The 72,089-nt window shown below is 39.4% G+C and overlaps 2 protein-coding genes and 2 long non-coding RNA genes across 14 annotated transcripts in view; all 4 read right to left on the bottom strand.

Annotated features, from left to right (window-relative positions):
* Nucleotides 1-14,589: 14,589 nt before the first annotated feature.
* LOC128602378 (uncharacterized) lies at nucleotides 14,590-20,610 on the bottom strand. 2 transcript variants are annotated; one of them, XR_008384832.1, is made up of 4 exons: nucleotides 18,081-20,610; nucleotides 16,980-17,971; nucleotides 16,255-16,339; nucleotides 14,590-14,979 (listed from the first exon to the last, which is right to left on the bottom strand). It is a non-coding gene; the product is annotated as an uncharacterized LOC128602378 (long non-coding RNA). The 2 variants fall into 2 exon arrangements; XR_008384831.1 differs by having other exon boundaries at nucleotides 16,980-20,610.
* Nucleotides 20,611-24,141: 3,531 nt separating this feature from the next.
* Nucleotides 24,142-35,176, bottom strand: LOC128602435 (uncharacterized). Of its 3 annotated transcripts, none has more exons than XR_008384837.1 (3): nucleotides 34,857-35,176; nucleotides 30,346-30,590; nucleotides 24,142-25,336 (listed from the first exon to the last, which is right to left on the bottom strand). It is a non-coding gene; the product is annotated as an uncharacterized LOC128602435 (long non-coding RNA). The 3 variants fall into 3 exon arrangements; XR_008384836.1 differs by lacking the exon at nucleotides 30,346-30,590 and having other exon boundaries at nucleotides 24,142-25,179; nucleotides 25,264-25,336; XR_008384838.1 differs by lacking the exon at nucleotides 34,857-35,176 and having other exon boundaries at nucleotides 24,142-25,179; nucleotides 25,264-25,336; nucleotides 30,346-31,389.
* A 21,452-nt stretch (nucleotides 35,177-56,628) lies between these two features.
* Nucleotides 56,629-63,872, bottom strand: nsun3 (NOP2/Sun RNA methyltransferase 3). The gene is made up of 6 exons (XM_053616083.1): nucleotides 63,609-63,872; nucleotides 63,388-63,503; nucleotides 61,886-62,229; nucleotides 61,281-61,435; nucleotides 57,949-58,070; nucleotides 56,629-57,630 (listed from the first exon to the last, which is right to left on the bottom strand). The coding sequence occupies exons 1-6, from the start codon at nucleotides 63,735-63,737 to the stop codon at nucleotides 57,363-57,365; spliced, it is 1,134 nt and encodes a 377-aa protein (XP_053472058.1). The 5' UTR covers nucleotides 63,738-63,872; the 3' UTR covers nucleotides 56,629-57,362.
* A 5,799-nt stretch (nucleotides 63,873-69,671) lies between these two features.
* The window catches only part of arl13b (ADP-ribosylation factor-like 13b), a 10,321-nt gene continuing 7,903 nt past the window's right edge, over nucleotides 69,672-72,089 (bottom strand). For 4 of the 8 annotated variants that reach the window (XM_053615422.1, XM_053615426.1, XM_053615420.1 and 1 more), the window contains one exon: nucleotides 71,108-71,266. In XM_053615422.1, the coding sequence (XP_053471397.1) occupies nucleotides 71,190-71,266 (77 nt within the window). In that variant the 3' untranslated portion in view covers nucleotides 71,108-71,189. The other 4 variants (XR_008384785.1, XR_008384784.1, XM_053615421.1 and 1 more) reach the window with 4 other exon arrangements.

Genomic DNA, 72,089 nt, shown 5'->3' with positions numbered 1-72,089 from the left:
TGGATTCACTGGATTTTTGTCTTTCAGACTGTGTATCACAGTGCTGATGAATTCTCAATTCTGATTGGTCAGAAGGTATTGATTCATTTTCCATAACAGCTGATCTGACAGTAGGGCCGGCTGTAAGGCAAATCGCGGGTTTATTTTAACGCTGTTCTCACACCTTTTTAATACGTTGTCGTTTCTATAGTAACAACGTCCTCACAGGGACTTGTATGGCGAGTGTGCTCATAATCTGCGGCAAATAATAATTGGGAAAGTGTGAAACGTAAAATCCATATTCGTTGATATGGTGTAACTTCATTGAACATTTGTGGAAGGAGTCTCCAGTTTCAGTACTTTGTAAAAGTCTTCCACCACTGGAATGTCTTCAGGACAGCCGATTTTGCACTTTCCATGTTCATGATATCAGGACATTGTTCATTAATACATTTCTCTGCATTTCTATCTTTTTATTGTCCTGCACTGGTCTCAAGGTTTAATTGGTTAACCACTGGTAGACCAGTTTAGATAGTCAACCAGCTAGTAATTTTCACCTAGCTAAGCTGTTCGGTACAAGGAAGATCTGGCAACCAGCCAGTGCGCCTGTCCTGATCATCGCCAACTGAAAATGGAAAGCTAAAATGACCTTTTTCTCAAGGTTGCCTGATATTGAACACAAGAAAAATGCACCTTGATATGAAACCACCATTTCATTGTGTGACTAAGATTTACAGTCACCTTTTCCAACCTGCTCAATAATACATGGCCACGATTTCACTACTCCTATAAAGCATTTTACTCCTGCGTATTATGCATCAGATTCGATGCATAATGAATAGCGCTTGCTATCCACAGGTTGAAGTGTTGTACTTGTGTTAAGGTTAACTTCTTTTCCCAGGAAATGCTAATGCAGTTTGCTCATTTGGGTAGTTGGTTGAATTCAATGATCTTATTGGTCCTGATACACCTGCTCTTGGCAAAACCGTCGGGCCAACCACCAAGCACTTTGAAAAAAGACAAGGATAAAGGACCAAGGTATTTAAAAAAAAAACCCTAACGTGCCTAACAGTGGACGTTAGCAAGTATTAGTTTCATTCAAGTTAATTATTCAGCATGCTAGCATTGCAAGAGCACAGACTGATGTGGAAGAACGATAATAGGAGCTTTTCTTTGAAAATGGCAACCTATAAAGTCATCACTTTAAATCATTTTCTGTACGATTTTCACACATTTCTCTCAGTTTGACACCTGAGATATCTCATAGCCAAATCCAAATAGCGAACTTCTCAAACGTCTCACAACATCCACACACACACAAAGCCAGACTCCACATCTTTCTAAGCGACCTGCCTTTACAAAATGCAAACGCTCTTTTAAAAAAAATTTAAAAAAATAAAATAAAAAATAAAAAAAAAGTTGTTGTTTTTTTTTTGCTGAGATGTTCCCCTGAAGGCTAGACCTTTGTGCCTTTATTTATAGGAAGATAATTGTACAGGAACATCATTAAGGTACATAATTGGACCTAAAGGACCACTGATGTATTTTTGTGAGAACATTTACATTGCTTCTACCTCTGAGAATAAAAAAATTGCCTGAATGTTATCTTTTGTTCTGACAGTATAAGTGTGTACAGATATCAACTTGGATATCCTATACGGTGACAGAATCAGGGCAACTGTTTTTTTTTTTTTTTTAAATCAACTCCTCACAACTTTCAACTCTGTGCACCGACTCAGCTACAGAATTGCAGCAAACAGTTGCACAAGATGAATTTTGTGAAACCTCATCAATGCTTAAGATGAAAGAGGGTCAATGGTTGGATCTTCTACTGCAACTCAATTTGGGTTAAATCAACAGAAATAACTTCTAGTCACTTCTAAAGTTGAGTTTTTTTTCCACACAGACTTAGCAAATACACAGCTAGCATCCATGCTAATGTCGTAAGGACAAAATTATTAACTATTTTCATTAATAATTTACTTTCTAGATATATATTAGTGTAACACTGTTATACAGGTACTTCAAATCCCGTTACTTACGATACCGCTGAAAATAAAGAGACTATAATGACGCAAATTGTTTCTTCTCCTTCCCATGATCTTCAAGGAAGTTCAAATGATGCAACTTCCTGTTGGACATGTGACCTGTGGAAATATTTAAAAGTATTTGAAAGTGTTCAAGTAACAGGGTTACTTAGTGAATGAACTAAAATTTTAGTACATTTTCCGTAACCTATAACAGACGATGTTTCAAGCATGAGATGTTGAATAGATTCACACGTTAATGCAAAAATAAAATAAAATAAATAATAATAATGACAAAAGTATTTTAAGGATTATATTTCATAATATAATATCAGTTGGACACAAACTGAGGAAACACATTTAACTCGGTAAAAGTGCGTAAAGTTGTTTTCCGTGGAGTTTGAAACACCTCCCACTAAGTGCAAAAAAATCAAAACAACACTTCTTTCTCTCCCTCTCCCACACACACTTGGATCGTACCGTCTCTCGCTCGCATTGAACACGCATTTACACCTGAAAATCCCTTTTTATTTTTAATATTTTTTTTTACAAGATTACACCTGCTCACTTGCCCGAGAAAGAGCTGCAGGACTGGAGCCAGAAAAGCGGGTTGTTATTTCGAGACGGTCCTTTATTAGAAAATTAAAATACGAGAATAAAGAATTACTTTGAGGTTTATGGTCGGTGGCTTTCTTAATTTAAACCGTGTTAGTCCTTATTAGACTTTGCAATTACAATTACGGCCGGGGTTATTCGGAAGAGTGCGGTGCATGAAATATGATATGAAGGAGGCAAATTTATTCCAATAATCCGTGATACGGCTTGCACGACTCCGTGGCCTTTTCCCAGAGAAATAAGGTACTGTTAAAGCGCGGGAACAGCAGCGACGTGGCCATCTCCGAGTATTATTGCAGCCTACATGGGAGCTGATAGGCAAGTCGCAAAAGAGGTTAATAGCACTTTATGGAAATGATGTGGAAACGCTTAGGAGTTGAAGGCCCCATACGGTACCTTTCTTCTGCCTGAATAATAACCCGTATTATCTTTTTATAGCCTTCTCTCGCTACACTTTAACGTTTGTTGGCTGATTGGAAATTGAATTTCGTGGAAGGAGGTCAGAACTGAGGTGAGCTCTTCATCCCATAGCAGAGAATCAGCAACGTGTTTATATAGTCCACGTAGGGCACGATAGGGGTGCTACAAGTACGCCACGTGGCCGTGCGTATACGGATAGCTGTAACTTGTGTAACTTGTGCATTTATTTATATTAAGTAATACCAATAAGTGGGTGGAATATGTTAGCGAGCACTTAAATAAGAGGTCGTGCGATTTACATTTTAAACATTGTAAACAAGCACCACTTATCCCGAATAATACAAATCTGATTCAATTACCTTAAGTAAAAGTTCAACTCAATGTACATATAAGCACACCTGTGCACCTTCTCATTAAGGCAATTATAATTCTTTGTGTGTTGGTAAATGAGACCTTTTAGCTGTACTAACGTTCGACACGCGTGAATCGAAGAAGGCTTTGGCCTTGGCCCAAATCTGCGGTAATTTAGAAATATTGCGGCGTTTGCTTGATTTTCTGTTCATTTCTGAAATCCTGGAGGGACTGAATTATGCAAATCAGCCAATCATGGCGGTTAAGGCTCTGGGTTACTGATCAGAAGGTCGGGGTTCAAGCCCCAGCACTGCCAAGCTGCCACTGTTGGGTCCTTGAGCAACGCCGTTAACCCTCTCTACTCCAGGGGGCGCTGTATCATGGCTGATCCTGCACTCTGACCCCAGCTTCCTGACATGCTGGGATATGCGAAGAAAAGAATTTCACTGTGCTGTAATGCATATGTGACCAATAAACACTCATTATCGTTAATGTACGCTTGATACATGATCTCCGTGACTTGGTATGGTTGAAGGTGCCAGATGGGCTGGTCTGAGTTTTTCATTAACTTATGGGATTTTCACTCTAGAGTTTACACAGAATGGTACGCCTTGTCGATGAGCGGACGCGAATGGCGAGGTGGATTCGAGCTGTCAGGAAAGTAACTCAAATAACCACTCTTTACAAGCGTGGTGAGCAGAAAAGCAGGCTCAAAACGCACAATACCGAAGCTACAGCAAGCAGAAGACCGCATCGGGTTCCGCTCCTCTCCGGCAAGAAATCTGAGGAGACCGAGACGACCGTGATCACAGACTCACACAACAAATCTTCATCTGTCTAGTTCGGGTGAACGTGTTCTCGCTGTAGCTACAGATTCCTGGACTACAGGACATTTTATAGACGAAAGGCCCTCGTCTGTGTTTCTGAGACTGCAATCAAGATATACAGTAGTTCTGAAATATTTTATTCTGTTTTCAAATGCAAGTAAATAAATGCAGTTGAGAAGACAGCTTGGGTTTTCACACACAACGTACCCCATCCCCTATAGCAGGTGCGTCTGCTGTCTAACCCTGTTAAAGCAGAGATTAAGGTTTGCGGGGAGATGATGGGTTTTTCTCTCTCTCTCTCTCTCTCTCTCCTACACACACACACACACACATCTGAGACAGCTGTTATGAGAATCAATCAGGGCTGTGATGTTTGTCTTCATGTGGTTTCTCCAATTACAACTCGATAACTGAAGCAATTTCACTACGTTTGCACACGCCAAAAATACCAGCTTCGTATTTAAAGGAAAAATGACGCTCAGATGCTAACACGTGCATAGCCGTCATCAGGCGATGGCACGCAGGTGGCTCTCAGGATGAAGAAGCAGCGATGTGTTTCTAACTCGTTTAACTGAACAGTATCGGGATCGTAACGACGCCCGACAACACACGTATTAAACAAGACAGTGATGTGGGCTGCTAATAAACAGAGCTAACACATGTCACAACGCTGTTGCTTCAGGGATGTCTGGCATTAAACATTCGGCGGGCCTACGAATCTAAATATAGTCGCCAAATCTTCCGCACGCGTACAGCATGCCTGAAACACACCAATTAGTGCGACTCGAGTCGTCTTCATTCTTCCCTCACACCAAGATAACAAGAGTGCTAGCATTTTTTATTTATTTATTTATTTTTAAAAAGGAAGCTGTTTAGGTTTATAATGGGACAGGACTCTGAAGGTGGTGACAGCCTGTAACGCAGTCTGCTTGTTATATGACACCTCCCATCCTAACACACACACACACACACACACTCAGGAGCACTCAGAGCACACTTGCAAAAGGAAGGACTTAGAAACTAATGAACACTGACAACACCCCGCTAGCTGTTTGCGTTCCTGTCAGAAGACTAAGCAGCAAATGGATGGCGCAGTCACTCACACACACACACACACACACACACCTTCTCTTATCTCGATCAGATGGCGGTGGCTAAGAATGAGGCGCCGGACTCCCTCATCAAATCAATTTACTTCCCAATAGCTTCAACTCCTCAACCTGCTCTATTTAATTTCCTGAGACATTATTGGAATCCCATTTTAATGATAAAGTGATGGAAAGGTAGTCTGACAATAATAATTTTCATTATACAGATAATGAATGTTTGCCCCCTTTTTTTCTCTCTCTCTCTGCTCAGGTTCAGGGTTATTAATATTGCAGTTTGAGCGTAGTGTTAATCGACGAGGTGAGCATGCAGAGGCATTACACCCGTTTATTGGCTAATTAGCCTGGCTGTCAGTTCGCCATAGAAGTACTGGGGAGAAAAACGCTACAAACAGAGGTAAGATGAAATGTCAAGGGTTATTAGTGTCAAGAAAGTCGCAGGTTTGTCACCTCGGAGCTTAAGCGGAGCTCATCTTTCGCTAAGGAAATGGATGGAATCTTCACAAGCAGCAGAACGATTTACGTTACAGATGCGAGTCGTTGCTTGTGGTGCTGCTTAGCCCTTCTAACTTCTCCAACATGTTTCCATGGTTCAACCCATCCCAAGCAACAATCTCTTTCGTGTTGTTGAATTTTTATTTTATTTATTTTTTTTTTTGGATAGAATTAGCAAATCCATTAAATTTGGTTAACTAGCATCCATGATAAGGGCAAGAGGACATTCTAGAATGTTCTAATGAAATTCATTCTTTGAGTCATAATTTAATTGAATTTCTCTTTTTACGTCCACACTGTCCCTGTCCCTGTCCTTTTTGGGTCCTAGTCCTCGTGTAATGCTGTGCATTGTGGGTATAGCAATATTGTGAAACATGGCCGTCCCTAAACGTGCTAATTTTCCTGTACAACATGTTTTTACAATTCCAAAAGAGAAGTAGAGAACCCACTAAAAAATAAAAAGAAAGAAATCAAAGCGCAACACAACAAACGAATGCAGAGGATAAGGACAAGAAAGATTTGGTGAAACAAACTCCTGCCGAATAGCATTGTTTATCTCTGGGGCTTCACCTTATGATGCTGACTGCATTACAGTCCTCCTTCCAAATTTGCAGACATGCAGCTGTTTCCACATCTGTCCATAACATCCGGCCATGTTGAACAGAGAGATTTGTACAGAGGCCCGTATGAGAATTAGCGAATGGAAAAACCGAATGAGCCCGGAGCTGTTTTTCGCGAACCGTACCGTAAGCTGAACGAGAACCATACTCAGACCAGCTCCCAAGATGCTCTCAGTTCGGACATATGGAGCGTTCACACATGGGCCAAAAAGCCAGCGAACCTTGCTCAGACCCCTGAAAAGGACCAAGTATGAAAACGCCCTAAAGCACAAGGTGTTAAATGGATTTATACATTAATGCAAAACATATTATGATTTTTACAAGCATTTTAATGATTATATTTAATCATGCTCTGCTCTCATGGATATCAAACAACTGAAAACACAACACAGGTTTATCCAAAAAATATCTTTGTTAAATATAGGTGTGCAACAGTTATTGGCACCCCTATGAATTCATATAAGAAAAAATATATTTGAACTGATATTTTATTGACATTGATATTTTAAAAAAAATTTTAGTACACCTGGGTGACTAGGAACAGGAAATTGTTCAACCATGACTTCCTGTTTCACAGGGGAATAAATATGAGGTAACACATTGGCTAAATTCCTTTAGTCATTCATAACGATGGGTAAGAGCGAGGAATATAGCTGTGATGTGCGGCAAAAGGTTGTTGAGCGTCACAAAATGGGAAGTGTCTATAAGAAAATAGCACAAGCATTGAAAATGCCCATTTCCACCATCAGGGCAATAATTAAGAAGTTCCAGTCAACTGGAAATGTTATGAATCGACCTGGAATTGGACGTGTGTCTATATTGTCTCAAAGCACTGTGAAGAGGATGGTTCGAGTGGATAAAAAATCTCCAAGGATCACAGCTGGAGAACTGCAGAAGTTAGTTGGGTCTTGGGGTTAGAAAGTCTCCAAAACTACAATCTGAAGTCACCTACATCATCACAAGTTGTTTGGAAGGGTTTCAAGAAAAAAGCCTCTACTCTCATCCACAAACAAACTCAAGCGTCTTCAATTTGCCAGACACTACTGGAACTTCAAATGGGATCGGGTTCTATGGTCAGATGGAACCAAAATAGAGCTTTTTGGTAATAAACACAAAGTGAGTGTATGAATAAAAAAAAAGTTATAGCAGTGCATATTCATGGGCTGGTAGGAGTTTATTCATGCTACGTTAGAGTCTTGACAGAAAGGCACTGTGAAAATTACGGGCTTTAAAAAGAAAGCCTGAGAGGTTAGATTTGCCAGATGAATGGAGGCTTTAAAGCTCTATGTACACCATAAGATCCCTTCAACAAAAGATATTTTTGTACATTACTTTTTGGTGTACACTTCAATGTACTTTTGACCACAAAATCAAGGTCCTGTAATGACCCTCCCAGTCCCCTGACGAGAAACCCATAGAAAACCTGTGGGGTGAACTGGAGAGGAGAGTCCACCAGCGTGGACCTCGAAAATGTGAAGGATCTGGAGAGATTCTGTACGGAGGAACGGTCTCAGATCCCTTGCCATGTGTTCTCCAACCTCATCAGGTATTATAGGAGAAGACTCAGAGCTGTTATCTTGGCAAAGGGAGGTAGCACAAAGTACTGACTAAAAGTGTGCCAATTATCGTTGCAAACCCATATTTAACAAAGATCATTTTTATAAACCTGTGTTTTGTTTGCAACTGTCTGTTATCCATGAGAGCAGAGCATTTTCGTGAATATTTTTAACAAAGGTTAAACAATAAAGACAATTTTTCACAGCCTTCTTTGCTCATATTTACCAAGGGTGCCAATATTGTATGGATGTAGGGATGTAATATTAGTGAGACACAAATGGCACCCCAGTCGTGGATTCACCTACATGATACACGGCAAAAGTGTGACACGATGGACGCCTTTCTATACATCCATCTTTCTCTCACTTACTATACCGCCTCTCTCTCTCTCTCTCTCTCTCTCGCTCTCTCTCGCTCTCTCTCTCTCCCCCCCCTCCACACTGTCACAAGAGACTCTCAAAAAACAAACCCAGTAAGAAACCCTCCTTGCTCTATAAATAACAGTAATTACTCGTGACACGCTCAGTAGCGGGTGACCTCGGGAGCGGTGTGCATGTGCCCGCACACATCGGTGACTTGTGCACACGGGGCGATGTGGGCGATTGAGTGGAAAGCAGGCGAGATGAGAAAAGGAAAAGAAGGCCAGGGGAGAGGGGGAGAGGGGGAGAGGGAGAGAGGAAGAGAGGGAGAAGGGGCTGCCTAATGTATGTTGTGGCTACCGAGTGCTAAGTGCATTTGTAAGCTTCACAGGAACATCAAAACACAATTGAATGTCTGGGCCTGGAGATTCACACCAACAGTAAACACACAGAGGGAAAGAGAGAGAGAGGGAGAGAGAGAGAGAGGGAGAGAGAGAGAGAGAGCTGGGAGGAGGAGAAGAAAAGATTTTTCCACCATGACAGCCATAAAAATCAAGATGGAGAAGAACATGAAGAAAAATAAGAATATGATGAAGTAGATAGAAGGAAATAATGATTTATTTTATGATAAATTCATTCATTAAATAAGAATTAAGATGAAGAAGAAGAAGAGAAGAAGAAGAAGAAGAAGAAGAAGAAGAGGAAGAAGAAGAAGAAAAATACATGTTCCTGTTTTCAGTCCTGAAAGTGTGGGGGGGGGGGGGGCATTTTCAGTGTTCTACACTGACATCCATATTTATATAGTTTATTTACAGAAGAAAAATAAGAACATGAATAAGTAAAAGGAGACCAGCGAAAAGAAGACATCTACAAATAAAAAGCAGAAGTAGCAACAGAACGAGAAAGGAGAAGAAGGAAAATAGGAATTTTTTGTGTGTGTGTTCCACTTCAACACACAAGCTGAGAAACAGCAGCAGTAGAAGAAGCAAGAAACTTTTTTCCCTGTGTTCTGCTCCGACATACCTATTTATTTACAAGTAGAACTTTTTTTTTTTTTTTTTTTTTTAATGTTTCACACTGACATTCATATTTATTACCAGCTCAGGAGGAAAAAAAAGCAGGAACTAGATTCCATGGCGGAGTTCAAAAAAAAAAAAAATAAATTCTTGAAATTTCTTGCTTGAAGAACAAATCTAAAAGGATATTTCCTGTTCATGCTGACACTCTATTAACAACAACTTGATGAAATATTCAGTGTGTTTAACGCATTTCCAGCCATTGCATAGTTTTTAACCACAGGTCCCTGGATGACAGTTTGGTTCATACCCGTCCCTTCCTCTTAACATATCAGACATTTGAAAGAAAAGTCTTTTTGTATATATTAACAATAAGGAAAGTTGCCATATCTACTCTGAAACGGTGATATTTAAAGCCAGGCTTTTTTTTTTATTATTGTGTAATTTACTACTTTAACCAGTAGCTTTTCTCTATCGCTTTTGAGAGGATTTTCTTTTACAAAAGTTAGTTACGTCTTTATTTCTAGTCTGCGAAGTGAGCGAGTGTGTGAATAAATAAAGAAATGTTATAGCAGTGCATATTCATGGGCTGGTAGGAGCTTATTCATGCCACGTTAGAGTCTTGACAGAAAAGGCACTGTGAAAATTAAGGGCTTTAAAAAGAAAGCCTGAGAGGTTAGCTTTCGCCTGATGAATGGAGGCTTTAAAGTGCTACTGTATGTACGCCATAATTCCCTTCAACAAAAGTTTTTTTTTTGTACGTTAATTTTTGGTGTACACTTCAATCCCGGGGCTCTTTTTTTAAAAAAAACTTGTTGCATGTAAAATATGAGGCAAAAAAAAAAAAAACACAATACATTCCAGTCCACTTCTTCAGTGCGACATCAAAGCACCCCCTCCCCCCGCCTCTCCCCGTTTAGTTTTGACGGCTTGTCATATAGGCCAGCTGTTGTGATGGCAGCCTTGTGATGAATTGCTGCACAGCTTCTCGCTAATTAGCAAACTTCCCCGTCATTCAAGTGAGCCGAAAACAGATATGTCACACATCCGGAACCTTCAAAAGGCTTGGGGTGTGAGCCGGAGGGGGAGCGAGCACTTCATGCCTGATCGGCTAGTGGAAAATTTGGAGTCCTGCAGCCTTGTTAGATTGAGTTCTTTTGGCCTGAAGGTGATCAGGATCATGCTAGCTATGTGATAGTAGGTTGACCGGGTATGAGTGTGTGTGTTGTTGCTGGAGTGTGTGTGGGCTGGGTACCTTCCTCAGGGAGACCCTGGGTCACAGCTGACACCTGGAAAAAGGACGAGCATATCCCCCACCCCCCACCCTTCAAGATCTTCCATAGTCAGCGGCAGCAGAAAAAAGGCTCGAGGGAGAGTTAGCACGCAATGCTGCATTTAACAGGCTTTGTGTGCCCTGGTAACCTGTTGACTGTGAGCATGTATTTCTGTTCGAGCAAATGTGCATGTGCAAACGTTTTTACTTATTAATGTTAAGCCAGGAATTAGAAACATTGCAAGGAACAAATATGAAAACCTTTTTTTTTTTTTTTTCATTGAACGTTATCGAAAAATCACAAACGCTGTGAAGATGCAATTTTTCCATTTTTCCATTTCACTATGATATCAAGAAAATATAGCTTAAAAACTAAGCATTTTCCCCCAATAGGCCTGAATTCCTCACTGCGTACCTGGTTACAGGAAGATAGCTGCTATAGATTTTCAAAGATGGAGCGATGGATAGATATAGATTTTGAAGATGGAGCGACTGCAGGAATATCCGTGTAGAAAATATTTCCCTGTGAATCCGTAAGCTGCGAAATACACTGCAAAGGATTCTCTGAAAAATGTTAAAAAATAAATACTGTACATGTTTCTTTTTAAACATAGTGGTTGGGTTTATCTATTCAAGCAGATTAGGCCATCGTATGTAAAGAATGGGGTCTGGTGCTACAATTCAGCTTCTTTCATAGAAAGAAGAAATTTGACTGACATGGCAGACCAAACAAGAGATTTTTTTTTCCCCCCACAGCTTGTCAGAAAACATGTGAGATTATGTTGTTTACTCACCCCTAACTGTTTCAACAAAAAACTCATTTCAAACTTTTTAAAGACAAGATTCAGAAGTGCATAGGGAGGGCAAGCCAGTCATTTTTGCAAAAGTCATTTTTAAATATTCTGAAGGTTGTGGACAGAGACGTGTACGAAAGATATTGTGAAGGTTGGGGCCAGAAAAGTGTACAACAGCTTCAGTTCACCCCACAGGTTTTCTATGGGTTTCTCGTCAGGGGACTGGGATGGTCATGGCAGGACCTTGATTTTGTGGTCAGTAAACCATTTTTGTGATGCTTTTGATGTTTTGGATCATTGTCCTGCTGGAAGATCCAACCACGGCCCATTTGTTGCTTTCTGGCAGAGGCGGTCAGGTTTTCATTTAATATCGGTTGATATTTGATAGAGTCCATGATGCCATGTATCCTAACAAAATGTCCAGGTCCTCTGGCAGAAAAACAGCCCCAAAACATTAAAGATCCACCTCCATGTTTAACCGTGGGCATGAGGGACTTTTCCATATGGCTACCTCTCTGTGTGCTCCAAAACCACCTCTGGTGTTTATTACCAAAAAGCTCTGTTTTGGTTTCATCTGACCATAGAACCCGATCCCATTTGAAGTTCCAGTAGTGTCTGGCACACTGAAGACGCTCGAGTTTGTTTTTGGATGAGAGTAGAGGCTTTTTTCTTGAAACCCTTCCAAACAACTTGTGATGATGTAGGTGACTTCAGATTGTAGTTTTGGAGACTTTCTGACCCCAAGACACAACTAACTTCTACAATTCTCCAGCTGTGATCCTTGGGAGATTTTTTGTCCACTCGAACCGTCCTCTTCACAGTGCTTTGAGACGATATAGACACACGTCCAATTCCAGGTCGATTCATAACATCTCCAGTTGACTGGAACTTCTTCATTATTGCCCTGATGGTGGAAATGGGCATTTTCAATACTTGTGCTATTTTCATATAGCCACTTCCCATTTTGTGACGCTCAACAACCTTTTGCTTCACATCACAGCTAGTGTCCTCGGTCTTACCCATTGTTATGAATGACTAAGGGAATTTGGCCTATGTGTTACCTCATACTTATCCCCCTGTGAAACAGGGAGTCATGGTTGAACAATTTCCTGTTCCTAGTCAGCCAGGAGAACTAGAAAAATTTGAAATATCAATGGGATTATGCTTCAAATATATTTTTCTCATATGAATTCATAGGGGTGCTAATAATTGTTTAGATTACACCAATATTTAGATATTTTTATAAACCTGTGTTGTGTTTGCAATTGTTTCATATCCATGAGAGCAGAGTATTTTTGTGGATTTATTAGTTTTTTCATATTCACCATGGGTACCAATAAGCGTACAAAAGATATTGCGAAGGTTGTAGCCAGAGAAGTGTACAAAAATTATTCTGAAGGTTGTGGCAAGTACAAAAGATATTGTGAAGGTTGTGGCCAAAAAAAAAAAAAAAAAAGCATGATGCAAAAATTTTCCTGAAGGTTATAGCCAGAAAAGTGTACAAAAGATATTGCGAAGGTTGTAGCGTGAAAAGTGAACAAAAGATATTGCGAAGGTTCCTCTAGCAATGAGCACCATAGGCTTTTGTTTTAGTTTTTGTCCTGTCTCCATACCCCTGTCCTGTCATTGCTTTATTCCCCAATTGGATTAATTTGTTCTGTGAGTTGTTCGTCTACATATACCATTTGCATCACTATCATCGCTAATCAGGGAAAGCTAGTGGTAATCTTAGCTCCACGTCTTACAGATATAACACGATCACATGACACATGATCACATGGCATATAAGCAGCCTTGCTAAGGAGTACTGTTACATTGAGAAAGACTGGCCACGCCTTAAGTAAGCATATCTAATGGAGGTGAAAAAAAAAAATGCATTGAAGGCGTTCATGCAATACGGACTGATATAACATACCGCATAATATCATATCATTTGTGTTCAGCAAGAAAATCTCTGACATGATCACAAAAACCATTAGCAACAACAACAACAACAAAAAACAACAATTGTTGTCAAATGTTAAGCAAACTTCACATAATTAATATTAAACCGTTCACATTCCTGCTCTGCGCTTTGTTTGTTTGTTTGTTTTTTCCACACATAATGTTTTTTTTTTTTTTTTAATAAAATGTTACACTTACACGGACCTTACCAGCACCTCCTGGAAGTGTTTTATCTTCGAGTTACTATATTTCAACTCAAACTTCCATGGTTTTAAAACTTTTAGTCCCAGAGCTACAGCCTCAAAACCTTCATGTGCAGCTCTGCATGCTGTACACCTGTACTTACACATTGGCAAAAGTTTGTACACCCTTAGGATTCAATTAATGACAGCGATTTATAGTAGCAAATTTACATGTTGCAGGATACACCCATGTTTATTTATTTATTTATTTAAAAAAAATAAAAAACTTATTCCTCTTCTTTCATTAATAGTAAAAGAGGTGTGTATTTTTACTTCTCTTTTTCTACCCAGAGACTACAGATGATGCAAACCTTTGCACGTACCTTGATTATCATCTTCGCTTATTCTTATACATTCCACCTTAATCATCCATCAATATACATCATTCATTTATTCACAATTTGGCAATTGCTGCTGTCTCCATTAATATCACCATCATTATTTTATTGTTACACCTGATGTCATCGTTGTTTATTGTCGGTGGGTAAAAAAAAAAAAAAAAAAAAAACAGCAGCATGGATGAGCCATATGTTGTGACAACCTATGGATAGTAAATAAAGGCAGCTCTAGAATGATTGGCACCTCATGTTAAAGAAGGTCTCTTGGACCTTGTGTACGCATCATCTCGTGTGTAAACCATGTCTACGCACGTTTCGATGCGCTGAATGGGATTTCTCAAGTTTTACTAATGCGTGAGGATGTGCGTATATTTCCGCACATTCCTGACCATGCGTATGCAAGAACCTCTAATGGTAGAAAAGTGTAATAGCAGGTAAACTGACTATTCAGAGCTTCTATATCAGAGCTTCTATATATATTGAATATATAAGTATATATATTCTATATATACTGACTATTCAGAGCTTCTATATCAGAGCTTCTACATCACGTCCTATCTAACAGAGAGTAATTACTGTTTTCGATGCTCACAATATGCAGACGGACGACACAGTCGGAATGTGAAGTAAAAATCATATAAAAGAAAACATTTATAAAGATGGATTAGGATTATGCCTTGATTGAAGATTTGTCTCATGGAGCTTTGCGGAGAGAGGAAGGAGTTTTTAGCACCACTGGAAACGCTACGCTGAGAGTGAGGAGTGGATCATCAGTCGGTTTCGTTTGTCCAGTGAAGTTTTAGTTGATCTCTATTCTAGGGATTTTAGCTCTGGGTACATTTCAAAGAGAAACTGAAGACAGTACTGGCATTTAGAAACTACTAAGTTGAATAATGACACATCTTGGCTTCATTCATATTGCACACACTGCAATAAATTACATTTCCAAAACCAGCAGCCGGAGAAGACAGCAGACATGACGGATTTTCATGCCATCGCAGAGTTTCTAAATGAAACTGGGGAAATACAAATGCACACAAGTATAAAAACATAAAAATCTCTATATATTTTTTAAATCATTTTTTTTTATTTATTTATTAGATAAACCACTCGTAAAAGTTGCAAATAAACCATTTTTGCTTTGCTCTACTTCTACATTCTTTTAGACTTTATGGCAGCATGTGAACTGGCTACTCTGTTATTTTTAGGCAACTTGTTTACCATATATGGCAATTTAAGGGCGTTTCTTTATGCAAATGAGTGTTACCATACACGAGCAAACCGATTTAGATTGTGTAGGATTGATCCATGGTTATTACTTACAGCTGTGTAATAAACAGACATTTTCTTGTGTTTTTGGATGGCTCTTAGGCAGAAATGCAGTACTTGTTTTACGCATGCTTTGGTAAAGACCCCAAGTCTGATGAGCTGAAGACCTCGGACGCTGGAGGATCTGGAGAGATCTTGTGTCAGATCCCTTGCTCTATATTACGTATGTAGCCATACCTGGTTTTTTTTTTTAGACCGAGTACAAGTGCATGTTTTTCATTTCTTGTCGATATTGATACTGAAATGAGTAACCTACATAGTATTAAGCAATCAATCAAAAGCATCATGGAACATTTTCTTATGCTCTGTATATATCGGTTGCTGCCGTATACGAGTGTTATGTTTAGGATGTTCTGGTCGTGCAAAGCAGCTTCAGCAAGCTGTACTTGCTGAAATAGTGTTGGCCGATTCCTACCCACCAGTCCTGTATTATACAACCTCTACCAGCTTGGGAGAGCGAAGGCTAACATGAGCTTCCTCTGAAACACATGAAGCCAGGCAAGTGCATCTTTTTTTTTTTTTTGGTTAAACCGCTGCTCATGCTGCATCACAGGGCTGCGTAACATATTCAGAGGAAAGCGCTATTCATTCTTTTCCTCAGACATGACGCCCGTGATTGGCTAGCGTCGCTGTGATTGACAGGGGGGAAAGAGTACGCCATCCAATAACTGCGGTGTGTGGTAAATAATAATAATAATAATAATAATAATAATAATAATAATAATAATAATAATAATAATTTGATATTTTCATTTTACCCATCTTTATTATTCTTTCTCTCTCTATATTTTTTTTCTCTCCCATAAAATAAACTCAGTTAGCAAGGACACCTAAAATCTTATCAACTTATATATTTATTTTGCGCAATCTACCTTGAAATTTTCTCTGGAACGTCTTTAACAGACATCTTACCTCCTGTTGTGGACTGAGAAAGGGCACATATATTAGGCTGAGTGTATTACCTCTGCAGACGCTTGTCTGCCTTAAGTTCTTAGTGTCCTTGAGCATTCATCTGAAAGCCCTTTCCTTTCACAGCTTCCCTACACTCTTAGGAAAGAGAGGGGGGGGGGGGGGGTTCAACAAGCTAGTTATAGAGAATTAACACATATTTCTCTGAGAGCTCACAGATTAGAAATTGAACCGTCATTCTACACAAGAGTCGAAATGAGTAAATGGTGATTAGAGAGAGAGAGAGAGAGTGAAAGAGAGAGAGTGAGAGAGAGAGAGAGAGAGAGAGAGAGAGAAACAGCACACAAGCATGAGCAGGATTAGAAAATGTATATAAAGGAAGGGGAGACAAAGATAAGAGGATGCTTTTATGTTAGCGTTTAGCCCCTTTAGCTCGGATGCTGCGTCCTTTCTCTCTTCCCAGCAGTTGTCTTTCATTTCAGTGACTCTTAGCGTGAGCGTCACACACAGCGGGCTCTTATTCATTTATTTTAATTTGCCTAGGTCACGCTAGTTTTGCAAAGCAGCTTTATATTTAAATATCAGCATGTGGGACAATTTGAGCTTTTTCATCCATGTTAATTCCATTTACTCACTCACACACACACACACACACACACACACACAGAACCTGAACTCCACACTGTAACATGAAGCTAACGGGAAAGACGGCCAAACAAAAATAATAATAATAATAATAATAATAATAAGAGGAAGAAGAAGAAGAAGATGTTTTTACCATTTCATTTTTTTCTTCTTTCTTTCTGTAAGTTTCTCTTTCCTTCCTCACGCCCTCTCTAGACCTCTCACTTCTTTCTTTCTTTCTTTCTTTCTTTCTTTGTGTTCACACTCTCTCACTCTCTCTCTGCTTTTTCCCATTCAGTTCCCCCTTTTTCATTCTCCCTCTTTCTTTCTTTCTTTTCTCTTTTCATCCCACTTTCTTGCTTTCTTTTTGTTCTTTCTGCTTTTCTTTCAGTCACACTTTCTTTCTTTCTTTCTTTCTTTTCTTCTCTTCTTGCATTTCCCCTTCTGTATTTTTTATTTTTCCCTGTATTTCTGTTTTTGTCTTTCTGTACTCTGTCTCTGTTTCCCCCCCACTCAGCTCCCCCTTCTCTCACTTTCTTTCTTTCTTTCTTTCTCTGTGGTTTCCCTGCATTCATATTTCATCTTTCTCTTTATTTTTGTTCTTTCTGCATTTCTTTCAGTCACACTGTCTTTCTCTCTTTTTTTCTTCTGTTCTTGCATTTCCCCTTCTGTATTTTTCTCCTGTCTTTCTGTTTTTGTCTTTCTGTTCTTTTTTCTCTTTTTTTCTCAACCACTCTTTCTTTCTTTCTTACTACCTTTGTTTCCCCACTTTCTTCCTTCCTTGCTCCTCTGTCGTTCTTTCTCTCACTCCACGTGTTGAAAGTGGGGTTCTTGGAGTGTTCGTTGGATATTTATAGGGTCTTAGCTTTCAAAAATGTCTTCTTCTTGAAACCCTTTCTGACAGGAAAGCACTCTGTTGGGTTCTATAAAAGAACCTTTAAGACAGTGATCACCAACCCTGTTCCTGGAGATCCCTCTTCCTGAAGACTTTAGCTCCAACCATAATCGTGCCCACCTGACCATCTAATCATTGCCTTCAGAAGTTCTTGATCAACTAAAACAAGCGTGTGAGATTTTGGTTGGAGATGAAACCTGCATGAAGGTAGATCTCAAGCAGGAGGTTTGCTGACCACTGCTTTAAGGCTTCTGCAGAGAGACAGCCACAGAGTCGTAAACTGAGGTGTCGAAGTACGTTACAAGCAGAAAAACCCAATTTTAGCCAAAACCAACTTTTCGCCTTCATTGGCTCACTCACGGCAACTTCTGATGGGTTTTGCCAGACCACCAGCACTGATTTGGAAGGTCTGAAATAAGCCTCAGCACTTGATGTCTTATGTAAAACTCACACAGGGTTCACAATGCTAAGTGTACTTCCCTGTGCCAGTGATATTCTGGACTTTTGGCACATGAACACTTCACTCATATCAACCCACATCAATGCCATAATTAGCTCTTTCCCTCCCTCTTTCCATCACATGCTCTCACTCCATCCCGTTTTCCATCTCCCCCTCTCCATTGCTGCATTGTTTCAAGTAGGCAGCTCGACTCCCACACAAGTGCTGAAGTGGAGGTTGCCAACCCCAGAGAGCCTGACTTTGCTTCTGTTGTGTTTGGGTGTGTGTGTATATTTGTGTGTGTGTGTGTGTGTGTGTGTGTGTGTGTGTGTGTGTGTGTGTGTGTGTCGCGTTTTATGAGGATATCAAGTGCAGCTTCTTACGACATTCTAAAGAGAAGAGGAACAGCCGGGAGGGACTGCTGCCTCTTCTTTCAGAGAACGAATGCGGAGATCAAAGAGAGAGGGAGAGAGGGATGGAGAAGCAACGAGAGAGACTGACTGCCTAAAAAAATGAAAGTGAGAGTGGGAAAGAGTGTTCTCTCTTCTTTCGGAAAGCCTTTGATCCTCCATCGCTGTGACCTCCAAATGAACCAGAGCTATAGTCCTGTGGAGACTCTGGCAATATGGCAGCCTGGTTCTGATTAATTATCTTCATCAGAGGATGGATGAGAGACTGACAGGAGGAAAACGGAATCGTGAAAACATCAACCCATCCATAGAAAGAGGATTTTTTTAAAAAAAAAACAACAACAACAACAACAGAAAAGAAAAGTATGCAATAATAAACATAAAACAGTAATGATTTGAAAGCAGCAGAATCATGTTAAAATATCTAAATATGTTTTTAATGCCTAAGAAACATACCATCATTAAAATACCAGTATTTATACAATTTGTAAACAGACATATAGGGTTGCCAGTGTTGTGTTTTTTTTACACCATTTTTGGAACAAGGCTGCAAAAATAAAGCAAGTCTGCAGGTTGTGTCATTTGGGCTAGTTAATGGTTGCCAAGGTCTTGTTTTAAAGCAAATAACTGGAATTAAATCAAATAAATATTCACAACTATAGACTCTGGAAAACAAAGGGAAAGCGTAAGTGCAGACGGTGTGACTACGATATACAGAACTGTTTCTATTTAAGAAAAATGGCACAGTTTCAGTGAGGGAAAGGGGATTATGGACTGCATATTATCCAGACTATGTGATGATAAAAAATAAAAAAAAGACATAGTGCAAATCAGAAATGTGTGTTCTCTGAACCATTGAGAACTTGCTTCACATGCAAAGAATGATAAAAAAAAAAAAAAAAAATCACAACAAACGCATCTCAGTTGTACAATGCCCAATGTTTTGGGGATATTTTCAGGTCCTGTTGTGCAGTTTTTCAGACTGGGTAGGAAATTTTGGTGAGACCTGGCAACCCTGCCAACCACATGTCCTCCATACTCTCTAATAACTAACTGCTAGTAAATTAGCACATGTTTGACATGAGCAGTATTTTACTATGAGAGATTTATTTAACAGTAAACAACCCTGTCAAAACACAGCCTTGCAAAACACCCACGAGCCTGTCCATCACAAACATTAACTTTGTTAGTTAGCGGATTTCTAGCCAGCTGCTAGTAAACCTGCATTATCATATTCTCAGTGGTTTATTTAACAGCAGGCAAACCTGTACACATATATCAGAGCAATCAGAACTACTTTTACCTCTAACATTCGCCAAGTTAACTAGCTAGACAGCTTAAAACACAGGCTCTGTAGCTAAAAGATTCAAAGTTGTGATTAGTCGTGATCGTTTTCCTTTTGGAAGTACTGAGAAAACTGCTGAAAAACCTGAATGTGGCTCAGTCAGAATCAGCCAGAATGATACAACTCTAGTATGTCTTTAATAATCATTTTTCGTTTCACTTCACCACATAATGGAGCAGATTTATTAACATTTTGCACCACTGCAAATCCTCTGCTGCTATTAGAAAGCAACTGTCATGATTTAGCACATAAGTGCTACTTCTGGAGCTACGCTAGCTTGCAACATTAGCACAGCATGTTCAGCAAATTAGCTAATAAATAAGGTCCTGACAATTTTGTTACATATGCACACTTCTGGTTTTTGGTGCTTAATGGCACAAATAGGTTCATTCTTTGGCCATTTTCACCTAAGTGCAAATAGACAGTATGCTATTATTTCCCCCCTAATAATGCCATTTTGTAAGCATTTGATCTGTGTTCAGTTGATATAAATGGATTGAAGAGGGAAAAAACAAAGAGAAGGAAGATGTGCGGTTCTTTACTACTCTCACTTTCTGGCCTCTGGTTCTTTTCAGTGCAGTTCTGAAATCACTTCCGTGCCCTCTCAGGAAAGACATACGGCTCTCTAATGACCAGGCCAATAAACATTGGCTTTTAATTCAGTTTTTATTCATTTAACCACCCCACTGGCTGAGAATGAAGATCAAAGGAATCAAATCCACCCCGAAATGTGTTTATGTTGCAATATTTGTGATATTTAGCGATGTTCATGCTCAGTTCTTGGTGGATGGTGTATTTTTGTTTTGTATTTCTGTGAGACGTTAGCAGTCATGAGCCGCACTGATGTCTCAGGGTGTCGTCGTTAATGCGTAGTGCACTTACAATAGCTTTGGATAGGAGAAAGAATTTCAAATTTAAGACAGCTCGACAAAAAAAAAAAAAACATTTCTTGCTCGCCATTTTCCAGTGACATTCAGCATCATATTAAGGAGAAATCCAGTGTGGAGACGGCAAAAACTGGGCTCAAAGGTCCAGAATGCAATGCAGCTCGACATCACAATTGTGTTCAGAGACTCAGCTCAGCTAGGTAGCGATCTACAAGATGATGAACGTCTTGGCGACGGCATTGGCGGCTCCACATTGGATTTCTCTTTAATATGATGCTGAATGTCAGCGGAAAATGGCGAGCGATGGTATTAGCAACAACACTGAAGCTTTGAAAGCCGAACTGTTTGAGTGAGAAGTGAACAGATGGGATCGTGAGAGAGCTTGACAGACTAACTCAACCAGCACAATCACGTTGAAAATACAACTTTGCCAAAAAAACACTAACGAATAAAATTAATTCCAAATAAATTACCCAGTGTATCTCTGTCACTCTCGGCTTTGATCTGACGTACGTACTTCTGCCCGCCTTATTTCACTATATGTGCTCCAAAACAGACTTTCATCTTGGGATAAATTTGGACCAAATCAAAATATTTTCACTGAGTATTTTTGGGCTAAATAAAGGTCATGACGGTCTGAACAGATTTAGCCCAAAAAACAAGGTCCATGGACATCTGGTGCTTGATGGGAAAAGACTAAAGTGCCTCCTGCATCACTCTCTTTAGGTAGACATGAATTCCCACTGCTAACAGTGGGAAACGGTCAAAATGAAAATAGACCAACAAGTCAGTGAAAGAGGTTTAACCCCCAAAAACTGCCTTTTCACATATTGACGATAATGAATGAATATTAATATGCAAGTCATTCAGTGTGCATTTTCGCCTTTACACACCTGAAATCAAACAGAAAAAAAACCACCACAAAGCCCCCTGGTTGTTTTCTGACAGAAAGACAGGCACAAAGCAGGAATTTACATTACACCGACTATATCTTAATTACGCAGTCTGTGCCTGTGTTCATTTGCATGCACGTTTTTACTACATAACCTGCTAAATGGGCCACCCAAACAGCACAAATGGCTGCTAAAACAGCAGTAATTATCCCTTCTCTTAGTAAACATGCTATAAGCAAAGCCAAGGATCAATGGGTTAGGCCGTGTAATTATAGGATCTACTAGAAAAAGAATTCAGTAACATGATATTTGCTGACTCTTCATGATAACGCACCTGTGCTGTGTCAAAGCAGGGGCTTTTCATTCACTCACAACATTCTGCATATCTTCAACAAAAACACCATCAACAAAAAACTTAGGCAGAAAAGATGAACTCACCCACAACTTCCTTTGATGTTTAAAGGAAAAAGATGATAGGAAAAGTTTCCGAATAGCCCAAAAACTGGCTAGTTTGACACAGTCATGCAACTTTTCCCTCTCTCTCTCTCTCTCTCTCTCTCTCTCTCTCTCTCTCGCTCTCTATCCCCCTCCTTCCCTCCCTCCCTCCCTCCCTCCCTGTGGGCATTTCATCCAATATTGATGTCCTCTAGTTGTTCCAGAAGTGTCATTTTAACTTTAACAAGCTTTGAAGCCAGGGAGTTTGACACCAGTGAATGTGCTAAACTTAAATAAAACAAAAAAAAAAAAAGCATCAACCTGTCTTCTGCAGCACGCAATAACTTCATAGGTCGAAGGAAAATTGCACCCTGAAGACATATCAATAAAGCCGACGAGAAACGCTCATAAGCATGTGTCATTCTGAATAATTGGTTCGTTCTCACTTCTGAAATGGGGATGATTTTAGAGGCAAAATGTTGCATGGATTTGGAAATGAGTCGTCTTCTGAATTTGGTTTCCTAACTGATTTTGTAATGACTTTCTATCTTTATTCATTTATTAGTTCTGTATGAATGCCTTTTTTTTTTTTTAAATATATAATTACCAACATAATTAACATAATAAACAAGGTTATATAATTGTGGAAAACTAGCGTTGGGTCCCACAGAGCAAAACAACAGCAGGAGTCCCAAACTGATCTCACATAAAAAACTATTTTTCACAGCCTTCTTAGCTCAATATTAGTGGAGTCCTTATATATACTGTATATATAAGGACTGTTCCACAAGTTACTATAACTTAGGACACTAAAGAGACCTTTCTACTGACTCTGAAAAACACCAGAAGAAAGAAGTCTAGGGTTCCTGCTCACCTGCGTGAACATGCCATAGACCTGCTGCAGGGAGACATGAGGACTGCAGATGTGTCCAGAGCAATAAACTGTAATGTCTGTAATGAGAGACACGTAAGACGGGGCAACAGGGAGACAGGAAGGACAGCTGATCGTACCCGCAGTGGAAAATTACATGTAACCATGTGTCCCTCCAGACGTGATCGAGAACTTGCAAAGTCCCCCCCCCCCCCTTCAGGGACTCATTATTCCATTTCTGTTCGTCTCAGTTGTTTTTATGTTAACGCAAATATATTAATGATACTCAGCAAAAAAAGAAACGTCCTCTCACATTCATATATATTAGCGTTGTGCATGTAGAACACAAACTAAAAGCCGGTACAGTTTGTCTCTTAGAATTTGACAGATTAGTATAATGATTGGCAGCACCATTGTGCTACAGCTCTTGCACACTTATCACAGGCTGCAGAACATTTACATACTGCCAGTGGGTTGACGTGAATAATGTGGTAATAATCAGATTTAGCACAGCTAATTGACTTTATCCTCAACTTGATGTAAATCGAATGGAATGTTTTTAACACACTCAAACGACTGGCGCGTTCATTAGCTATTGATACCTGCTGAAAAGTGGAACGTAGCATTAAAGAGGCCGAGGCAACAACACGGAGGTCCTGCAAGTTTCATATCTGACAGCCTCCCTACATTAACGTAAAAACCTCGCACAAAATTTAAATGGGGTAAAAATAAATAAATAAATAAATAAATAGTGCGCCTCCAATTCAGATCTGCATTCATATCTTTTTCGGAACACATTATCTGTTCATTATGAGTAATATTTTTGTTTTCGGGTACATCCCTACACTAAACTGAAAACATATTCATGGACAAAGACTTGTTTGAAGCAGTTAGCAATACGTAAACAAGATCCTGTTGCGTTTATGCTAACGGCTAAGGGACAAGGTTTGTGGTTGATCGTATCATATCATTAAAATAAATAAATAAATAAATCGAATGAATGAAAGATCACATGGTGCTCGTGACTATGGAAACCACGTCATGAACTGAGAGGTGACAGTTCTGCTGTAATTATGGGTTGCTCCAACATGTTCTTAGAGAGTTACTCAATCAAGGGTATATCAGAGTAATCAAGGGTATATTCACTCTTAGAAACCTAAGAACTAGCAAGGGTCTAGGAGCAAAACACAAGCACAAGGCATTCCTTGCTATGGGAAATGTAGGGAAATTTGTGACCCATCTGGTTTATTTCACATTGGTTTATATCTTGGAGTGTGAATTATTCAGACACAAATGACACACCACAGGATATTGAAGTGTCTGATATATACTTTTCTGGACACAACCTTCAGAATGTTGAACGTCTTTGCACTTCGCATATGCACTTTTGTTCATTTGGTTTTCATTTTTGAACAGTGTGACACAATGAGCTTTTCGGAGCATGATATACTTTCATGGAGGGCGGCTGTGGCTCAGGTGGTAGAGCGGGTCGTCCACTAATCGTAGGGTTGGTGGTTCGATTCCGAGCCCACGTGACTCTACATGCCGAAGTGTCATCGGGCAAGACACTGACCACCAAGTTGCTCCCGATGGCAAGATAGCGCCTTGCATGGCAGCTCTGCTACCATTGGTGTGTGAGTGCGTGGGTGAATGAGACACAGTGTAAAGCGCTTTGGATAAAAGCGCTATATAAGTGCAGACCATTTACCATTTGGATCATCAATTGCAATTATCAGAAGAATTGACATCATTAATAAAGGTAGGTTCTATATAGTAGAAGAAATTACTGTTCCCTTAGAGATACATAGGACTGAAGTATAGCTAACTACACTTTTAAAGAAGGCCAAGAATGCATAGCTTAGTAGCCCAGTGTAGTAGTTACCCCAGAGCTGGGTTTAAATATCGACTGGTTCACAGGAGATAACCGCATTTCGGGAATATATGATATCTCTCAATCGATGGCGTCTCTTGATATTCTCCAAGATGAAGTACTGATTAACCTGTCCGATGAGTATTGTCTCTGACAGTGATGGAGAAATGGATTTTGGTCCGTGGTGCTCGAAAAAGAGAAAGCAGAACCTTGAATGGAGGATTGGTCATCACAACACCTCATTTTTCATCTGATGATCTGGCTCGGCTCGCGGGCCCTCTCGCAGCCGTCCCTCAGAAGTGAAATTGACTTGGCGGGGATGAAATAAAGAAGAATATAATAACATTTCATGTGGTGCGAGTTCTGAAATGGGTTGCATAGAAATAGATTTACCTCTTGTCCAACGTCACAACAGCGAAAGTAAATGTTCTTGGAGAACTAAGTTCCAGAAGTCTTATCAAGCCATCTATCAGTGAGGAAAAACAAAACAAGGAACCGCTGTGATAAGAGCACACGCATTAAGCCTGAAACATGACCGAAGGGATCGTAATGAAAATGAAAATCCAAATTTTTAATATGGGAATACACAACAAATCACATCTTTGTAATCGATATACGGTATAACGACACTAAAAAGGCGCAGACCAATCAACATATACTTCGATTTAAATTACACAGAAGGGAATTTCTAAGTGAATTCAGAAAGTGTGCCAGGTCTTTTTTTTTTCCTTTTTTCTTTATATATAGCTAAATCGATTGTGTCCTTTCCCCCAATGAAAAAATTAATCCATGACTCAATATGTAATCTTTTCTGTTTGTATCACTGTGTTGTGTCCTCCCCAAGCACCATAATGAATGTCTTGCCCGAAGCAAACATGCTTTTTCTTTCACTAGTCCCTCTATGGACAAAGAGATTGGCTGAAGAAATTGGCCTATTTTCACTGGGAGCTCAGTGATAGACACAGCAGTACAAAGGAACAGCAGTATCCCAGTAGAAAAGCAATAAATCTCTGCCTAAACGGAGTCTTTAACTTTTCCCTGTGCTAAAGACCCGTAAAAGCCGTTAGGGGCCAATTACCATAATGCCAGCTTCATAACACTACTGGTCCCTGCTACAATTCATTCACGATTTCCAGTATTTTTGAGTTTTTCTTCCTTTGGGAAGGAAAAGCTGAAATCAATACAGCAAGCACCAGATTTATTAATATATATATATTTTTTTTAGCACTTAGGGATAATAAAATATAAACCTGCCATTCATAATTTTTTTGTTTAAATTTTTTTTTTTTTTTAAAGATACTCCTCTTACATGAGGAGAAAACGTAAATAATAATAATAATACATTTTATTCGTTGGTGCCTTTCATAACTCTTAAGGACACCTTACAGAAAGACAACGTACAATAAGAACAGCATAGTTTAAAAAAAAAAATAGATGAAGCAACATTATATAGAGGAGTTCATTATAATGAATATGCTAATTTGAACAGGTTTCGATTATGCACATGCATATAACGAACTTAGTCTTCCTGAGCTGTGTGTGAAATCCTGCGATATTAATGTACAGACTGACCTGTAGGGTTCAATTTAGTATGAGATTTTGAAGGCATACATCCCAAATATGCCATAAGCCATCATCCTCCAGCCTAGGAAAGAAGTCTGTATTTACCCAGCCGTGCTGGCAGCGGGCGAGTCTACTGTCTAACGCTCAGGCCAGAGAATAGAAATGACCCAGATGACAAAATATGTGGAGATCAAATAATAAAAACACACACCGGAATCGACTAGGTGTGAAAGGTTAATCTTCACCTTGTGATTTGCTTAGCGAATGTTAGCTAGTTAGCTTGCTGTCATCACTGTCAGGGCTACAGGGAGTGACTAAACAAACAACAGCCGGAAGTGAGTGGAGTAACCACCCAAGAGGTTGGAGAATGATTTTAGCTAATTAAATAGCTTAAATTGGCCAACAACCTCACAATTTTGGCTTTGTGCATGAGCTACCCTGGTAACATTTTCTCCATTTTTTTTTACCTTTTACAATATTCATGGCAGATAAAAATATCCACATGCTACTTATACTAAATAGTATGTTAGTACACCAGTGAAGTCAGTACTATTTAGGCATTATATTTTGTGAGTGGTATGCAGTTTGTGACACAGCCTTGAACTGATGAAGCTCAATTCAATATTATACCAAAGATGGTGAAATTCCTAAATGTCACATCCAGCAGCTTTAATTGGTTAGTCTTGTGTGGCCAGATGTGATCTCTAATAAAAATACAAGCCTGGAGACAGTGTTTCAAAAAAACTAATAGTATGCCCTTTCTCAACCTGCCCGAGTCGACAATGTTGAAATTTAGACATTGGAAACTGGGTTTGTTAACACCCTTAAGCCAAACTTTCTCATAGGAGTCTATAGAAAGGTATTCTAGATCTGGCCCTGAAAGACTATTAAATTGTAAAGAGAGCTGCATGTAAAACTGGGACTTATATGCCATAATTCTGTCCAGTTTTACTACCTGGTCAAACATTTACATTTATGCCATTTATCCAGAGTGACTTACATTTATACAGTTGAGCAGTTGAGGGTTAAGGGCTTTGCTCAAGGGCCCAGTAGTGGTAGCTTGGAGGTGCTGGGATTTGAACTTATGACCTTCCAATCAGCAGTCTAACATCTCAACCACTGAACTACCACTACCCACAGACCATTTATCAAGTTACTGATTTTCCATAGTGAATGCAAGAAGGTAGCAAGAAGTCAATGCAGGGATGGATTGGTAAGTCCTAGACCCCTGGGTAGGAACCAGTGCATTTCTTCCACTTCCCACCTCAACACCCATTAACCAATGTGGCAAGCCCTGACTACCCTGCTTTGTAACCTTACATATGCAAAAAATTTTAAAAATTACATTCCATTCTGAGTATTTCAGTAGACTCAGAAGTCAGTCTGATTCTTTCATGTTTTTCCTTTTGCAAACTCATTCACCAAATCATCTTTAGCAAGCTCCAACTCAATGACTGCATGTTGAGTCTTCTTTGGACCATTTTAGTTGGGATTTTTTTGATGGTTATCAGTGTTGCATTCAGTTGAGAAAGGATACAGCTGAGTAGTTGAAGGTTAAGGACCTTGCTCATGCACCCAACATCAACAGATTAACAGTACTGGGATTTGAACTCACAACCTTCTAGTCAAGGTCCCAAAGCCTTAACCACTGAACCAACACATCCCAGAATATAGTTCCAGTTTAAAACAGTTAGGACCAAACTGACCAGTCAATTTCAGAACCACACACCAATAACATTTCCAAATGTATTTCAGACCGTGTGACTTTACATTCATTGGCTCGTGTTCTATCAAATCACAAATAGGTTGACTGGATCAAGATCATCACGCGAAATATAAAAAGACGAGTTCGATGACGGCTCCTCAAAGTCCGAAGATTGTAGAGTAGAGTAAGGCTGGTGCAGATGTTGTGCTATCGCATGTGATCTGGTATGGAAGAGAAAGTGAGACAAGCTCCTTCTCTAGTGATAAAGCCTTGAAGGTGACATCTGTTCTGAAGATATCCAAACTTCTACACATGCATAAAGTTTAAAAGTGAAGGAGGGTGGGGAAAAAAAAAAGTTGCAATATAATAAGTATGCTCTCAGACAGTGACAGGTACTTGGCTATATGCAAATTGTGTGAGAGAGGGAGTGTGTCGGCCTTGTTTGTCTCTCCCACGCTTTACACATCATTATTTCCAGCCTGTCATTCAGTATATGGCTGAAGGGAAGTTAGACTAGGCTTTGCCCCAAGGGATTATGCTAAGATATGCGTTTTGTGTAGGTACACATTGCTGTGTTTGTTTATTTGATACTTCACTCGGTCCTCACAACCCCACGGAAAGTTCATCTGACGGTCAGCAGAGGTCAGAAGGTGAAAGGTGAAAATAAGGTTAGAAACGGCAAGATGTTTTTGTGCTTAAGTGTTATGCAAGAGAGCTTCTTTTAAACCAACCCCCTGATCACCCTCGGCAATAACTGCAATTACAAGCAAATCGCACGCATAATTTAATTGGCTGAGAATTACAGCTTCTGGTGCACTCGTTTGCATATTTTCTAGCACTCTTGTCAACCTGTCAGAAATTCTTCCCCCTAAACATAAATAGCTCCTTGTGTTAGACCGGTGATGAGCATAACTCTAGGTGTTGCAGAGACTCGCAAAACACAACAGCAAAGTCCAAGTAATGATGTTTCTCTAGAATCCACTTGAATTTATAACGACTGCAGTGAAGGGATAAGATCGAATAGAGAAGAGAGGCCAAGGATACCAAGGCCTAAATGCTCACTATGAAGCACTTCCAGGGTCGCCAGATCTTAGGAAAAAAAATCTCTGACTTGAAGCTAGTCCAAAATTTTGGGCATCGGAAAATAGAGCCGCATTTTTCTTTTCACTAAGGTGTTTTTGGATGTGCAGATCCATACCAAATGAAAAACCAACCAAGGACACAAGGGATTAGGAGATTTAGCTACATCTATTAACATTTACAAAATTTGGCAGACACCCTTATTAGCGACTTACATTTATCTCATTTATACTGAGCAGATGAGGGTTAAGGGCCTTGCTCAAGAAGCCAATAGTGGCAGCTTGGCAGTGCTGACATTGCTGACATTTGAACTCGTGACCTTCCAATCAGTAGTCCAACAGCTTAACTACGGAGCTACCACTGCCCCAAAGCTATTGCACTTTCGAATTTGCCAAGGAGGCTGTAGTAATAACCAGTGTGAATAAGGCTTGTTTTCCTTCTGCATAATTAATGTTTTATGTGAGCTACAAGAACTGGATAAATGACATGTATCATGTACACCAAAATCATCCAGCACTGACAAATTACCAATAAGTGGATGATTTATGACAGGATAGAAACACAGTTGGAAGTTGGAAGAAGAAATACCACAATGGACTAAGCAGAATGTGGAAGTCTCATTGGTGCTAGAGCGCTGGAAAGGATCCTCCATAGGATTCCAGGAATGAAAAAAAATCTATCTTCTTCCACAAGAGAGTTAGAACTGTCAAAATACTACATTACACCATCAAACTTTAATGACTTTTTGCCACTTGCCGTCGTGTAAACCGAATGGTAAACCGCTGTGTGGTTGTTCTCTGTACTGAGTGAAGAATGTTAAATCTGTTGACTCTATAATTAAAGTTTAAGGGCAGCTGCTCACAGAGTGCAAAGTAATCTGGGCCAAATATGGCTGTTTAGGCACATTAGGCCTGTGCATGCCAATGGCAAAAGTGGCCAAGCTATAAACATTCGATCTCACCAAGGCTAAGATGGAGTTAGCTATGGATGTGTTCAATGGTTATTGATAAATGCTTAAAATTTAAAACAATTAAAGTCATTTATAAACTACAACTAATACAGTCCCACATGGATACCCAGAATATTCGTACTTCCCCAAAACCTCAAGTTTTAGTATATAATCTCACCAGGATATTGTTGATTTGTACTCAAGAACTGCTGCTCCGCCTTGTATGTGTGGAGTTTGCGTGTTTGCCCCGTGCTTTGGGGGTTTCCTCCAGGTACTCCAGTTTCCTCCCCCAGTCCAAAGACATGCATTGTATGCTGATTGGCATTCCCAAATTGTCGGTGTGTGTGATTGTGCCCTACGATGGATTGGCACCCTGTCCAGGATGTCCAACGCCTGGGATAGACTCCAAGCTCCTCTGTGACCCTGTGTAGGATAAGCGGGAAATGGATGAATGGATGGCTGAAGGTATTAGGATGAGGCAGGCACGAGAGAAAATCAGTTCCAGTTATTTATGCCTTCCCAAAGTGTGTGATCAGACCCACTGATCATCATCACTACAAATTCTTTCCTCTGAAAAAGTTCAAATGATCTGTGAGGTCAAATTATGGAGATTCAGAGCTTCATTCACAGCGGAGTTGAATTCAATAACTCAATTCAGACTTGTGAAAATCCAGGTTCTTTTAGTTTGGATGTAATTTTTCAAAATATTTCAACAAAACATCCATCCAAAACACAAGAAGGTTGGAGGAAACTTAATAAGGTCTTTAAAGAATTTTGTCATATCAACTTTTATCTAGTTATATTCGAAGCAAAACACCTTACTCCACGCCACACATCATATAGCAAACAGTATTGACTTAAACTCTACGAGCACCCGGGAATAACCTTGGAAAACCGTCAATACATTACACCTCCCTTAGAGACCGAAATGGGCAATTCAATCAGAGAAAAGTCAACTAAGCACAATGACGCTGTCACGGTAATAACTGGTGGAATGATGCTGACGGATCAGGCAGTGGGACTGGTGTGAGAGCGACGATGGCGTGTTCTATAGGGAGAAGGCACTTTACAGGCGACAAAATGACATTTATTGCCCACCACCTACATCACTGACAGCACACACAATCATACCGTTACACCAGTCGGAGAAAATCACTGTTTGGTGGTGTGGACTTGAACTACTCACTGCTTCTGTTTGCCCACTGTATATAAATAATAACTGTATGTCAATAATGTTGTAGCACCACCTGTAAGTAAAGTAATGCGTTCGAATCTGTGCTCGCAAAACTGGTGGTTATACCTTTCTTTTTCATGCTTGGAGTGTTATTACCCAAGAAATCATTTTGTCCATTTTTAAGTATGACTAAGTATCACTCACGGCAAGGTAATATGTCACAGATGATTACTTTGCTGCACTATGATTGTAAGTGGTTAAAAATAGGAACTTAGGAGTCACATAAATCTATAATCCCATGTCTACCCCTGGGCACTGGAGTCTGTGTGTCTGTGTGTGTGTGTGTGTGTGTGTGTGTCGAAGTAACTGGGAGCTCATTTCACCCTTAATGACATGGAAAATGAAAGTTCCACAAAAGGGACAGCACACACAGGACGTCTTTTGCCCTTATCTCTGTCCCAATGTCAATCCATCAGTGCTCTTAGACAGGCAAGGGGCGAGACTCCTCTGTGATCATACATCACAGCACGCCACATCCTTACCCATAATACACTTCTTCATGTCACTGGAACAGTGAGTGTCTGATGAAACCTGATGAAGGGGTTTTTTCTTCCCCGACCTTTTTTTTTTACACATTATATGGGCTTGTCAGTACAAATTCCGCCCAGAATTATTTTAATTTATAGCGCTGTTGTGATTGTCATTGGTCAGGAGGTGTTCAATAGTTACCCCAGTCATCATTTCCTGTGACAGTAGCCCAGGCTGCAAGGCATAATGCAGGTTTATATGTCTATAGTAGCAACTTACATAGGCGTTTGTATGGTTTTAAAAGTGTGTGTAGTTCTGTGAGGAGTTGTTTCATTAACAAGTTGTTTCCACTGTCCGTGCTTACTAGTAGTCTTGGGTGAAGCTGTAACCTTTACGTTTTCCATCACAGGAACGTCGGGCTGTAGTCAAGACCACGGTTAGCCAAAATCTAGTCAAGACCGAGTCTTAAGGGGGTCAAGGCCAAATCAAGATGAAAACGAGACCAAAATCGAGAGCAAAAACTACCAAATCCTTTTTAAGACCAAGCCTCAGTTCAGCTTCAGTCTTCATTCATGCATTGCACCAAATGATTAAGCTGTTTTCTAAAAGGATTTACAACTGATACACGTCCAAGTACCAATAATTCAGACGCAAGTCCAAGTCAATACAGAAAATGTATTGCGCTGGATTTGAGCCCTACAGGAAATCTGAGCTTTGTGGTTTCTCTGTGTCTTTTTTTTCCACTAGTGAGGGAACAACTGTTCATACTTCACTGCTATAATATAAGTGATAACAGGAACCAACTTGCTTCACAAACAGTCCCCAACTGTAAATGTAACAATAAATGGGCAAAAAGTATGACGTATCATTCTTTAATGAGTAAACATTTGTTAGTGTTGCTGATGTACAAGAGAAATAAAACTGTCCTGGGTGTGCTTATATAGGAACATAATCAAATTAGGAGTGGTAGCAGTAACTCTGCTTTGTGTCATTGATTATTTTCCTATAACAGCACACCACCAAGTGTTTTAATCCTTACACAATTATAAGAACTTGAAACCAGATTTATTCATATACTTATTCACTATATGCTTAGACCAGACGTATTGTTTATTCTAAGTCAGATCCACGCGCTGGACCGTTAAATGTGTTTGTTAAAGGTATCGAATCCCCCTCAGACAGATATAAACACTGAGCCTAGAGAATGTGAAGCCTAATTAACACGTATTTCATCTGTGGAAAAGTGGCCAATTTAATCTGACAAACAGAAGGAAAATTAGACACCGATTCTGATGCATAACATTTAGTTGGTGGGGATTTTTTATTTTCTCATTCAGGTGCTTTAAAAAAAAAAAAAAATGCAAGCTTATTTTACAGTCAAATTTATGATGTGAGGGCACGGTAAGTGTTAACAAAGTCTGCGGTTTGGATGTGTTCCTTCAGTGAGAAAATGGTTGTTTATTCATCGAGGGTGAATTGAATGCCTCCCAGCAGTCGCGTCTGGGAGGAAAAGACCCCCTGTGACTCAAATGTTAATTTGTGCTTCCTCAAACTTTAAAATATTCAGGGATGAAGATGAGATTTTTGAAGAAAAAAAAAAAAAAAAACATCTTGTTTTCTCAAGCACAACTTCAGTACAAAGTTAACAGTCAACAAACCACTCATAAAGCAACTCGTCTGACTGTGACTGTACCGTGCCTCGCATCTCCCCTGTGTCTGTGATCTGAGCTGAATGTAATTACTGCTGCATTTTGCAAAACAAATGGAAGGAAGACTATCTAATATTAGACATCTAACAGGTACAAGCAGAACAAACATACAAACTCAGAGTATTTGAAACAGAGTATTATATCCATCCATCCATCCATCCATCCATCTTCTATACCGCTTATCCTTTTCAGGGTCACGGGGAACCTGGAGTCTATCCCAGGGAGCATTGGGCACAAGGTGTGGTACACCCTGGACAGGGTGCAAATCCATCGCAAGATCACATACACATTCATTCATACACTACGGACACTTTAGACATGCCATTATGACTTTTCATTTTTTGTAACTTCGCTCATCGTTTATAGAACTGCATCGATTTTCATATTGACACGTAACATAGTGTACCTTATATAATATAAATACATTGTATTTGCGTAAAGGCTGCAGATACAAAGCTTTTATTTATTCATTTTTACCACATTTTCCACACAAATTCTTAACACGATTGATTGACATACAGTATGATTTTACTTTATTGTACTGTTACTTTTATGTCTTATTGTTACGCCCTCGCCGGCAGATGGCACTGCGGCGCGGCTTCTGAGTGCGCGCGCACGAGATTTTTGTGTATGGCCATGTGCCGTTGGTTGTTTTGATTCTCTCCTTGTTTAAGCATTGGTTCATGTTTGGGGTGTGTCTTAATTTACTCCTGGTGTCTGTATTTTAGTTTGAGTATGTTGTTTATTTAAACCCCTCGTGTTGCTGTGCACTTCGCGCGGTATTATTCGTAGATGGTTACGTCATGTTAACTGAGTGTTTGCCAGTGAACGCGTTACGTTCGTGAAGCGGTCTTATTTCCATGTCCTGTTCTCGTGCAATGCCTAGACTTTAGCCTTACGTTTGATCTAGTTAATCTTGTTCAGTATAGACCGCGCTCCCTGTGTTTTGTCTGCTTGTGTTGTGTTAATAAAGACATTGCTCCTACACTTACTTCCTGCATATAACATTGGGGTTATAGATTATCCCGCTTATACTACGATCACTTGCTGGCATTGACAAGTTAAAGCCCTCATTGATGTTTGCAGCGCAAAATTTGGCCGAAAGGATACAAATAACGGTTACTTTTAGTTAGTTATTTTCTATACAGGTCATTAGATCTAGAATTTTACCCTCTGAATCATACACAGAGATAAAGTAGTGCGATAAGATTACATTTATTTGAATGAATTATGATAAAGTTATTAGAGAGAGAGAGAGATTGTGTGAGTGTGAATTACCTTCGTCTGTGCCGCGTCTCTACTAATAGTGAAGCTGTGACTACTGTGTTAACTACTGTATGCAACTGTAACTGTATGTTACTATGGTTACAGTTGTTTATAGGCAGCACATTAATTTAGAACGGTGATTAAGCTGACTGGAACTACTTGTGCATTCAACGGTCTGAACGCACACCTTCCAGCCAATCAGAATCGAGTATTCAGACAGAGCATAGTATAAATCTCTATAATTAATGTCACAGATTAAAGATCAGAGGTACAGACAAGTTCAACCAAACAAAGTGTGTTGGTAAGGTATTAAAGAGACAAGCCAGAACATCCTCAACCCTCGCCGTTGTTTCTACCGGTCTCTGGAAGTGTACTGGCGCAATGAACACCGCTATTGGTGTTTTGATAATGGTAGAGAGCTCTGTCTAACACTTCACCCCAAAGTCTCCCATACTGTAGGTGGTCAACTTGGTTGAGATTTGGTGACTGTGAAAGTCATACTAAATGATTTACAACAACATCTTCCTCCTCAAACTATTCAGTGAGCCCTCATGCGGAGTCATCTGGGAAGAGACCCTGCTTCATCATAGGATAAAGGTGATCAGTCAGAAGAGTTCTCTAAGGGGACGAAATCTTTATTACGGTGCTGATTTTATTCCCTCATAATCCACAAAAGTGGGCACCAAAGTGGATGATGTAAATGCAGTATTTTATTGTTCGAAATCTCCAAGGAATGATTGAACTAAGCTCTAAAAACTGCATCAGTGCGGGAGAAGGGAGTTGTTTGGCTTTATTAGTCTTGGGGACATTTTCTCTACAAATAGTAATTGAGGTCAAGTAAGCAATTTAGGTATATACCTGCAGCACACATTACCACTCATCAAACACCTAATAATCAATCTCTCTCTCTCTCTCTCTCTCTCTCTCTCTCTCTCTCTCTCTCTCTCTCTCTAACATCCTAACTAACATCCTTTCAACAGTCTCACTGCACAAGCTGTTGTGAGTGGCACATGGCAGCAAACAACACTGTACCAAACGCCGGCCGGGCGGAGGGAACAGACGTCGCTAGGCGAGGGAAAATAACAGCACGTACCCAGTAGGACGGATTCTGATGCAATGAAAACAATAAAACATACTTTACTTACATCTGTACCCTGCAACCCTACTCGAGTCTAGAAGCAGGAACATGAACACACGTGTGCACTTTTAATGAGCACTGTTGAAACCTGGGAAACATAAACGGAGCCGAATATAACGTTCTGTGACGTCCCTGATTGATTAATACTCATATCGGGATCATTGTCATTATTCATGCTCAGTCTGAAATAAATGGTATCGATGCATCCCTAGTCCTTATAGTTTAACAGAGGACCACATATGGAGTGATTCTAGACTAGTGTTTTTTGCGGGAGTCTGGTTTCTGATGTCAGGTTGTCTGCAAGGAAACAGGAAAGCACTCATGTAATATTTATGTTCTATCTAGAGAGAATTATTTCATACAGAATACGCCATTAGGATGCTTCGATTTGATTTACGACACACAGGATGTATCCAGAATCTTTAACTAAATGAAAGAGTGTGGACTCTTAGAAATTGTGATGTTTCTAAGAAAATATGTTTTACGAAATCCATTAGGCCAATTCCCACTGTATTCCTTTTTTTTTTTTTTTTCTGTAGAAGATAGATAACCTCTGGTCTAAAGGGAGCACACTAGCAAGTTCATCATGGTCGGCTCTCTAGAAATAGCTCGGAAATTTAGATTTAAAAGCTTCTGGCAAGATGAATGAATGTAAATGTCACATCTCAAGCACACTGTGAAGGATGTGATCGATTGGATAAAAAAAAATAATAAATGGTGGAGTTTTGAGACTTGAGGAGTTCATGATCGAGAAGCACACAAAGTATGTGAGCAAACACACACACAAAACAAACAAGCAATTAAATGAGTCGTTTATGATGGAGACGCTTTAAATAAGTTAAATGACAATATGGTTTTTCACACGTCAAAGACATCAGAGTTATTGGAAGAGCGATGTGTTCTTTAATGCTAGGTCTACAGAGTGTTTTACTCAGACACAACATGGTGTAAAGTACGATCTTTACACCGTTCCTGTGCCAAAGAATAGACAGTTATTTTCAGTGGTGAAGTTTAAAGCTGTGGCAATAATGGATAATGGGACTTATTGGCAGAGGTGCAATATTGCTGAGAAGAAAATCGTAGCAGGCAGAGAGGGGGAAAAAAAAACAAAACACAACAACAACAGAGTTTTATCCAAAATCCTTAGTGTATGCTGTAAACAAGACATTTTTTAAAAAAGAAAACGCAGGCAAACATCTGGTGTGACTACTAGTTAATAATAAGCAGGTAATCCATTACTTACTGACCAATGAGACAACAATACCAGCCTCTTGTTTTATATTCTATTTCTATTCGATTGTATATTTATTGTTTTCTGCTCATAAGTCCAAAGTTCATGAATTCAAAGGTCAAAGTTTCCCTATATAAATTTTCGTAGCACAAGTTTTTCACATCCTGTGTCATTTCCCCTTCAGTTAACCGGCTTTTCCACTGGATGAAGTTTAGCAATGTGTAGTCTGACTGCTGCTTTAGCTGAAAAAGCAGAAATATGTGAAACTGGCATCAAACAAACAACACTAATAACCATTCTTTGACGAGCTTTCATGACATTTTGTACAAAGGAAGCTAACATAAAGATCAGTAGGCTTGTGTTAAGAGTCTGATTTATACTTTCCATCATTCACCGTGTCTACGGAAGCGAAGTCCATGCTAATGTTATTCCTGGAACCAGTGGCGTTTCCTTGACTCCAGTCAGGCCACCGTTGACTCATTACACCCTCAGAGTCAATTTGTCACTTCAGGTTTGGGTTATTGTGCAGCTGTGGTGGGGCAGGAACGTCCTGAGCCCCCGGCGATATTCTCGTGTCCTTGAGGCCGAATTGATGCCAGGTCTGGACTGAAGGGAAGAGTGCACAGGAGTGGATTCACATGGATGAATACCGACAGTGTACGCATGTTTGCCAGGTGGCCTTGAAGGCGTGGCATTAACCATCAATCACGCCATGCTAGCGTGCCGTTGACCAAACAGAGGGAATATCGGAACGCGAAGGTCCGAGTGAAAGTGGGACTCTAAATATAGAGTCAGACGATTGTGATGCAATTTTTTACGCCAGTTAAATGCGATTTGACAAGAGAAGAGATGGGTTTCTCTGCGACCTTCCAACGAAGTTTTTACACCATTAGTATCTTCCCGCCTTTGGCTCATGCCAGTCACAACTTGTTCCTGCTGAGCAGCGCGAGTTCATTTATCACACTTTTCCGAGCCTCATTTAGGTAGGCCAAGGATAGTCTGACAGTGGAAGAGAGAAGAGATCCGCATACTGTATTTGAATGAGAACAGGGGCATGCGCTTCCTCTCGCTTAAACTAGACTCTAGATTTCTAACCTGTCAAGGAGTGGTTGAGGAGTTGGAAGGTCATCCATTAAATTCACCAACTGTAATTTATGCCTTCATTTATGGAATGGCTCGTATGCCAAGCTGATTATTTTTAGGCTCTAAGCGTGAAACTGTGGACCTTTTCAAAAAGAGAGGCAAGATGGGAGAACAGATGCACTGACCAAGATGGAATTTCATTAACATACGAAAATGACCAATTTACTGGTTACGCTGAACTCTTGATTTGTTTTTTTGTTGTTGTTTTTTTAATAGGTTTTACCAATATTTTCAGCATTCTTAGCTACTGTCATATCCTGTCTATAAACACTACCAGTCAAACGCTTGGACACACTAAACTGAGTATATATATATATATATATATATATATATATATATATATATATATATATATATATATAATGTTTCTATTGTCTGCAAAAGCCTCTAAATAGTAGAGCTGGCTTGCAGGGCAAACTTTTTCTCAGCACTTTTATATAATAATGTCTGTTCCAGTATGTGGAGCTTCTTGGCATTCTGTAAACTATGTCATGGCCAATACGTTGACTCATATTTGACTCATGTTTCATATTTTCCATTGTCTTAAAGACATTTTTATGAAGGTTTATGGTTTCGAATCAAAAGGAAGGTTTAATAGATCGTTTATTTCTTCTCAAAGCAAGAAGCTTTTTATGTAGACTGCTTCGGAGAAGCAGCGAGAGCTTTTAAACGCTAAACAAATGTCTCCTCATTGAAAAACGTCACCAGATCAACAATTACACATGGGTGGTTTTTTTTTTTTTTTTTATATCAGTTTATGCGGAGCATCCACCATACAAGTGCCTGTGAATTTATACTTTCAGAGCTGCTGTTATAGAAAATTTATCACCTTCCAAAGACCAAACAGATATGAGAATTCAACATTGCTGTGGAATAAATAAATAAATAAAAAGATAAATAAATAAATAAATAAATGCCAATCCAATACAGTCCAATCCCTGGGATGTATTAGTATATTGTGTGTATCAAATAATCTAAACTTATATAAACATTTATCTACCACAAGGATTCATAATTATCTCAACTACTATAAAAATATTAAAATGATTTAAAAAAAAAAAAAAAAATTTAAAACAAAGCAACTAAGCCAGACCTTGATGTCTCTGTTCATGTTCAGAGCTAAAATGTAATTTCCTTGCAATCCAAGTTAACTCAAAAGTTTGATTAATTCATGTTCACATTAACGTTTACTTTGAGCTCTGTCTCAATTTGCATAAATTGTTTTTCTTTTTTTCCTCTCTGCTCAAATTGTTGTATTGGATTAAAGGTTTTAGGTGAGTGCCAACACACACCATCAGCAAACATATTCAAATCGTTCGGCATGATTTGTGAAGTGGAATTTATTCTCTCTCTCTCTCTGTCTCTCTCTCTCAGACACACACACACACACACACACACACACAGTGAGAAGGGCGAGTGTGAGTGTGGTACTCTTGTCATGTCATGTCCTGCCAGTCACGTTCAAATTTTCTCTCACTGTCTCACTGTCTCAAACACACACACACCCTCGCACTGAAATACCTTGTTTACTTGTCTTTGTCTCTGAGGCACAGTCAAACATAATCCCATTTAAAGCCTCTGTTACTCATCTAAGTTGACACCCAGCATGCAGATGAGCTTAACACATAACACAATAACTCACCTCACCACCCACACACACACCCACACCCACACACATCCTTCCTTTAAACCCAACTTTAACACACAAAAAAAAAACTGCACTAAAGAAATCACCTAATAATAAGTCAGGTCTCTGAGAGTGCTGCATTCATAACCTCCCAAACACCCACACATGTGCAAGAAATAAATTCTCCAAGGTCTATGTCAGTTTAAAAGTTGTCATCCTTCAGACTCGTACACAGCTGCACTGAAAAGCTGTCCCTGGCCTCCAAATGCAAAAAAAAAAAATTATTTCACTGATTAGTTTGGGGTGTTAAGCCAGAAATGCAATGGGATGATGCAAAAGACAAACAAACAAAAACACATCCTTCTCATAAGCTGTTTATTTACTTGTCCAATCCCTACAGTTAAATAAATGAAACAGTTACTGGGGGTTCGAATCCTGCCACTGCGCTCTGTGTGTACGGAGTTTGCGTGTTCTCCCCGTGCTTCGGGGGTTTCCTCCGGGTACTCCGGTTTCCTCCCCCAGTCCAAAGACATACGCTGTAGTCTGATTGCCATTTCCAAATTGTCCGTAGTGTACGAATGGGGGTGTGATTGTGCCCTGCGATAGACCTTGTACCCCAAGTGTCCCTGGGACTGGCTCCAGGCTCCCCGTGACCCTGTGTACGATGAGGTAAAGAAAATGGATGGATGGAGTTCTGTTGAGGTTCCCGCAAAACCTCCACCATGTTAGACTGCATCCCGAAACAGCACCGCAGGATCACAGTATATGAAAATTTGATCTGATGAGAAATCTGTACAAGGGCAACATTGTATATTCTATACTGATAGCTTTGGTTCTTCAATCTGATTGCCTGATGTATGCATGAAGCCACTGTAAATCCTTCGAGCTTATACGCTCACCTGTGACTGCCAGGTTTTAAACTTAAAAAATTATACTCCAGCCTTTGTTCTGTCCACAGAACGCCTCATCTTTGTCTGTTAGGTTGCTTAGCAACCAAAGCTCACTCTTAGCATTCTCATAAGCTATGTTGCACGGTGGAAGAATTGTTTATCGTGAATATTATTGCAGGCCCAAGCCATAACACTACCTCCACCATGCTTCACTAATGAGCTTCTATGTTTTGTTCATGATCCAAGACAGATCCTTTCTTTCTCCACACTCTGACCTTTCCATCACTTTGGTAGACGTTAATCTTGGTTCCCGAACTACTTTCAGAGGGGACTGTATACCACGATGTATCCCAGAATTAATGAAAGGATGATAAACATAAACGTAAATGTCTTCAGGACAGAGGAGTTTGCGTTTTCTGGTTTCTTGGTAACATGACAAGCTGTGAGGGATTTTTCCATCTTATTTCCAGAAGCTGGTGAAGGAACGAAGGTTCATAGCTGCTATGATGTAAGTGAGAACAGGAACTGACTTGTCTCACAGACGTTCCGCGACATTAAATGTACCTATAAACGGATAAAAAGTCGTTTGCTAATGAATGAAAAAATTCTTGGCACATTGCTGTGGGTTAACAGGAATGAAATACTTTATAGAAATAATCAGCAGTAACTCTGCTTCTGATCGTTGATTATTTCCTGCATCACCAGGCCCTGCTGTGTTTTATTCCTGCTTCAGTTGAAGTTTTATGGGGAAAGCCTGCCATCAAATATTCCCCTTGTTCTTCCAGTCAGTGTTGTGACTATTAAAGTGCACCCAAATATAGAGTGATCAAGGTCTTCCGATTCATAAATCTTTTAATTTTTCTGGTGAAACATGATTAAGCATGTATAATGCATCGAGTGTTTATCCAGTAACACACACACACACACACACACACACACACAGGAGCAAAAGAGTGAGCACTTGGTGATAAATCAATCCTGAGGTAAAACACTTCATAAATCCTTCAACAGTCATTCTCTCCCTCGCTCTGTCTCAGACTTCCTCTCTCTCTCTCTCTCTCTCTCTCTGTGATTAATAAGACTTTCCAGAGTGAAACCTACATCGGATTTCAACAACATTAATGTCTCAACAACTAGCATCTTAACAAAGCTTTTTTTTTTTTCCACCAGAGCCAGGGCTAATCAGTCCGCGTTCATTCGTTAGCATTAGCGTAGATTAGAAATACAGTGGTCTTGCTCATTGAGTAAGCACGCCATGTGTTGGAAATCCTGACAGAGGAGACAGAGACCTTGATCTAAGTGCAATCAAGGCAAAGCAAGCAGCCTAGCATAAACAAACCTCATCACTGCTCGTCACCAAAGTAAGAGGGCGAACGGCTTCACCTTGAAAAAAACTGCCGAATGAAAACTTTCGGCTGAAGAGCAAGCTGAGGTATGTCACGCTGGAAGTTTAAGACTCATGACTCACTACAGATTTGTACTATGTATTCCTTGGAAATCTCTGTGGCTTTCTGACCGAGCTCGCTGGAAATTAGCTCGTCAGCAGGCTGACATTTCCCTCAGCGCTGCTCTGTTGCTAATCTTTTATGCTACCACATTTTCGGATTTTCCGCTTTCTTATAACTTTAGCTCATTTTTTTTTTCTCCCCTGGCCTTGGTGAAGGCTTTTGTTATGTCTCCATGCCAATATGAGCTAATTAAGTTCAAACAGAGAGCGCCTCAGAGAAGGCTAATGAGGCTAAGCTGTGCTAGGTCTAAAAAAAAAAAAAAAAAAAAAAAAAAGGATTATGCTAGTGTAACAGCCGCTCTATTAAGTATCGCCGATTCCCACACAGCAGTAGTAGAGCTTAATGTGTCTCTACGTTCAAGTATTTCAATATTATTTAAACATTTAGAGTTAGCATATGTTTTAGCTGATAGGAGGCTCATAGCTAAGGTATTAGCATCATGTGCCACACAGAGGTTTAAATGCTATCGATAATACGGTGTGTAAAATAATAGAACTGATTATACGGGACATTTTTTTGAGCGAGAGTTGATGGGACTCATAATTTAAGGTCATTGAGAGCGCCAGAGCGAGAGAGAGAGAACCATAGAGTGGAGAACTATACCAAATTCATATTCATCCATGCACCGATGCGCCGATTAATTGAACATTCTAATGCTTGGCCATGATTACGCTGTCCTCCCATGATTAATAGGGTGCTTTTAAATACCTGAAGCCTAACGAATTAAATTCAGAGCGTGTTTACGTAATAAAGTGTTAACCTTACTGAGCTACGGTCACATAACCCATTGACTCTAACATAATGGCCCTGGCAATTAAAAAGTGTGCGTTATGAGTTGAAAACATGAAAAAAAAATACTCTCTCTCGCTTTCTCTTTCTCTGTGTCTCTCTCTCTTTCTCTCTCAATGTTCCGTAACATCTATTCAGGTTTAATTTTAATAGCAGGGTGGTCAGTGAGCTAATATGGTGCTCTACTCTATGCTTTATCATAGTTAATAGCCTGCGTGTAGCGTAACGTATTAATACAGCCTCCTTCACAGGCTGATTGTCTTTATATCTGTTCTATCTGTCTAATCAAAAAGTCATCTCTGGGTAGAAATGTACTACAAAGCAATAGCCGAAACTGCCATCTCCACAACTGATCCACTTTGAAGTTATGAAATATTGAATATTGTCCTGTGATTATGCAAAAATAAAAATAAAAATCTTTGTGATACTAAAACTCAGTCACTCAATAAACTCATGAATTAAGGAATAAAACATGATGGCGTATGCCGCTTTTGGAAAATAATCAACGCTAGAATAAAACACTTCGAGACGTGCCTTTATTGGAAAATAATCCAAATGCAGTCTGAGGCAAAGCTGGTTATTTACCTATAACAGTACGTCTTGAAGCGTTTCATTCTTCTTACACCACCGCAATTGTCCAACATGTTGACTGATTTATTTATTTATTATTAAAGTCATACTACTTATGTTTATTGATACAATTAATGATCCGTTTGTCATGGAGCGAAAGCCGTAGGATGTGAATGCGAGACTTTATTCAAATCCACGCAGGCAGACAAAATCATTAACAGGAAGCAGGCAGGGTCAGGAAAGTGGAAGAAAAAAAAAAGTGTACCAGGATAATGAGCGAATAATTTACAGCGATCAGCGATAATATTAAGACCACTGACAGGTGAAGTGAATAACACTGATTATTTCATTACGATGGCACCTGTGAAGGTGGTGCGATATATTCATTAGGCAGAACGTGAACAGTCAGTTCTCAAAGTTGACGTGTTGGAAACAGGAAAAATGGGCAAGAGTGAGGATCTGAGCGACTTTGACGAGGGCCGAATTGTGATGGCTAGACGACTGGGTCAGAGCGTGTCCAAAATAGCCGGTCTTGTGGGGTGTTCCCGGTATGCAGTGGTTAGTACCTACTAAAAGTGGTCCGAGTAAGAACAACCGGCGACAAGATCACGGCTCACCAAGGCTCAGTGATGCACGTGGGGAGCGAAGACTAGCCTGTCTGGTCCGATCCCACAGAAAAACTATGTCTGTGATAGAAAGGTGTCTGAACACAGAACGCATCACCAGACCGAGCAGAGTCACTAATCAGGTGGATCACTATACATAACAATGACGACAATGTTTTATCGCTGATATTTGCTAAAGAAAATGTACAGTATAAATCGTTGTTGTCGTTATTATGAACATTTCTGGAAGGAGTCTCCAGTGCCAGGTCTTTGTAACGAAGGTAAAGGTGTAAGTTTTCAGGAAATCTGCTTTCTCAGGTAGGTTTTTGAACTCACTCGTTTCGCAGACATTCCACAACACTACGCGTAACTATAAATGGCTAAAACGTATCTCGTCACTTTATTTAGTCGACTTTATTTATAGTCATTGTTTAATCAGTACACATTTGAATTGGTGGCAAACTGCTGTACTGTAAGTGGGATAAAACACTTCGAGACGTGCTGTTATTGGAAAATAATCAACTACAGGACATGGGTGTAGCAGTAGAAGTAACTCTCACCATCCTGGTACTGATGATTTTCCTATAACAGCATGCCTTGAGGTGTTTTATTCCTGACATATCCAAGTCGACATAATGAAGTCATATATTCATGCTAAACAAATTGTTATGCATGTAGCTATGGGCATTTGTACAGGTTTATGCCACACATTAGGTACTAAGCATGTTATGTAATATATTCAAAATGTTTTTATACTGTATTTATGTGGGTTCTCTCTCTCTCTCTCTCTCTCTCTCTCTCGGTGTATTCTACCAGGGTATGATTTATGCAGAGGGAAAATGAGGCTGGATATGAGTTTGTTTCCTCCAACATTCCTCAGTTAATCCACCAAATCACGTGTTGATAGAGCTTGAACCACACACACACACACACACACACACACACACACAGAGAGAGAGAGAGAGAGAGAGAGAGAGAGAGAGAGAGAGAGAGAGAGAGAGAGAGAGAGAGAGAGAGAGAGAGCCCTGTGGCTAACCAGAGAGATACGCGGAATTGTTGGCTCTGTATTTTCATTTTTTTCCTCCCTCAACCCCTAATTCTGTCTCCACCTGATTATGCAAAGCAGGCCTATATTTTCCTGTTTGAAGTGGGTTGGAAAGCTGCACAGCACACACGCTCAGGGACATTTTATCTTCTTAAAAATGACGAGCAGCAGGGTTCACACAGGGGTCACCAAAATGGCTGACGTCCCTAAAAAGTGGGTTCAAGCACATAAAGGCTGATTTGATGCCACTTGGAATTTGGTTTGTCTTTCGATAATGCTCTAATGGCTCATAAAAAAAACCCCGGACGAGCAGTCAGTCTGGCGTTCAGCTTCTTTAAATATGAATGGAGGGAATGGAAAGGCCAGCGTTAAACGGTTACTTGAGCGGACGCCATATCGGCTGTTGTTTTGAATCGACGCTGCTAAAGCATTGGCCCATTTTGCGAGATTGCACGAGCATCAAAGTGATCCAGAAATGGAAGCTTCTTACACTGTTGGGATTCCCTCGCAGTTTCTTCACACGCCATTACCCCTGAGAGTTCAATCCTCCGTCGTTTGACATTTATAGGGGCGTTTATGAGGACAGGAATAAAGCGACACAGAAAGCCTTCATGTGCTGGCCGCGTAATTAGCATCAAAAGCTACAACAGCATGTTGACGGTAATTAATGAAGCATACTCAGTCTGAGACATTATATCCATTCCTGTCGTGTTCACACTCACAGGACTATCATTCATGGTCAGAACTCCACATTCAGTATACATGTTTTGACCCAGAATTTCTGAATTTCAACCGGTTGAAGGATATTTAAGTCCCTATTAGAGCAGCGCTCATGCGGACATTTCGTAAATGGATAAATCAGTCGTTCTCACTACCCAAGTCTATGGTCTATGCCCTTCATGAATTATAGATCTGCTATTTCTCTTTGGACTGCGGTATAAGTAGTTTCTGTTGCCTGGAGAAACAGCTATGGCCTGGAGAGCTTTAGGATGAGGATTACCTCAGAGACATACCCAAGCACAGCCAAACTATCTAGCTTCATAGTCTGGTTTCACACAAAAGATTATGGATTTCTTCACACCATCTTTTATTTTAAGCAACAAACACACAACAAGCAGAAGAAAAGAGACCCAAGCGGTCCAAACATCGGCAAAAAACAAGGAAGTCAGGACCTCCTTTTAAAAATGTAGAACATTTCTCAATATACAGTGGATTTGGGGCTTTTTTTGTTTTGTTTTGTTTTGGTTTTTTTTAGCCTAGCTTTGATTCACGGCTAAATATCACGTAGAAAATGTCAGTTCTGTATGCAGTCTCTGTGAGTAAAAGACAAAAACAGGAGACAAAAGAAACAAGCCTTCGAAATAAAGCGACACTCGGAATCAAGCTGACAGGAAATGAATACGTAACCTTGAAAGCAAGGCAGTGTAGCACAGACTTACCGATTAAAATAATATTTAAAGGATGAAGGGTCTCTATTTGGTAATGAGTTCTGAGCAATGTAATAGGTATAAAGAATCCAATGAGGCTTTTTACTCCCCTCGTATTTAATCACTCTAAAGAACTCGAGTAAAAATGGATGCTTATAACCAGTCAGACGCACATTACTGTGGGATTACTGGGTGTATGGTTAATTTACAGAATTAATAACCGTCCCAGTGACCAGAAATGAATGTTTCCATAAATTGCAAGCCTCCAATAAACAACTGTCTCTTTTACAGTAAGTAATTAGTGCTATACTTTGAAAAAAAAAAAAATATATATATATATATATATATATATATGGCAATAAAGATAAGAAATTCATGAATTTTTTACTCAAGTAAAATTGCAAATATTCATCTAAAATGAATACTTTGAAGTACAGATTCTTTATTCAACTTACTAAACAGCACTTACAAAGGTTCAAACTCTTAAAATACTTTGCTCCATGTTAAAGTAAATATTCAAATACATTATTCAAGTTAAAAGTTAAAGATCACTGTAAAACATGACTGCAGCATTAAGTTATGTGAACTTCACTTGTCATGACAAGTTTTGGATATTGAATTCAAGCTTATAAATTTTTTTTTTTTTTTTTTAAATTTCAACTTTAAAAGTAACTTTCAACTTTTAAAGCTGTAACTTTCAACTTTCGTTTGTAAGTTTAACCACCTGGAATGTTTTACAGTATACAGAATCTTAACTATATAACGTTTGTCAAAATTAAAAAAAAGAGTTAAAGAAGTTAAGAGTTAAAGATTAAAACCAAGCTGGGAAATGTACAAATTCTTAAAATACTTTGGTATTGTTCAAGTTCAATTTAATTGACGTACGAAAGTTAAAAATACAAGAGGAAATCACAAATAAAAATCTCAAACGCCTTAAAGTCTTCGGGTTACTGATGATAAAATTAGTGCATCAAAAGCGAACTAACGACAGCTACTGTACTTCCCTAACTTCTCAAGCATTAGCCAGTTTAATAATCTAATAATATATCCGCATAATAAGCTCATTTTAAACGCTATGAACTAGATATCACAATCTAAACTAGATAGATCAATACAAACTGCAGCAAGGATCCAAGAAATCTGAGAAAACACTTACTAAAGCAACCCTAAAAACAACTATATAATATAATGACAAACATTCGCTATACTGTACATGCTAATAACAATCAGAAACAATACATACTGACTAATAAATACAAAATGTAGCTAGGATTTTTTTCCCCCCACAGTTGAGAGAGAATTTTTAACTCTCTACTGACTGCATGAATTATTACATTTACTTTAAAACCAAAAAAATGGTTTTATGGATTTTTATTACTTGAATTAGTTAAAAAAAAATAAAAAATATGAGTCCAATTACTGCATTTTCCAGACTATAGGACGCAGAGGGGTTTTTTTTTTGCCACCTAGTAAACATGTAAAAGTTATATCTTCTAGAAAGGAATTGCAGTTGTAAAAAGTAGGTGGATTGATTTACTCACTCAAAATACAAAATTTAGATCTAAACATCTTTTTCATTTTTTTTCTCTTGAATCCTGAATTCTTTCTCTTGAAACGTACAATTGATAAAATAAGGTTCAATTGCAAAATATCTGAAATTACAACAGTTTTTCTTACTTCTGTGTGGAAAAAATTAAATATAATATTAGAGAAGCCTAGTGTCTTTTTTTTTTTTTTTTTTTTTTTTTTGCTACGTAGGCCTGTTTCAGTTCATGAATTCACCTACCACAGTTCCATCATCACACAATGTTTCCATATGGCAACAATGACATTTTATCATTTAACAGAATACTCAAATTATATAAACTTGTTTAAATGACAAAAAATAAACATGAACTTATCTCAGATACTGTCTAAATGTTTTGTTTTAAGTAGTTTGTCTAAATATTGAAAAATTAATACAATTTTGAGAGCCCTCCCATGTTGATCGTCACCATCCATGTGATTGCAGAAAACTGCATGACCTTCCTGGTGACGTGAAATGGTTTCCTTATGTTGTTGTTGTTGTTGTTGTTGTTGTTGTTATGTCAATGTTAAAGCCCCCTTTTTCAGTTATGTAGGAAAATAGTAGTTTTGTATCATTGCCTATCAAAACATTGTAGATAAATGAATTATTACCATATGGCAACACCATGCAGTAAACTTTTTGATATAAAACTTACATAGATTTAGCCCCCAAAAAATGCAAGATGTAGAAATTTGAATGTAAATAAATACGTAATTCACCTTTTTAGTTTCTGTCATCACATCTTTTATAGTTTCAGTTTGGAAAAAAAAAAAAAAACTGCCTGAAGCTGGTTTCCAAAAATATTTAGATTACAGAGCAGCCAACATGTTGAATCATGTAGTGTATATAAAGCAGAGATTGTTTAACTTGAAATGCAGTGACTAAAAGCTCAAATCAAATCAAACACAGTGTGGGATGTTTGTATGACCTTATGTTAACATATCACCCTTTGAGTATTAGCAGAGAATTACTGTATATTAGCAGTCAGATACATTGCACTGCCCACGCTGCGCACTCTGCTGCCTCAACTCAGCTTTAAGAACCATTAAGAAAAATCCCAGGTGATCCATTTCCACCTGAACCAGACCCGTAACAGGTCAAGTGCACACGCAGACTCGGCCCTCGTGCGCATAAGTCGTGATATTTCCCAGCCAGAGTGTTTGTATACATCTGCATTATGTAAGAATGTGCTGTGCAGAGGCAGATAAGAGCACAGACTGATTGAATAATGATCCCACAGAGCCACTGATACCCAGTCACCCGTAAGCGCTTAGGCTTAACTAGGCGTGAATCCGAGCGAGACGTAACGTGTTGCTTTAACACGTTATTAACATCGCAGTGTTTGGCAGGCAGTAGTGTGACGGGTCGGGACATGCAGGAACAGAACCAGCATGTGAATGGGGGCCACATATTAATACAATACAAGGCTTGTTAAAGGATCATCGACAGTGTTAAGCAGTGATTTAAAAAAAAAAAAGTCATGCAGCTCTAGATGCAAGGCAAGCCACAGTTTTATATTTACATCGCTTGGTCTAAAATGGTTTCTGAAGTAACTTTCAGTACGTTTAAGGACTTTCTGGTTTCTCCGTAACATGACAAGGTTTGGGCTTGTTTTTGTCTTATTATCTTCAAAAGAGAGAAAAATAAAGCGGCTCGTAAGGAAATGACCGGTTAGAACGGTTATATTGTAAGTGAACTTGTTTGCGAAGGTTCCACATCATTACGCGTGACTATAAACGGATAAAAACTATGACACGTCGTTCTGAACTTTACTTTAATTGTAACTGTTGACAAGGCCCTTGTCAAAAAAATCTTACTGGAATTTCAGTTTGTCCTGTAGGATTTTTAGACTCTCATTGGAGCAATGCGTGTAGTTTATTGGAAATTGTTATTGGAAAGCTACTGGAAATTACAGAGGGTGCTTCGGGAGTTTAAAAATAAATATATAAAATTCTTTAAAATGACAGAATTATTATTATTATTATTATTTGTTTAAGTTATCCTATCACTAATACATCTGCTATCCCTACGCCTAACCTCGCCCCTCGACCCTCCCTATTGGTTTTGTTTTTATGTCCAGTGTGCAACATAAGTCGATATACTGTGTTGATATAACACGTGGTAATGTTATGTAGCTGGTGGATTAGTGATCAGAAGGTCACGAGTTCAAATCCCAGCACTGCCTGTGTCGACGTACAAGGATTGATGAATAGCAAATATATATATATATATATAAATTAAGGACTGTTATCTTAGTGGCTCTTAATAAATTTGCACGTGGAACGTCTTGAACACTTACATGAAGTAGTATCATAGTTATTATTAGACTGATATTAGACTGTCTCTAATGGAAGGTCTCACGCTTCATCATCCTGGAGTTTTAAAGTATAATTTCATCTACTGTTTTATTAGAGGGCACCAAAGGAATTATCTCTATCTATACATACAGTGTAATTATATATATATATATATATATATATATGTATGTATATGTGTGTGTAAAATATACAATTACACAATACCACCTGCAGTATATGGTGTTTTACACCTACTTAGACGGTTGTATTTATATAATACGTTTACTCATAGACAGGCAGTTAAATAACACTTCATTTATATCAACAGACCGTGTAGGTACAGGAGATTGCCCAAAGATTGGGTTAAGGTGAGAATGAGATTAGACATCTTTCCTCCCTAGGCATTCAAACTCACACTCCATGAAGCGCAGTCAAATGTCTGGATTCATCGCAGGTGGGAGAAGTGGCATTATTAAAACACAGTAGAGTAAATGTCAGTTGCTATTTTAGCATCTTTTTTACCAGCCAGGACCCATTTCTAACACCAGTAGCAAACCTGGTGTGTTTTTCACATTCTCTCTCTCTCTCACACACACACACACACACGTCTCCTACTCCCGAGACTGAAAGACGGCAATTCATTTCTTGCCCGAGCAAACTGCTCAGTGATTCAAAAGGGCAAGCGCTTGCAGCAAATGGAAAGGCGAAAGATGTCCCCACAAAAATTCATGCAGACATGCGCTGGCTGCCTCTCTCACACTCACACACTCCCACACACACTCCTACTCGTCTTGTTGTTTTGTGATGAACAGTGCACAAGTGCATGGCATATGTTAAATTTTAACGCTTTATATTTTTAAACCTGACCCCCCCCCCTCCTAGGAGTTCCCTTCAGGAATTTCACGCTCCTGCGTTCTCTTTGCTTCTCTCTTCCCTTTGTTCCGGAGACTAATACATCTGAGAACTGGGGACCGTTTTATCCCAAGTAGTGCCGAGAGAGGAGCATCCAGGAGCAAATCATCGTTGAAAAAGAGTGTTTAGGCAGCAACAGGGTGGGCCTCACACTCCAGTGCTACCCCATGGCCTGCTTCAGTTGCTCCACCGAATGAAAAATCCCAAAGCCCTGTTATCTGTTGTGCTTTAAATTTTAGTCAATTCAAAGGGAGTGAACTTGGACGGCTGTGGTGGTTTGGGGCGGGGTGGAGGCGGGGTTGGGGGGGGTGTAATCAGAAGGAAAGAAAACTTTTAGAGAATAAGCAGGTGATGGGGAATGATTTGCACCTATGCACTGCTTCAAGTAAACAGTAATAAAATGAACAAATTCAATATTTGGTGTGACGATCCTTTGTGTCTGTTTATTTATTTATTTATTTATTTATTTATTTATTTATTTATTTATTTAAATAATAGTCTCAGGTACAATGTGTGCAGTTTTAGAAGGAAAATAGCTGGGAAGTTTTACTGAGTATCTTGCAGAAGCAGCCGCAGCTCGTCTGGAGACTTGTGGTCTCTTATGTAATATGTTGCTTTCTTTTCTTTTCTTTTCTTTCTAAAATGTTTTTATACTGACTCAATAATGCAGAATTCATAAAACAAATATCTATAACAAAATGTAATAGTGTGCCTACGACTTTTTGCACAGTACAGTACGTAATATCATAATCATCCCTAAGCAATCTCACACTGCGACATTGTTCTGGTCATACACTCTCACTTTCAGTAACTCATTTATCTTGGTCAAGGTCATTCACACCTAGGGGTAATTTAGAGTTAATACATTTGTGATATAGCGTTTGTGTTTGCTCTTATTCAGTTCTTTTAACGCAGTACTGTTTGGTAGTTTTCCTCACCGCTGTTGGCAGTGATTTAAATCAGCGTCTGGATTTTTTTGTAAAGCTGCTTTGTTACAATGTCTACAGCTATTACGAAGTGCTATCAAATAAGACATCCATCCATCCATCCATCCATCTACTATACCGCTTATCCTTTTCAGGGTCACGGGGAACCTGGAGCCTATCCCAGGGAGCATCGGGCACAAAGCGGGGTACACCCTGGACAGGGTGCCAATACATCACAGGGCACAATCACACACACATTCATACACTACGGATACTTTGGACATGCCAATCAGCCTACCATGCATGTCTTTGGACTGGGGGAGGAAACCGGAGTACCCGGAGGAAACCCCCGCAGCACGGGGAGAACATGCAAACTCCGCACACACAGGGCCACGGTGGGAATCGAACCCATGATCCTGGGGTTGTGATTCGAACGTGCTAACCACTAAGCCACCGTGCTCCCACAATACTAAATAATTTCACATTTTAATTCCGCACTATATCTGATCAACGCGCGAGACTGTACTTTCACAAAACAGTTTCAAATGAAACCCCCCCCCCCCCACCAACTCTACCTAATTGCATTTATGCAACAAAGACACAGTGGCGAACTTTAACATCATGCTTAATTTATAATGCATAACTTTTCCAGCCAACTTTTCTCCATGGTTCCTCAAAAGTTTGAGAGAGAGAGAGAGAGAGAGAAAAAAAAGAGTGTTATTCTGTGTGTATTGTTTAAATGTACTCCAAACCACATGCTATTCCTAGATATGATTATTTCTATAAAAAAAAAATTTAAAAAATTGCACAGCCTTGGACAGGCTTGTACATCATTACATGCTTTTCGAGGTTATTACATAATTTAATATGAGCAGTAAAACACGCCTGATTCTTTCATTTATTTCCGTAGTGCCTTTAATTGATAGTTAAAAGCAAGTATAATCCAGCTTTAACTCAGCTTCACCCAATTAATCCCCCCACCCTCTTGATTTACTTCTTTCCATGGATCTCAGATAACTGTAGTTCTAACCGTGCTTATTTTATTGGCTCACTGTTAAAACACCTTTATAGATTAGCATGTGTTTAATGTCAATTAGATGCACAGTGGTGCCAAAAAAGAATTTGGACACTTAAGCCACACTTACAAACACATGAATTTCACGATCATAAGAAATCAACATGTCCAAACATTGCTACCGATTGGGAAGAGTTTACAATACAAGTAGCAATCATGGCGAAGGTGAAGGCGCTTTCTAATGTTCCCGAGGACGACGTTATTAAACAACACTTGAATGGAAAAAGCTACAGCTGTAACATTGAGCAAGGACCTTAAACATCCCTCTCAATAATGATTCAATAATATGTAGGTGGAAAGTTCACGGAAGCGCAGCTGATCAACCCTGGACAGTTGCGCCACGCAAGATTTCACAACAAGCTCTCAGACTATTCGTAAAGAAGGTGATTGTATACAGTACAATTGATTTTCATACTGCTGGGATTTGACCTTTCAGTAGTTTTAACCATTGAGTCCTAACTGACTTGTGTATGTGTATATACAGTATAATGCTGGTGAAACCACTGTAAATGAACAATAATTTACCACTGTCTTACACAACTTCATCTTTTTCTTTCTTTTCTTGAATTGAATAACCAGATAGTTACAAATGTGAGAAAAAACATGGAGGTAAAATGAGGAAGAACAAAATCCTGATTTCTAAATTCAGTTAACACATTAAGTGTAAATTTCTCAGGATTTTTTTTTACTTTTAATTGCTAGAGTTCATTTACATGTAAATGACTCGAGTATAGTTTACCTAAATGACTCACTTCTCATTTATCTGAGGTAAACGTCTGGCACAATACCCTACCTCTACTTTTACTTAAGTTTTATTTTTCTGTATGTTTTCACCACCCGAGTAACATCTGTGCCACAATTCAGATAAAATAGTTAAACAATGAACCTATGATAGCGTGTGTTCTGAGTCTTTATCGTGGTACAAAGAACTCGCCATGCTTTGACTCACCTTTTTCAGCAACTCGAAGTGCACAAGTTTTATTGTTAAAGACTCATCACCGGTCCTAAAAACCCAAAAAAAAAAAAACAACAACACAGTGACGTATGTATTACTAACACTCTTTTGCTGACACCCAGCTGTGTATTTGTCATTTCTGATTAAAACATTATTTATTTATATTTTAATATAATGTCCATGCCCAACTCAGGCTAAAAATTTTTTTTCTTTTTTTTTTTTAAAGACAGTTCGGAATCTGATTCTGATTATTTTATCAGTTAGAAGAGAGCAGACACGTGCAGTTTTAGTATCAGATGGGATAGTTTCAGTTTTCTTTTAGCAGAAATCCTACCTTTATTGTAATTTGAGTGCAGCAGGAGAGCTCAACTTGCTCCTAACGTCTCCTCTCACAGTGGCTCGAATAAGTATTTGGAAACTTACGCCACACTTAGAAATGCATTAGAAAACATCTCAAACTAAGTGGCTTTTTTTTTTATTTATTTTTTTTAAAAGAAAGCTACCACAAGCAAATTCTTCAAGCAAAATATTTAGCAAAACATATACTGTTCAAAATGAGTCCAAAAAAAAAAAAAAACAAGTATTTAAGATTATTATTATTATTTAAGAGTATGTGATGAACTACGCCATGCGGTTAGTCTGCTAGGGGAACCTGTAAGAAATTCAAGATATTGGACTACATACATCTACTATAAATTACCCTGGGACCAGCTGGTTAAAATTTATCGCAAAAATGTCTCAGGAGAAGGAAGTACGTTTTGAGAAACGTTCTAGCTTGATCTCTGAACAAAGAAGGCCAATCTATTCACCAGATCAGCAAAACTTGCAAAGACGAAGGACTTGTGAATGAAAACAGACAAGGTACAGGCAAAGCCAGAAAGACCACCAGCAGACCGGGCCGGATAACTGTGAGTAGAATCAAGAAAAACAGGTAAGAAACAGCAGCAAGGATTGCTTCAGAATTTAACAAGATTCAGCAGATATAACCAGAGCACAAACTATTCAAAACAGTACAATCTACGAGCCTGGTTACGGAGGGAAACCATTCATGCGCGTCAAGAAATCAAATTTGCAAAAGAACATACACAGAACACAGCTTCGGTGGTCTTATTTTCAGATCCAGTTTAACTTGGATGGATCTGATGGTAGAGTGTTTGTGAGGAGAAAGACCAGGCTAATATGCTGTTGGTCGTCCACGTGCAGGCAAAACAACTCCGACCCACCAAGGCATGGGACTCTACAAGACCTCTGAAGGTGTGCTGAGGTATCTGGCACCAAGATCTTAGCAGCAGATCCTTTAAGTCCTGTAATTTGCGAAGTGGAACCGCCGTGGATCAGACTTGTTGTTCCAGCACCCACAGATGCTCGATTAAATTGAAATCCGGGGAATTTGGAGGCCAATGCAACACCTCAAGTTCCTCAGACCACTCCCAAACAATGTGTGCAGTGTGGCGGTCCGTCATCGACCTTCTGTCATTGCTACAAGGTCCATTTCCAACACTCCTGTGCCCATCGTAGGCGCTTTTGACGGCAGACAGAAGTTAGCCTGGGTACTTTGACCAGTCTGCAGCTAAACAGCTCCATACACAGTAGAGTACGATTCACTGTGTGTTGTGACACACTCCTCCAGTAACAACCAGTAAAATATTCCGTGATTTCGGACCAGACGGGACAGCCTTCCTTTCCCTTGTACGTTGATAAGCCTTGGGCACCCAAGACCCCGTCGCCAGTTCATGGTTTGACCCTGCTCAGACCACTGCATCTGAAGATAATATTTAGTTAATATCCAGTCATGTGTAGTGCATCAATAAACTATATAAATATTCATTAATATATTACTCAGTATATTAACATTAGCTCATACATCAATCCATCTTTCCTAGAAGTGCCATTGTTCTAAGAAATTATTTAACAGTATAGTAAAAATAAATAAAATATCATTAAATAATAAAACTGTGGATTTAATTTTTTTTAATTCCTTTTATTTAAAAAAAAACAAACAAAACAAAACTATATATTAATACATTAAGCTTTCTACCATAATTAGTAATGAATTGATCATAAAATCATTAACAATTAACAAACTACACTGCTTATAAATAGTTTATTACCGAACCTTAAGTGAACTTATTTACCGGTTAGTTACCAAAGAATAGATATTTCAAAGCCATTGCTGTTTTATTTATTTATTTATTTATTACAGGTTTTTTTTGTTTTTTTTTAGAAGCCATCATAATGCCATGCGTACCCTGACATGTGGAGCTAAAAACACATGAAGAGATGAAAAATCTACTAAAACATGGCCGATATGGCCTCAACAATGATACAAATGTAATGATACAGTCGTTTAAAGAAAAAATAAAATCAGAAAATCCACTTTAAAGTTCAAAAATCTCATTTAAACATCGTATTCTCAAGGTACTAAAGATTTTTATTCAGTCCATGCCTGATCACTTCAACTTAAATATAATAAATAGAACCACATGTTTAAACAAACTGGCACCAGGTAAGGAATAAAACCCTTTGCCGAATGCTATTATAGCAAGATAATCACATTTTTTTTATCCATTTACAGTTAGAGACTAGTATTTAAAGCTTTAACCTGACTGTTACAAAGCACTGACGCTCACTCCTTCCATAAAACGTTAAATAAACATTACGGCCGGCATCACTGCCGGAGCTGCTGTTATACAATCCCAATCCACACTTTCTGACCAATCAGATTCGAGAATTCAACAGCGCTGTGGTCTAACGTTCTTTAACGGAGGTAGATAAACATGAAAGTCCGGTGCACGCTGTGAGAACGTGGCTGTTCAGGAGCTTCTCCTCAATCTGCACACATACATGGGTCCCCACGTTCGTCCCTGTTCCGGCACCACCAAATGACCCAGAGGAGGTTGGAGGTGGGCGAATTTAAAATGACCAGAGAGAGAGCCAATCAGATCCTCCTCCAGCTCCACAAGCTCCACCCCCTGGGAGGTGGAAAGAAGTGCCTCCACGACTGACTGGTTCTCAGCACGGGAAAAGGTGCAGGTGGAGTAAACCACGAATCCTCCGGGACGCACCGCTGCCAAGGCCGAACTGAAACACACACGTGAGAAATATCTGATAATAGGCATGTTGTTGACTGAAAGGTCATCATTATTATCTTGAAGGTCAACAAGCCAACAGCCTCATATACAACGTCTAGCTGCATAATTCATAACAGTCTTATGAAAACCTATAGCAGTGTCATGACAGTTGTTAGAGTCATGTATATATTGTAAGTCGGTCCTATGACGTGTTATGTTTATTCTAACAGTGAGTGTTTAGGTACTCTATGAACCTATAAGTGAAGTGTTAGCATATTTTGTGCAGAACAGAAATGGACGCGAGTTAAGAGATGTCCAAGATGATCACCAGAGAAGCTCCTTTTGCAGCTGAGGTAGTTTATCTCGCTCTCTCAGCCACAGCGCCCCCTGCTGGGCTCCGCCGCTAAACAGCCAACTGCGATCGTTGGAGCATGGGGCATCTACTAGCACCTGACACAAGGGACAAACACACACACACACACACACACACACACACACCAGGGAACATGTGTGAATATTAGCAAGAGGAAAATGAGGGGGGAAATATTCCATGCACCTGATGGGAATAGCGACGGGAGTCGAGAGGCAGCATGCTGTGAAGGGAAACGGAGGATGTGAGCCTCTGCTACTCTAATACCCGAAAGGAAACACTCACTCACACACACACACACGCACACACACACACACACACACACACACACACAGCTGAAAATGACAAACGCACACCACTCATGAGAGAGTTGAAAGAAAGAGAACATCTGAAATTAGCAGATGGAGGACACACCTGAGTTATAGTCGAGTTTGGCAATTTAAAAAAAAAAAAAAAAAAGGTAGAGAGAAAGGAAACAAAAGAAAGTTAAATAAACACATACTTTTTTTTTTTTTACAATAAAGATGCACTGAAAAATAGTGTGTATCCATTTCTTAATTAGGCTTCAATATTTAAAACAGCATGACCACTTTTGTTTTTTCTTTTCTTCTACACACACACACACACACACACACACACTCCTTGTGAGGACTTTCCCCTAACATAATTATAAATGCAGCTAATTAATGCTATACTACACATAAATCTAACCCCGACCTTAACCTCAGAAACATTTATGCTCTTAGTTTTTTGTTATTTATTTATTTTTTTTTAAATAAAAGCTGTAGTCATTTTTTTAAATAATAAATCAAAATAAAGGTTTTTCTCATGGGGACCAGCCAAAGTCAAAACTGATATTCCAATCCTTCTGAATATTTGGTCCCCTATAAGATATAAAAACACATGAGCATGCACACTCTCTCTCTCTCTCTCTCTCTCTCGCTGTCCACTTGTTCCAGCTAAGCTCCTCTCAGAGATTAAGGTTTTCGCTCCTCATTAGAGTCAGCTCACTGCAAGTGTCTTGATGAACAGAGACCTCCTGCATGCCAGCTTTATTCCCCCATAATTCCACTCGGTCACAGCTCTATTGCCTACGAAATTAAACACTAGAGGGCCACTCTGAAGGCAAAGACCTCCAGAGTGCAGGATGCTAACAGATGATGCTCCAGAGTGGAAAAAAGCCATGATGAAACACATCACTAGTATGAAATCATAGTTCTGTTCAAATGGTTCCTGTCGTACGTCTCGGAGTCATCCTGAGATAAATCTTACAGGCAGGCTGCGGAACAGACTCTGATTCTGACAGGTAAAGGTAATTCTGCTTCACTCCCTGGCTTTTGTCACAGTGACTGATGAAAATGGCCCAATGTTTCACAGTGGATGGATGACACTTCACCCAAAATGGCAACGCTTCCACCTAGTGGATAAAGCTGTGCACTACACCATATCACATTTCTAGCTTCTAGGTAAAGAAGATTTTACCTTCTTACTTATCGACTTAACTTAGCTTAACTAAGTTAGTTACTTACCCAACTTAAGCAATTTTTGTACTTTACTTACTTTGCATATGGGTTTTACTTACTGACTGACTTACATACAGTGCCCTCCACTAATATTGGCACACTTGGTAAATATGAGCAAAGAAGGCTGTGAAAAATTGTCTTTATTGTTTAACTTTTTGATCTTTTGTTTAAAAAGAAAAAAAAAACAAAACAAAAAAACACAAAAATGCTCTGCTCTCATGGATCTCAAACAATTGCAAACACAACACAGGTTTATCAAGAAAAAAACAACAACAACAACTTTGGTAAAAATAGGTGTTCAACAATTATTGGCACCCATTTAGTCAATACTTTGTGCTACCGCCCTTTGCCAAGATAACAGCTCTGAGTCTTCTCCTATAATACCTGATGAGGTTGGAGAATACAGGGCAAGGGATCTGAGACCGTTCCTCCATACAGAATCTCTCCAGATCCTTCACATTTTCGAGGTCCACGCTGGTGAGCCGCCAAAGATCCACCTCCATATTTAACCGTGGGCATGAGGGACTTTTCCATATGGCTACCTCTCTGTGTGCACCAAAACCACCTCTGGTGTTTATTACCAAAAAGCTCTATTTTGGTTTCATCTGACCATAGAACCCGATCCCATTTGAAGTTCCAGTAGTGTCAGGCAAACTGAAGACGCTCGAGTTTGTTTTTGGATGAGAGTAGAGGCTTTTTTCTTGAAACCCTTCCAAACAACTTGTGGTGATGTAGGTGACTTCAGATTGTAGTTTTGGAGACTTTCTGACCCCAAGACACAACTAACTTCTGCAATTCTCCAGCTGTGATCCTTGGAGATTTTTTATCCACTCGAACCGTCCTCTTCACAGTGCGTTGAGACGATATAGACACGCGTCCAATTCCAGGTCGATTCATAACATTTCCAGTTGACTGGAACTTCTTCATTATTGCCCTGATGGTGGAAATGGGCATTTTCAATGCTTGTGCTATTTTCTTATACCCACATCCCGTTTTGTGAAGCTCAACAACCTTTTTCCACGCATCACAGCTATATTCCTCGGCCATATTTACCAAAGGTGCCAATATTAGTGGAGGGCACTGTATATTACCTTTAAAGTAGTTGAAAGTAGTTATATAGATACATAGTGATCTCCACCACTGTTATGCCATTCAGAATTCTAATAATAAAATTGTGGACCCTGCTTTAAGAAACACAACCCATTAAGCCGTTAGAGTAAAAGGCTGAGTCAGCAGGCTGTGTAAAGCGCCTACACTCGGTATGATTGGTGCGTTTCTCCTGAAGACTGGTTGGGGATCTCCAGAGTGTCTCTGTGTGAGAGAAAATGTGTGTGTGGGCAGATTTCACCACTGCCAGCTCTGCTTCGGTGTGAAGGAAAACGCAGAGATCAGGTAAATGTTTGATTGCTTTCAAGAAAGCCAGACTGGTCAGGTGGAGCTGAGCAGCAGAAAAGTACGGCTTGGCTTTGAAGAGGGTATGAAACAATTTTTCATAGAAACCACCGAAAAATCTGTATCGCTTCAACAAGAGCGAGACGATGGGAATAATGACTCGGTTAACATTCATCATTCATCTTTAATGGCCTTAGTCTTCAGTGACTAGTCTTTTCTGCTGGCTGAAAAAGCTGAAAAGCTTTTCTTTTTCTTTTTTCAGGCATGGCAAGAGGTCAAAGTCGCAAATGCTACGGCTAAACCATAAATTTTGGCGCCTCTGAAATATCCCAGCTATCCTCTAACATTTGTAAAAATTGTACATGGCCCTCATACCTTGTCGAACATCTCTGGCTTCTTGCTCGCGATGTCCCTGCCGTCCTCATTGGTCACAGCGAGGGTGTCTCTGAGTGCACGGGGGACGTACGACTCGAGAGTCTTCACCAGCCACTCGTACCTGCTTTTATCCACTTCATTACAATGCAGCAGCCCTGTGAGTCACATGATCACGACATGAGCACCAGCATCCCCGTTCCTACGCCTTAAACTGTGGGTGTTCACAGTGCTCATAAAAACCGACGGCACTTGAACGAAAGAAAATATTAATAAGGACCCTAAAATAAAATGCAGTTATGAGGAAAAAATGCATTTAAGTGCCAGTAACTGAAGACGACGCTGCACAGTTTTAATGCTTTATTCTTTAATATATAAATAAAAAATAAATGGTCAGTGTTGGCAAACTGCTGTAGTATAAGAGGGGGAAAAAAAGACCCTAGAGGACATGCTGTTCACGGGAAGTAATCAACTCAAGTGGCGTCATACCACCAAGTGGCTGATTATTTTCCTCTAACAGCACACCCTGTCTGTCATGTTTCCTTCCTTATATATATATATATATATATATATATATGACACTAACGATAAAGAAGACAGGGTCATACCCGGGTTTGCCATTTGCAGTATGGCCAGGGCTTTCCCTCCCGGAGCGGAGCACAGATCCAACACGCTCTCTCCGTCCCTCACGGACAGAGCCAGCACAGGCAGCAGGGACGCAGCGTTCAGCAGGTAGTACTGCTTCAGCCAGCCCTCCCGATGTCTCTGTGTGGGCAGACGCACGGCATCTTTATGGATTAGACACTGAAAAGCCCGGGCTTTAGGAGAATCTGGTTGAGAGAGAAGGCTGTGGTATCCGAGCGATTTTAAGACTGCCTTGATATCCAGATGCTCGCTGAAGCGATTCAGTAGGACGCCATACTGCCAACAGTGAGGATTCAGCAGGACCTCTCTAAACACAAAATAAAATCAAATCAAACGGGGAGATCTTACACTCCTTACATTCTCCGACATTCTTATTAGATATTAGCTACTTCATTAGTGTTAGACCTTCCTGTATCTTTATGTGTCGCTTCTTCATTAGTGTTAGACCTTCCTGTATCTTTATGTGTCCGTGTGTGTGTGTGTGTGTGTGTGTGTGTGTTACTCTTTCGCTCACTCCTCTGACCATGTGTACGTCCTGTAGGCCTTCCCTTCGTACATATTTTGCCGTCTTAAAAGGTCACGTTGATATAATTCCTCACTTCCTGTCCTTCGCCGGAGTTATCTGTCGGCCAGGTTATGAATTCTTCCCACTCTTCCATGCGAACGTGTTTAAAACCCTGCACCTGAGGACCACAGTCTCGGGACGAGAGCGGTACGTTAGTTGGCGCTTCGTTCGTGCACGCCGATCAGCTCTGCGTCAGATTATACCCACGTCTGCTGGCTGCTCAGAAGGCGTCCATGTGTTTTCAAAGCCAGCAGTTACAAAAATTTTGTTGGTTTGCTTTAAATCACAGGTTTGATGAGGGAATAACTGTCTAACACGAGCGGTAACCGAAACTCGTTTCACGGAGGTTCCACACCGTTAAATGCAACTAAACGTAGGGTAAACATAAACGATCGTTCACGAATAAATTAAATGAACAGCCTATTGCTGTGGTATAAGAGGAATTAAACTCTTTGGGGACTTGCTGTAATGGGGAAAATCATCCACTGTGGAATGGTAAGACTTGTCATCATCCTGTCGTTGATTAGTTTCCCATAACAGCATGAACCCGATAATTCGATGTGTACACTGCAATGCAGACCTTCACATGCCGATCAAATTCACTTGTGCGCACATACACATACCCCTCAGCATGCTTTATTTCTGCGAGTGTGTTTTCAACTAAAATGTGATAACTTTTGATTATTTTCAACAGCACTGATGTTCTTTGTAGCAAGTGTGTAGCTTGACCGATTCCCTACATGTGCAGGAAATACTCCGATCCATTTCTTTCTTGCGGTCTTACTGGGTATGAAATGTTCATGCAGAAGGAAGGAAGAAAAACAACAACAACAACAACAACAACAACAACAACCACCTTTTTATTGTCTTGACAGTAAACTGCTCTAGGTCATTTCCCACCTTGCAGAAAGCCAGACTTGTCCCAGCTCCTCTGTGTACTGGGTGTTAAAATGCTCCAGCACTGACTCACACACTCTCCTCTCAGGTCTGCAGTGTGTGTCGTCTTTAATGCAGAGCTGGAATAAAACCGTTAAGCGAGGTGAAAACTCTTCACAGTGCAAGCAAAAAGACCGCTACATGTGACCTGCTGGCTTTAAAGCCGAGTTTAAACCGAAACTAACCCCGGTGTGAAGTCCTCGCCGGATTCGGTTCGGCTCGCCGGAGACATGGACAGTGCTGAGGCGTCCACTTCTCATAGAACTGCATGCTGTGGATACAGTTGTTTTGGACAAACATTTTAACGACAACATTGACAACGCATTATCGACCGATAGTGAAACACCAGGTCCGTCTGCTTAATGTTACCGTCAGAAACGCGGAACATCATTATCCGTTCCGCCGTTTTTTTTTTTTTTTGTTTTTTTTGTTTTTGCTCATTATGAGTGGTTTCGTAGACAGTGGTTTTCAAAGTGATGGCCGCCAGAGGGCGCCCGAGGGGCCTCAATAATTTGGTGTGAAAAATAAATAAATACATGATTCTCACTCTCAGACAACCACACACACACACACACACACACACAAACAGTTCCTAATGTAATGTAAAGATGGAAGAGGTAATTATTAATAAAAAAAAATTTTTAAAAAAGGGGATATATTCAGAAGTCTGTATTTTTAATGTGTATTAAAGACATCTTGCAAAAGGGGGGCCTCGGTCAAATGTTAATGCCATTTGGGGGGCCTTGCCCTGGAAAAGTTTGGGAACCCCTGCCGTAGGATACGATACAATTTCATAAAGCAACGATTCGATATTTGATGATACTACTGAATCTGCTACGATACGATATTTCATAAAGCAACCATTCGATATTTGATGATACTGAGTCTGCTATGATACGATACAATTTCTTAATGCAACGATTCAATATTTGATGGTATGACTGAATCTGCTACGATACGATATTTCATAAAGCAGCGATTCAATATTTGATGATACTACTGAATCTGCTACGATACGATATTTCATAAAGCAGCGATTCAATATTTGATGATACTACTGAATCTGCTACAATACGATATTTCATAAAGCAGCGATTCGATATTTGATGATACTACTGAATCTGCTACGATACAATACGATTTCAGTTACTGTATGGACATGTGGCCATGAGGAGTATAGAGTAAGTTAATGCACATTCAATTCTAATTTGATGTAATAGTTTAATCAGAAATGCTCTAAAACACAAAAAATTAATGATTCAAAAGCTGACATTTGAAACAACCCACATGAAAAAAACATAGAATACAAAAACTATAGAATTTTAAAGTAACTTTAATGAAAATGTAGTAGAATTCCTGTAGTAAATACTATAGTGTTTTTGAACCATACTATAGTAAAGATACTGTAGTAAATTGCAGTGATGTGGTCATTTGTTGTGGTAACACTACTATAATACTTTTTTTTTTTAACTACAGTCCTTACTGTAGTACGTTTTCTATAACTGTACTATAATGTGTGAGACAACCTTCACAGCACAGGTGAATGTTGTAAACCTGTGTAGTACTTTATAATGAACACTAGAGCACTGTAATATTCTCTAGAAACTAATACTTAAAACACGGTTTATCCATGACTATAGTCATTTCTATAGTATGCTGCAGTACACATTAACAAAGTGTAAATACTATAATATATCACAATCTACTACAGCTTAATGTAGTAAATTCTAAAATATATAACAGTATTTATTGTCACAGGTGGGAAACAAACCTCAGGTGTGGTCCTGGAAACTCAGCACTCTAACCACTACACTACGGAGGGGTGAGAGTCCAACTGCAGACATGACTTTGAGAAATATAAAGTCCTTACTCAGGGTCTTCATAAGGGAGCACAAAGAAAAGAAAGCGTCCAATGCAGGGCTGTAGCAGGTGCTCTTGTGCTCTCTGCCTCCCTCTGCTGGACAGGTCGTGGTGTGACAATTGACTACAGTTTCTCACTATAGTTAATACTACAGTATGCTGTAGTATACATTAACAAAGTGTAGTAAATATTATAATATACTACAGTATACCACAATCTACAACAGTTTCATGTAGTAAATTCTAAAGTATAATACAGTATTTATTCATGTGGGAACCAACGGGGCAAGTTAGCAATCATGTAAATGAATCACAATGAATTAATAATTAGGGATATTGATCCACTTAACTAACTAATTCACCGTATGATACATTACGTTAGCTACTGCATTTTAGCCTTGTCAGTTTGTTTCCAGGCAATCAAAACATGGGATTAGCCCACCCCTGAGTGTTATCCCATAGGTTCTACTTCATTTCATCAAGTCTACATTTCCAGGAATGTTAAGCATACATTGTTTGGTTAACGTTTTGCGCAGGTCTTTTGTTACTCAAAGAAAAGATCAATTATGGCAAATCATAACATGGTGATTTTGTAACAATGAAATCCTACGGTTGCAGTTTTCCCAAAAGCCACACCAACATTTTTGTTTGTTTGTTTGTTTGTTTGATTTAAAACATCCAAATACAAGTTTAAAAGTGAACCAAAAGTCTTGAACAAAATTCATACTTGGGTTATCAAGTGTTATAATGTAGTGCATACCCGCCTATAGCAGAATTACACATGCACTGACACTTCATTTTCTTTTCTTTTTAGTTTAATCCTGCCAAGGAGCTGACTGATGAAAGCACTGAATACAGCACAACCCCGAGTGTAAATGACAAAGTTCAAAATCTGGTCAGTGTTCTCCCCGAAGACAAAATATCTGAAGATGTCATCCGTAAAATGAGAGAAGTTCGGCAAAAAGCACGAGAGTATAGGGGGAGTTATCATCCAGTCATTTCTTAAATGTTCACCCACTTCTTAAATGACCAATAAAACATTGTTAAAACTGTCAAGCGTTTTAATTTATAGCAAAATGATGTACACCATTTGTGTATGAATATATTACTGCTCGTTCCTGAAGAGAAGATATTTTAAAGACTGGAAAAGGAGTTTAAAAAAAACAAAAGGTGCTCAGCGTAACTTGACTTTAATGGACGTACACAGAATAATCCTAAAGACTATGCTATAAAGCCTATAAAGCACATGCATGTACCACAGGGATTCCCCAAGCTATCATCATGTCCATGGTGGATAAAGCATGTCCACTGGTATCGAAGGATCAGACAATGACTTACATGAGCAAGAAAATCAAAGATGAGTTTAAAAACATTCACTACCAGGGATTTGAACTTGCAACATTCTATGTATCATAAGTATGTGTAGAGCTCTAGAGGATAGAGTGCAGCACCACACTGGGAGTTCCATCCATCCATCCATCCATCCATTTTCTGTACCGCTTATCCTACACAGGGTCATGTGGGAGCCTGGGGCCTATTCCACGGGACTCGGGGTACAAGGCAGGGGACATCCTGGACGGGGTACCAACCCATCACAGGGCACAATCACACACACACACTCACACAGACAATTTGGAAATGCCAATCAGCCTGCAACGTATTTCTTTGGACTGGGAGAGGAAACCAGAGTACCTAGAGGAAACCCCTGAAGCACGGGGAGAACATGGAGGCTTCACGCACGCAGGGTAAAGGTGGGAATGGAACCCCCAACCTTGGAGGTGTGAAGCAAACATGCTAACCACTAAGCTACACCAACTGGGAGTTCCCTGTAAAGAACTTCAGCGAGGAAATCACCGATAACACCAACATGGATATTCGTATTCTCATGGCAGTGACGAACACTGTGCACTATGTGTGTGCCAACAACTATGTGGCGAGACAGCAAAATGTATATACATAGGGTTAGCTTTTCAATGAAATTTAGTATAGTTTTGTAGCAACTCTATGCTTTGTGATTTATGAATTTATGTATAGCGTTTCATGTTTCACTTTAAATCCACTTTTCCATTAGGTTATTGTTTACTATATTCTATGATTTGAATGAATACATTTAAAGTCAGCATTAAAATAACTGTTTATTTTTTTTAAACAAAAATTGAATAAAAAGCCCAGGCGGTGTTTATCCAGTCTTCAACTGTCCAGTTTCAGTGATCCCGCACCCACTATATCCTCAGATTCCTGGATCTTGGCTCACAGGAGTGAAACTTATGATCTTCTGCAGCTGTAGCATTCCGAGATGCTTTTCTGCTCACCACGGTTGTAAAGTGTGTGTATTTGAGTTACCATAGCCTTCCTGGCAGCTCGAACCAGTCTGGCCATTCTCCTCTGAGCTCTCTTACCAAAAATGCATTTCCACCCACAATGTGCTACTCACTGAATGTTTTTTGTTTTTCGCACCAGTCTGTGTAAACTCTAGAGACTGCTGTGTGAAAAACCAAGGAGATCATCCGCTTCTGAAATACACCAACCAGCACATAGGACACCAACAACCATGCCATGGTTTAAAGCACAGAGCTTACTTTTTTCTTTGTTTGTTAGATGTGAACATGAACTGAAGCTCTTGACCTGTATCTTCATGAGTTTATGCTTTGTGCTGCTGCTACGTGATTGGCTGCTGGGATATAGGGTATAGGGTTGTTACTTGATGAGTTATTGTTACTCTACTGAATTAAAAACATATACTAAAATGTAAAAATTCCAATATAAAACATATTAAATTGACCATGAATTTCAAGCTTAACTGATACAAAAATACTGTTTTTATAATTAAAGCTTTTCTTTATATTACACATTTTTGCAGACGTGCACCGATCCCATTGGTTGGGCATTTGGTTGATATCCAATAGTGATCGATACTGAAACGCTAGCAAGTTACGTAAGACATAATATATCAAAGGTGTACTGGCAACAGAATGTCTAATCTAATCCAATACTGATCCTTCGTTACTGATAGCAATGCTTAGTTTCAGATTGGTCCATACCTACTTACTACCTACAGTATGACCTGTGCTTGGAACAAATAAAGTAACCTAAATGAATGATTTCAGTTGTGTTTAAAACTTTTATATATAGATTGTGTGTGTGTGTGTGTGTGTGAAGCGTACCTGGGTCCTGTAATGCATCATGGGAATGGTTTGGGTGAAAGTACCAATATTAGAGATACACATCAAAAGGAATTCATAGAGAAAATGTCCTCAACATTTACCGCCAATGTTTATACACATCAGTAAGTATTTAAAAAACTTATCTTATATAAAATCTAATTCAGAGGTTGTTATGTCCAGTTTTTGGGACCCACTACCCTGTATCAATGCAGCTGTCTGTAACTTCTAAGCCCACTGCATCATTTGGAACGAACCGCATTTGCGACAATAACACTGAAATCATTCAGACACCTGCGGAAAACACGTGTTAGACCTCGAGTCGCCTTTTAAAGAAACGGATAGAAAAGAGCAGATCTGAAGAGCATCGATATCAAAACAGACTCCAAATGAATAAAAATATTTATGCATTTAATTGCATTCATATTAAAACCACATGGATAAAAAGTGCATGTAACAAAAAAAAAAAAAAAAAGAAAGGTATGAGAATGTGATATTAGAGAAAAAGAAAAGGTGTTACGTATTTGAAATGAAATACATAAAAACACATTCAATCAGGAGTGTCAAATATAAAATGTTAAATACATGATGGGAAACACAGGGTTAAAAAAAAAAACAAAGAAAAAACACTCCTAAATAAATAACCTACCTATGCCATTTACAGTACATACCCACAGTGCCTTCCACTAATATTGGCACCCTTGGTAAATATGAGCAAAGAAATCTGTGAAAAACTGTCTATTGATTAACCTTTCGAAAAAAAATTACTCTGCTCTCATGGATATCAAACAACTGCACAAACAGGTTTATCCAAAAAAAAAAAAAAAAAAATTCTCTTTGTTAAATATAGGTGTGCAACAATTATTGACACCATTTAGTCAATACTTTGTGCTAAGATAACAGCTCTGAGTCTTCTCCTATAATGCCTGATGAGGTTGGAGAATACATGGCGAGGGATCCGAGACCGTTCCTCCATACAGAATCTCTCCAGATCCTTCACATTTCGAGGTCCACGCTGGATCTCATATTTAACAAGAGTGCCAATATTAGTTGAGGACACTGTATGATAAAATGAATATACCTCTAAACGTGAAATTCGAATGTAGTGTGTGCGAAATGTTCCAGCTTAATTTAGCATTTCAGGGTCTGGGTAATGTGTTTCTGCAAAACATGATGTCAACAATAGATTTAATCTGTAACAGTCTCAACTGTTACAATTTAAAAAAAAAACAAACCTAAAACTAAAAATAAAAAACAAACACTGCCCTTTTCAAACAAAGCACTACGCTGTAGTCCGTACATGCTTCGGCTTAGCAACAGAAATACATAAAGTGTCCATAAACCAGTGAAAGTGAAATGCTTCTCGGCGCACTGGTTAAAGAATTCTGCTGTGTGTTTCCCATCGGGAAAATATTCACTTTAAAGGAAAACTCCACCCTGAAACACGTTAAATATCTGCGAGGTGCTTATTCGTTGGTTGGTTCTGTATTTTCATTCTTTCTGTGAGAAGTTATGCTTGAAGAATACATTTCAAACAAAACGGATAACCTTCAGCTTCTTTTCCTCACTCACCATTTCTGTAGTGCGTAATATTTATTAACCAGAAATTCAGCGCAGAAGTAGTGGAGACGTCGGTGCAAGACCCTGGCCTAAAAAAAAAGCCCCAGAATGCAATGCAGCTATACGATACGAAGCTACGTCAGAGACTCGGCTCGGCTAGAGATCTCCGAGATGACGAGCGTGATGGCGTTGACGATGGTATCGGCATAAAAGCTTTGGAAGCCGGTCTGTTTAAAGAGAGTGTACAGATGAGGAGGTGAGTGAACTGGACAGACTAAAGGACTAAAGCGCCCCTGCATCGCTCTCTTTATGTAGAGATGAAGCCAGGGCTGTTACAATGATCAGCAGGAAGTCACATTGTGGCATTGTGGGTAACGTAGGAAAAATAGACCAACATGTTGATACGAGACGTTTAAACTTAAACTCAGAATTTCCTTACAAAATAAATCTTGGATGCTGTTGATCACATGTTCATGATAAAGAAGTTCAGGGTGAATTTTTCCTTTAACAATATGTTTTGTTGTTAGCTGCTGGTGAGATTCTGGAAGTTGTGGTGGGCATGTACACCAGCAAAATCCTGATAAAAAATAAAAAAGTGTTCACTTTCAGAACATCTGGAACCCCAGCAGGTTGGAAACGACATCAAATACCAGTACCTTTCATCATCACATGCTGATGCACAAGCCTTCATGGTGTTTTTAATCCCAACAGCTTGACAACGAGCGTGTGCACGAGCGGGAGCAAGTTCTGTTCAGCACAGTTGTAGTGTTATTTAATATATACTAATATCTCCTGTCTCAAAAAAGCGCAGATTTCACAGTTATATGTGATTCAGTCTAAAAATAAAGATTTATACACAGACAATTCGATGAACGCTATAATCTTATCGTTGGAGATTAACGCTTCTTCTTTTGGTGGAAAAAATAAAATGTCTACTTTTGTAGATCCAAATTCGGTCACTGCTGAAAGTTTCAAATAAACCACGAGTCTCTGTGGAATTCCCAATCCTTGGCTGGTCACATGATCCCTCTTAGCAAGCTGATTGGTTCCTCTCGCCGACACTGGCTGGTGATTGTTGCGTATTTACACGGCGTGGGCTTGGAGATGAGAGAAATAAAACAAAAGGCCGTGATTGGTGGAGACGAGGCATCTCTAACCGTATACGAGGGGAAAGAGGAGAAGGTGCTAGGAAATGACATCATGGGTTTCACCATTTGGTCTCTGTCTAATTGCTACAGGTGGGAGGGGCCTGCCATAGAAATCTGCCAATAGGAGAGAACGACGGAAGAAACTTTAGTGAGTGCCACCCTATTAAAGGAGCAGTTTGTCTCCCCCCCAATGCTATTGTTCACGTCCTGTCTGTTCAAATTCCAATAATGGGAATGACCATTTTCCTTTGATTTCTGATTAATACAAATCTAGATACACTTTTTTTTTTAAATGACAAACTGCACCTTAAAAGCTGTAACAGCAAATCACAGTTGAACCCCTGATTCAGCGTTGAACACAGTAGTGTATAATGAAGTGTTAATCCCGCTCCAGCAGTGTTACGCTAATGGATCGAGTGTATCAGATGGAAAACACACTCAACACACAGCGCTGTGATCAGATATTAACGAAGATGTTTCAATCATCCAGATCATTTCCGCTACATGAAAGTAGAAAGTCAAGACAATTGGACCGGTCAGTATTCTCTCTCAAGTACAGACACACACACACTATATGGCCAAAAGTATATGGACACCTGACCATCACACTTGTACGTGGACCCTTCCCTAAACAACTGTATAAAATGTCTTTATATGCCGTAGCATTACGATTCCCTTCACTGGAACCAACGGGCTCAAACCTTCGAGCACGACGATGCCCCGTGCACAAAGCGAGCTCCATGAAGACATGGTTTGCCAAGGTTGGAGTAAAAGATCTCCTGCACAGAGCCCTGCCCTCTCTAGCTTTCAAACACCACCAGAGGCTGCAGAAAGCGTCCAGTTTAGCCGACTTTGGAGCTCTATTTCTGCTACAGAGCGCATCATGTTTCAACTGATTATTTCGCCCAGGTCAGACACTTTATAAATTTATTTAGAA

Source organism: Ictalurus furcatus, chromosome 26 (genome assembly GCF_023375685.1).
Source record: "Ictalurus furcatus strain D&B chromosome 26, Billie_1.0, whole genome shotgun sequence".
Taxonomy (NCBI): Eukaryota; Metazoa; Chordata; class Actinopteri; order Siluriformes; family Ictaluridae; genus Ictalurus; species Ictalurus furcatus.
Note: the sequence above shows the minus strand (reverse complement) of the source record. Positions and strands in the feature narration are given on the sequence as shown.

Bases quoted from the DNA above. Each gene is read 5' to 3' on its own strand.
- nsun3 (XM_053616083.1), bottom strand. From the start codon at position 63,737: ATGTTGTCGTTAAAATGTTTGTCCAAAACAACTGTATCCACAGCATGC. The intron at 63,504-63,608 runs GTTAGTTTCGGT...GTTTTATTCCAG, and splicing joins GGCGAGGACTTCACACCGGG to CTCTGCATTAAAGACGACAC. The intron at 58,071-61,280 runs GTATGAGGGCCA...CCCTTGTGTCAG, and splicing joins AGCCAGAGATGTTCGACAAG to GTGCTAGTAGATGCCCCATG.